The sequence below is a fragment of the Camelus bactrianus genome, chromosome X (genome assembly GCF_048773025.1).
Source record: "Camelus bactrianus isolate YW-2024 breed Bactrian camel chromosome X, ASM4877302v1, whole genome shotgun sequence".
NCBI lineage: Eukaryota > Metazoa > Chordata > Mammalia > Artiodactyla > Camelidae > Camelus > Camelus bactrianus.
In genome coordinates, this window is record NC_133575.1 from 81,385,555 (window position 1) to 81,457,643 (window position 72,089).

At 36.6% G+C, this 72,089-nt stretch overlaps 1 protein-coding gene and 1 non-coding gene across 3 annotated transcripts; one reads left to right on the forward strand and one right to left on the reverse strand.

Annotated features, from left to right (window-relative positions):
- The first annotated feature begins 16,108 nt into the window (after nt 1-16,108).
- LOC123619345 (small nucleolar RNA SNORA11) lies at nt 16,109-16,238 on the forward strand. Its single transcript, XR_006727920.1, has one exon. It is a non-coding gene; the product is annotated as a small nucleolar RNA SNORA11 (small nucleolar RNA).
- A 16,516-nt stretch (nt 16,239-32,754) lies between these two features.
- Nucleotides 32,755-43,393, reverse strand: SERTM2 (serine rich and transmembrane domain containing 2). Of its 2 annotated transcripts, XM_045523154.2 has the most exons (4): nt 43,178-43,393; nt 42,926-43,022; nt 39,513-39,628; nt 32,755-36,668 (listed from the first exon to the last, which is right to left on the reverse strand). In XM_045523154.2, exon 4 carries the CDS (start codon nt 35,871-35,873, stop codon nt 35,601-35,603), a length of 273 nt encoding a protein of 90 aa, XP_045379110.1. In that variant the 5' UTR covers nt 35,874-36,668; nt 39,513-39,628; nt 42,926-43,022; nt 43,178-43,393; the 3' UTR covers nt 32,755-35,600. The 2 variants fall into 2 exon arrangements, with proteins under 2 accessions (XP_045379110.1, XP_074215332.1); XM_074359231.1 differs by lacking the exon at nt 39,513-39,628.
- Between the last annotated feature and the right edge of the window lie 28,696 nt (nt 43,394-72,089).

Below are 72,089 nucleotides of genomic sequence, written 5' to 3' on the forward strand. Positions count from 1 at the left end.
AGTATTTCCCAAATCTGCTCTAGGGGGTATGTTTAGGCAAAACTAAAGGGGAAGACACCACTTCACACCTTCAAGGATAACTATATATTTCTTTTAAAATACAAATAACAAGTTTTGGCAAGAATGTGGAGAAAATGGAACTCTAGTACACTGCTGGTAGGAATGTAAAATGGCACAAGTGCTGTAGAAAACAGTTAGGTGGTACCTCTAAAAGCTACACATAGAATTACCATGTGACCTAGCAATTCCACTCCTAGGTATATATACCCAAAGGATCTGAATGCAGGAACTCAAACAGATAATTTGTATGCCAGTGTTCACTGTAACATTATTTACATTAGCCAAAATGTTTAAACAACTGAAGTATCCATCAACAGATGAATGAATAAACAAAATATGGTATATCCATACAATGGAGTATCATTTAGTCAAAAAAGGAACAAAGTTCTGATACATGCTACAACATGGATGAATCTTGAAAACATTATGCTAAGTGAAAGAAGTCAGACACAAAAGGATAAGTGTTGTATGATCCCACTTTTATGAAATATCTAGGTTAGGCAAATTCATTGAAACAAAGTAGATTAAAAGTTATAGTGACTAGGGGCAGAAGGAACAGGGAGTTATTGCTTAATGGTTATAGAGTTTCTTTTTGGGATGATGTTACCGAAAGACCTGCCCCTGTCCCTGATGAGCCAAATTGAAACTCAGAGACAGGGTCTTAGAGCTTAGAAGAAAAGAGACAGCTTTATTACTTTGCCAGGCAAAGGGGACTCACACCAGGCTAGTGCCTTCAACACTGTGAACCCACCTTGGGAATGGGGCAGGGTGATTATATAGCCATAGCTCAAACAATAAAACATTGATAACCATCAACAGAATCATTTCCTCATCATAAGACTTAGAGTGGCGTCATGATGCCTCAGGAGACCAATTCTGTAGAGTCTAGCAGTTGTCACTTCTCCCGTCTCTTTATCGCCTAAGTATCCAAGGTGTGGTCTTCTTGGTATTTAGCCTGCTTTGTAAGGTTCCAGTTCTGTGACCTTCTCCCTGGAGAACAACTCAGAAACCAAGTATGATTATTACTTTCGATTACTGGAATAAAGCAGAAACAGTAAAACTAATAGCTTTATTTTAATAATGGTCCTGGAGCTGTGAGTAGCAACTGGTCAGTTGGGTCAGTTGACCATTTTAAGGGCAAACATAAGAATAAACAATCTTTTAGTCTAAGTGTGACCATTTTGTTAATCCTCCTTCAGTAATTAGAAAGATTTGGAAATACTGTTGTTGCATAACATGTGAATGTAATTAATGCCATTAAATTGTACAATTAAAATTTAAAGTGGTTATAATGACAAATTTTATGTTTTATATATATATATGTATATATATATATTTCACCATAATTTTTAACAACTTAGTGTAATATACCAATAAACATTGAACTGTACATTTTAAATTGGTGAATTGTACAACATGTGAATTATATCTCAATAAGGCTGTTAAAAAATAAAACTAAGGCATGGGAGAATAATAAGTGCTTGAGCTCCTAGAAACTCAGATAAGTCTGATTACTCAAATCACACGTTTTATTAAATCAATTTAATATTTACAGTATGACACTAGAGGAGAGAGATGCAGTATGTTAACACACTTAGGATCAGATGCCAGCAGGCTGAACCACACCTGGGTTATGCAATCTTTGTATGTCCTGTTTCTTTTGTCCACATTAGCCTTTCCCACTGAGGATATGGTTGGGAGGACCAGAGATGAGGTTTGAACAAAGGAGCTTTGTGGATGAAAGAAGCCTGAAACCAATTATACATACGTGCTTTATCAGAAGTTGTAGGGACAAGTGCGCTTGTCCACAGCTGAAGCTTGCCATAGCCCAGTGAGCAGCTAGGAATTTTTATTTGTCATTTCCTGGCCACAGGATACATGGGCACAGAATACATGACACACATGGGTGGCTGATTTAGGTCCTCATGAATACTGAGTGCCTCATATATTTACTGTACCATGAATATTTGGTGCCTCAGAGGCCTGATGTATATTTGATATATCATGAATATTAGGTGCTTCCTGTGCCTCATGAATATTTAGTGCCTACCTGGTTCTTCTATCCCTTCTGATTTATGTTCTGCATATATATATATCAACTTTATGTCTAAAATGTCCCATGGGTTACTAATCTACTTGTCTCTGCTTAACATATGTATGAATTTCATCTCCCACTTATTTTCTTGTTTCCTATGGCAAAATTGAATTAGTCAATATAGCAAATGCATATCATAATAGTTTGCAACATTCCTATTTTACAAATGAGGAAATTGCACAGAGGAGATAAGCAACTTGTAGGACTTGCCAAGGTCACAGGTAGAGTCAGAATTCAAATTCTGGCAGCTTGACTCCAGAGCTCATGCTTTTAACTGCTGTGATCTACTGCCTCTGAGGATCAGTGTGAGGAAAGGGATTCTAAGAGTATAAGGTAGGCATCTTAAGAGATGTTCTAAGTGCTATGGAAGCTTACTGGGGCTTAATGAAATACTTTTTGGAAGTATCATCTGAGATGACCTGGGAAGAATGAAAGGATAATTACAAGCAGAAATCAGAGCAGAAGTGTGAATTTAAAATATTTTAGCATGGACAGTGTGACATTGTGCATCTGTATCAGTTGAAGTTACAACCCAGGTTCAACAAGTTCATGGTCCTGATGCACAGTGAGACCAAACTGAAATGTTGGAGTTTGGAGCACAGAAAGGTTTATTGCAAGGACCATGCAAGGAGAATGGGTGGCTTGTGCTCAAAAGACCCCAACCCTCTACCCCTCCCCTTATGGTTTTCAGGAAGAGTTTTTATAGGTAAAATTTGAGGAGAATGGCTGCAGGTTGTGTGACCTTCCTCTGATTGGTTGGTAGTGAGGTAACGGTGGTGTTCCAGGGATCTCAATCATTGGCCTCTGGTTCCAACTGTTGCTGAAAGATCGGCCCCTGTCCCTGATGAGCCAAATTGAAACTCAGAGACAGGGTCTTAGAGCTTAGAAGAAAAGAGACAGCTTTATTACTTTGCCAGGCAAAGGGGACTCACACCAGGCTAGTGCCTTCAACACTGTGAACCCACCTTGGGAATGGGGCAGGGTGATTATATAGCCATAGATCAAACAATAAAAGATTGATAACCATCAACAGAATCATTTCCTCATCATAAGACTTAGAGTGGCGTCATGATGCCTCAGGAGACCAATTCTGTAGAGTCTAGCAGTTGTCACTTCTCCCATCTCTTTATCGCCTAAGTATCCAAGGTGTGGTCTTCTTGGTATTTAGCCTGCTTTGTAAGGTTCCAGTTCTGTGACCTTCTCCCTGGAGAACAACTCAGAAACCAAGTATGATTATTACTTTCGATTACTGGAATAAAGCAGAAACAGTAAAACTAATAGCTTTATTTTAATAATGGTCCTGGAGCTGTGAGTAGCAACTGGTCAGTTGGGTCAGTTGACCGTTTTAAGGGCAAGCAAAATAATAAGCAATCTGTTAGCCTAAATGTGACCATTTTATTAATCCTCCTTCACAACCTTTTTGGGGTCTGTTGTGTGCACAACGTGGCGGCCCGTTGGTGACATTGTGACGTGCACAGTTTCAGTGAAAGAATTTATCAGAGAGTATGGGAATAGAAAGGAGTTTATTAGGGTGCACTGCCATAAACAACAGCGGACCACACAGACGAGAGGTGCCTGTGTGAGCACTGAAGGCCAGTTGTTGGGGTCTTTTATAAGGTAGGGTCACAAGTGCCTGACTGGCTTGAGCACAAGTCTCTGATTGGTTGTAGGTGAGGTAAGAAGTTTAGGGTCTGTGAAGGGCGGTGGGGTTTATGACTCTGATAAACTGGGCTGAAACAAGCCAGCCTGAGCTATTGTGAGATTAAGCATTACCTAGGGCTATTAGTTTGTTAGGACAAACACACCCAGTAAAGCAAAGAAAAGACCAAAAAAAGACAAAACAGAAAGCACTTCATCTGTGGAGGGATCTGAGAGCCCAGAAATGGGGGTCGTTGGATTCTGAAGGATATCAGTTGGCCGGAAAGTTACCATCCTCCACCTGGGTGGGGGCCTTAGCTTCTGTGAAAAAAACTCAGAGCTGTGTATCAGATTGTTATGTATATTTCTCGAGGAGGAACCAGGATCCTGCCCCAAGGCTGCGCTATTGTTTCTTGACTCCCTTTCCTGTGTTTTGGCATTCCCTCACTCCTCTCATTAGTAACTGTTTGAATCTGCCCTTTGGAACTCAGGGAAGGTCTGGAAGGCTGAAAGCCTTTTTCCTACAAACAAGAAAAGGACAACAGAGAAAGGCTTCTGTAGCCAGGAGGGCCCGACAGGGTCCTGCTTGGTTTCATACTTAGGAATTCACATTCCTGAGAGCCAACTATTATTTTAGTTAGGAGAGATCTACCATAAAGTGGCAAGTACAAGTGCTTTCTTTATTTATAGCTAACACTATCTATAGCAATATCCTATGCTTTATTAGTTCACATTGTGAATGTTGGAAGCTGGTTTTTATTGGTGAAATTTGTGGCTTGTTAATTAGCATAATGAACATTAGAAATGAGTTCTCATTGTTGATATTAAATATATTCAAAATATGTGACTGGCTAAAATATTTTGAATACATACGTCACTCTTATATGAGTAGAGCAAAAAATCCAGTGTAGCCCATGGCCTTTACCATTAGGAATACCCAGACTCAAAACTAAATGTGGTCTAGTGGCCAGCTTTTGGTTTGGAAAATTTCTGGTTGCCTAATGCAGACTATAGGCTAACACAATTCTGCCTCTAGAATGTAATTACATCTTTTTTTTAGTAGATTTTATTGATTGAGAGGACATTTATGTGCATATGAATTCCAGAATCACAGTAACTGCATAGGGTCCCAGGGGTCCAAAGTTTGCAATTTGAAATCACTGTTGTGTATATGGGGAGAAGGGAGGTTTCACATCATTTTAGGAAGAAAGATTAATCTGACTTTGGAATGTGGGATGAATTGAATTGCTGGAAGAATACCCCAGAGAAATAGTAAAAGTGTGGTGTCTGTGAGAATGGAATAGAGAAGTTGGATTGGAGAGGCATGGTAGAGACAGAATATGCTTGGCTCAACAACTAAGTAAATACAGGGACTAGAGGGAGAAGGAATGATATTTATAACAATCATGTATTTAGAGCTTATGTGCCAGGCAGAGTCTGAGTAGTTTGTATATATTAAGTCATTTATTCCTCACAGAAACCTTAGAGTTGGATATTCTACAGATGAAGAAACTGAAGTACTGAGAGTATAAACACTCTGCCAAAGGTCAGAGAATTGGGATTTAAACCCAGGCAATCTGGCTACAAAATCCTAACTGTTCAACCATAGTGCTTCAAAGAATTAAATATAACCCCAAAGTTTTGAGCCCCTGTGATTAAGAGAATGATGAGGTCATTGACTGAAATAGATAAATCAGCAGAAGTATTTGGGGTAAGGGGAGAAAACATATATATGCATGTATCTTGGTCAGTCTACTTTGTTACTATTACTGAAGGCAAGATGATGTGCCCACCACACCATGAGGCCAAATGAACTGAAACTTTGAAGTCTGGAGCAGAGAAAGGTTTATTGCAGGGCCATGCAAGGAGGACGGGGTGGCTCATGCCCAAGAAAAACCTCGAACTCCCCGAAGGGTTTCAGCAAAGCCTATTTAAAGACCAGGTGAGGGAGGGAGTCACAGGGTACCTGATCAGCTTGTGCACAATTCTCTGATTGGCTGATGTTGAGGTAACAGGGCCGTCAACACTAACAACCCCTAAGTGCCAGAAGGTCTGGGAGCTATGCATTCTCAATCATCAAGTAGTTAGTTTCTTCCCTTTGTGATAGTTTTAAGCATCTGAAAAACTCAGGAAATATACACGATATACTATTCTCTGAGTGATTCAGAGAGGAGCTACAGCAGAGGATATGAGGGAGGGGTCTGACCCTGGAAGGCCCTCCAGGGTCCTGCTCGGTTACATTTCTCTGTTTATTTAGTTATTTATTGATTGATTGATTCTTTCAGTTTTATTGAGATATAACTGACATATAGCACTATGTAAGTTTAGGGTGTATATCACAATGTCTTGACATACATATATTGTTAAATGATTACCACAATAACTTTAGTTAACATCCATGACCTCATATAGTTACAAAATTTTTTTTTTCTTTGTGATGAGAATTGTTAAGACTTGCTGTCTTAAACAACCCAATCAAAAGATGGGCAGAAGACCTAAACAGACATTTATCCAAAGAAGATGGCCAGCAGGCACAAGAAAAGATGCTCAACATTCCTAATTATTAGAGAAATACAAATCAAAACTGTAATGAGGTATCACCTCATACCAGTCAAAATGGCCATCATCAAAATGTCTACAAATAATAAATACTGGAGAGGGTGTGGAGAAAAAGGAACCTGTTGATGGGAGTTCTCTATAGCCACTATAGAGAACAGTATATATATGTATATGAGTATTACTCAGCCATAAAAAATGAAATACCATTTGCAGCAACATGGATGGACCTAGAGATGGTCATACTAAATGAAATAAATCAGACAGAGAAAGACAAATATTATACGATATCACTTATATGTGGAATCTAAAAGAATGATACAAAGGAACTTACTTACAAACCAGAAATAGACTCACAGACATAGAAAACAAACTTAAGGTTACCAAAGGGGAAAGGCGGGGAGGGATAAATTAGGAATTTGGGATTAACAGATACACACTACTATATGTAAAATAGACAACAAGGACCTACTGCATAGCACAGGGAATTATATTCAATATCTTATAATAACCTATAATGGAAAAGAATCTGAAAAAGAATATATATATATATTTTATATATATATATATTTTTTATATATATACACACATATATATATAAAACTGAGTTACTGCTGTACACCTGAAACATTGTAAATCAACTATACTTCAATTAAAAATGTTTAAAAATTTAAAAAAGACTTAGTCTCTTACAACTTTTTTTTTTTTTACTTTTTATTGAAGTACAGTCAGTTCACAATGTTGTGTCAATTTCTGGTGTACAGCACAATGCTTCAGTCATACATGAACATACATATATTCATTTTCATATTCTTTTTCACTGTAAGCTACTACAAGATATCAAATATAGTTCCCTGTGCTATACAGTATAAACTTGTTTATCAACAGCTTTCAAATATACCATACAGCAATGTTAACTACAGTCATCAAATTGTACATTACATTCCCATTGCTTATTTATCTTATAATGGAAGTTTGTACCTTTTGCTACCTCCATCCAAATCCCTGACCCCCAACTATAGTAACCACAAATCTGATATCTTTTTCTATGAGGATTTTTTAAAGATTCTACATGTAAGTGAAATTGTGCAGTATTTGTCTTTCTTTGACTTATTTCACTTAGCATATGCCCTCAAAGTCTATCCATGTTTTCATGAATGGCAAAATTTCATGCTTTTTCATGACTGATTAGTATTCCATTGTGTATATATACTGTGTATATATACCACATTGTCTTTATCAATTCAGGTCAGACACTCTGGGGTAGCACAACTAAAATCTCTGAGATTCAAAGGTGCCAAGAGTGGATAATACTTTTAAATTTCTATTAACTGTTACAAAGCATACCTTAAATGAGCCATTCTAGTGCAAGTTAATGATAACACTTGGAGAATGAGAGAATGTTGAAGGAAACCAGAATATATGACTCCAAAATATGCTTCTTTGACATAAAATTTATTTTGAGCTGAAGGCAATTAAGAAGCAGTAAACTCTAAAAAAGCTACCGCTTTTCTGCCTAAAGGCAGGAAATAAATTTTCCTTTTGCTAAAGACAGACTAATGTGACCAGAGATGGCACCAGAGAAATCTGTATAAACAAACCTTGTTAAACTAACCCTTATCTTCCTAGTTACTCTTCACCATTAACAACCCTTGCCCAAACCTCTTTGTCTTATCACAGATTTATTGTTTTTCTAAAAGATATTAAATTGTCCTGCTCTGGTCACTTCTTCAGGTCTTCATTTTCTTTATTAAATGTAAAAATTTAATAAAACTTGTGTGCTGTTCTCTTCTTAATTTGTCTTTGTCAGTTTAATTTTCAGACCCAGCCAGAGACTCTATGACAGTTGAGAAAAGCTTTTTCCTCTCCTACGGTGTCATGACACAAGCAAGCCACTAAGCTAAGAAATGAAGGAAAACATAGCCCTGATGTTCCTATAGCTGCATTGGCCCCCTTTTATATATCTTATCACAATATATCTTAATTATGTTGGCTTTTTCTCTGGTTTATCACCTTTCCCCCTAATTAGATTGTGAGTTTCTTGAGGGCAAGGATCTTGTCTTACTCATTTTTTTACCTCACAACACACATTACATCTCATGATGTTCAGTGGTGCTCAGATATTTTTTGAATTGAAAAGCACTTGAATGAAAAGAAATTATCAAATTAATACATCAAGGCCTATGTCTCCTAAGCTGAACTTCTACTACTGTTTGAAAGGGCTTGGTTATCCTGTATTAATATGATAATGATGGCACTAAAACTAGGCATGTTATCTTTGCTACCCTGATAGTTTCTAACTATAGTGATAAATTGATAAAACAGAAGAGAAATTTAATTCTTGTCAATTCAGTGATTTCTCCTTTATTTACAATAATTTACATAATTAGGTCAACCATGATTGCACAACTCCAGGAAACAGCATTCATATGGACCATGATCTGGCAATTTTTTTTTTTTGTAAAGTAAATATATTTGGCTTTTCTGATAGGGTCTGTTGCAACTAATAAACTCTGCCATTTTAGTAGGGAGAGCAGCCACAGGGCAGTATGTGAATGAATTAGCATGGCAGTGTTCGAATAAAACTTTATTTATAAAAACAGGCTATGGTCTGGATTTGGCCCTTAGACTATTGTTTTCCAAACCCTGACACAGAATACAGTATGAATGGTACCCCTTGGAGTTGTGCAATGCGGTAGTCATGTATACAATTAATATAGACTAAATGAACTCAAGAATTTTTCCTCTTTCTAGAAAAGGCTTGAAGGATTACCTGCTTCCTACTCATTTTACAGATGAAGAAACAGATTGTGAGTGGCTGAGAAAGAGAGATATGCTTAAAGTAATATAGTTCACTTGTGTCAAAGCTAGCTATGAAACCCAGGTATCCTGACCCCTAGTCCAAGGCTCTTATTGTTATGTCAGCCCATCAAAGATGAATATTAAATTATTTCTCATATAGTTATAGTTTAAAATATGCTTTATTATATTCTAATTCTTTGCAAATTGATATGTTAAAGATAGTTACTCATACCACAGAGCAATTACTATAAAGCAGTAAAATAAAAATATACACAGCCAGAAGGAATCCCTTGCCATGATGTTAAGTCTTACAATATATTGGCAAATAAGTTAGCACAGTACTGGCAGTAGGATAGACACATAGAACAATAGAACTGAAAAAAACAAAAACAAAAACAGAAATAGATCCACACAAGTATACCCAATAAATTTTGAGAAAGGAGCAAAATCAATTCAATGGAAAAAGGATAGCCTTTCTAACAAATGTTGAAGAAGCAGTTGGATATCCACAGGCAAAAAATAAAGATCCTTCACCTAAATTTCATATCATATACAAAAATTAAATCAAAATAGATTACAGATTTAAATGTAAAACTATATAACTTTTAGAAAAATACATGGTAGAAAATCTTTGGAGACTAGCACTAGGAAGACAGTCTTTAGACTTGACACCAAAAACATGATCCATAAAAGGAACAAAAACATATATTGGTCCATCAAAATTAAAAACTTTTGCTCTGTCAAAGACCTAAAAGCAGTGAAAAGATAAACTACAGAGTGGAAGAAAATACTTGCAAACCAGATATCTGACCAACAGCTAGTATCTTAATTATATAAAGAACTTTCATAACTCAACAGTTAAAAAATGGGCAAAATAGATGAAGAGACATTTCTCTGAAGAAGATATACAGATGGCAAGTAAGCACATGAAAACATGTTTAACATTAGCCATTAGAGAAATACAAATTAGAATGGCAATATTACTACATGCCTATCAGAATGGCTAAATGAAAAGAAAATATTAATAACACTGAATTCTGGTGAGGATGCAGAGAACTTTGACTTCATGCCAGTGAGAAGGTAAAATGGTACACCCATTCTGGAAAACTGGCAGTTTCTTAAAAAACTAAGTATATAACTTACAACTTGGGTATTTATCCCAGAGAAATGAAGACTTATTATGTTCATATAAAAACCTTTATATTAATGCTCACAGCAGTTTTATTCATAATAATCCAAAACTCAAAAAAGCCTAGATGTCCTTCAAAGGGTGAAAAGTTAAACAAAGTGTGGTACATACACACCATGGAACACTACTCAGCAATAAAAAAGAATGGACTATTGAAACACATAATAATTTGAATAAACCTCAAGGAAGCTATGCTTAGTGGAACAATCCAATAACAAAAAGATAGTACATGTTTCCATTTATGTAACATTCATAAAGTAGCATAATTATAGAGGTAGAGAACTGGTTGGTTGCCAGGTGTTAAGGATAGGGAGGAAGGGGACGAGTATGCCTATAAAGGGGTAACATAAGAGAGTCTTGTGGTGATGATACAGTTAGTATCTTGATTGTGGTAGTGGTTACACAAGGCTATACATGTGATAATATTCCATAGGGCACCCCCACCCATACACAAATTAGTTCATGTATAACAGTTGAAATTTGAATAAACTCTATGGATTGTGCCAAAGTCAGTTTCTTGGTTTCAATAATGTATTATAAGGCTATAAGATGTTAACACTAGACTAGGCTAGGGAAAGGGTTTATGGGAATTCCCTGTACATTTCTTTTGCAACCTACTGTAAATCTATAATTATTTCAAAACAAAAAGTATGCATATTAAAATATAAAATATATTTTATTATAAATTATATAAATGTATACATGAGAGAGATGGAGAGAAGTGAATGAGTGTTATCTTCAATTTAATAATCATTTATTGCATGCATTCCATAGCCAAGATTCTGGTTAATGCAAAGCTGAATAAGTACATTTTCAAAGACCATCCATTCCATTAAACAGAGTCTTCTTGAGAAGTTTCAATCAAAATGCCCTTAATCTTTCAATATGAAACTTACCAATGAGTAACATAAAGTAATTGAAACCTATTAACTTCCTTTGAAGTTAATTAATTCCTTTGAGTTAATTATGAACATAAACTATTCTTCATTCCAACATTCTTCTAAACTATTTTTGCTAAAACCACCAAGGATGTCCTAATTTGCCAAATGCAAGCCCTGGTTGACTGCTCTGTAGCATTTGTCCTTGTTAACCAATTTTTCCTTTTTCTTTTTTTAAATTGAGGTAACATTGGTTTATCCTTAAGGGTATTATGCTAAGTTAAATAAGTCAGATGGAGAAAGACAAATACCATATGATTTTACTCATATGTAGGATATTTTTAAAAATAATTCTCCTTTTTTAAAGTGCTCTACTTTTTTAACTTTTGTGACATCACTTTTTCTGTCTCTCCAGTCGTTTTTAGTTTTCTCTCTTGTTTTATATGTTCTCTCATAGCTTCAGTAATAAACCCATGCTAATTGTTCTCACATCTCTTTTTTCAATATCATCTTCTTTCTTGAATTTCAGACCCATATTATCAACTGCTCATTAATTGTTCTACTTGAATGTCCTCCAGGAACTTCCCATTTAATGTAACCCCCCATTCTTCCTCCATATATGTGTTCTGCACATAGTAGTTGCTCAATAAATATCTGAATTAAAATCAAAATATTCTTGATATTTTGAATGATACATAATTGTATTATTCTTGAAAATTAGAAACCTCAGTGCAATTCTTGGCTTTTTACCATTACTCGTAAATCTAGCTAATCACAAAATGCTATTGATTTTACCTCAATGTTTTTTAACTTAGGCTGTCCCCATTCTTACAGCAACTTCTTTAGTTAGAGTCCTCATCATGTCTCACCTGGACTGTTGACATAGGCTCCAAACTGGTTCTCACAGATTTATGTCTACAAGTGAATGACTAGAGATGTGCATGTGAGTGAGAAAGATGTGAAAAGCTAACTACAATGTGAAACCACTGTCCCCAACTGTGCAGCTTAAGTTACCAAAAAAAAAAAAAAACCAAACTTCGGATGGACAATTTTTGATTGCAGAATCAAAGACCTTGTGAGAAATAGCAAGCTAAGAGAAATGAGCTTGTAAATGATGCTATGGAAGTTTTTATTTCAAATGCTGGCTCCCTAAACATCACCAAAACAACTGTGGGAGTAGATGGTCTCAGTTTTCATATAAAGGAGACCATAAAAAGAAATTAGGAAAGGCACTGAAAGTTAATTGTACATTAAATTAATAATAGTGAATATTGAGCAATTAATTTTTATTTATTATCATATCTTTGCTGTAATCTGACTTAAGCCAGTTTGGCCTTCACAAGTGTTGGGTTTGAATGTCTGTAAATTGAAGACTATAGGTCTTCAAATGCACAACTTTGTTACTGCATGACATGTTACAGTAAATGGAAATCTTAAACTGAATTACCCCACACATGCATTTATTAGTTAATAGGAAAAAGTAAGTCTTACAGCCTGTTACAATAAGCTTTGAAATTTCACTTCTCCATCTATTTGAGCACTTTAACAAACATCTTGCATGGATGTTTCACTCCAAAGCAAGTGTTCTGACAGTACGTTTAGCTGATCTATTTGGGTCATGGGACAAAATTCTTTCTTATTAGAGTATGTGTGTGGTGGTGGGTGGGTGGGGTACAGAAAAGAAAGAAGTTCTAAACAGTGAAACACAAACAGTGAAAGACAAAATGCACCAGACAATTAAAGAGATTATTTTATTTGGACTATTGCATTAATGAGGAACATCTCAAAGAAAAGGAAGGGAGCTTGAGGTTTTATAGAGGCAGATAAACAAGGGAGTTATCCATGAGGTATATGAGAGTCATAGAGGAGTATAAAGATGGGTCTTATCTGAGAAGATATGAGAACAGAGTAATCCTTTGAGGTTAGCCAGAGTATAAAGGAGTGGGCAAAATTCTTAACTGTTGCTAATGATGGGCTTCAGAACACATTACATCCAGAATATGGTGCATTGGCATACTGAATATTTTGAGCTGAAGGAATTTAAGAAATGGTAAGTGCAGGAAGAATTCTCCAACATTTTCACTGAAGCAGATCATAAGACCCTCATGTAAGAGGTGCCCACCCTATACCCAAAGGAAAGGAATACCTTATGCCTAAGACAGAGGGAATTTGACTGAACAAGATTTGCTAAGTTTCCCCATTTACTGTCTAACTCACCCTTTTATCCTATCATGTGTTTTTCGGTGACTCTCTACTCTTCTTCAAACCTAACATAAACATATTCAGGTTTAACTTTTTTTTTTTTTTGGAGTGGGGTGGTTCATTTCCTTAGGATGGCACCCATGTCATGTAAAAATTATATATTAAATAAATGTGTATGCTTTTCCCTTGTTAATCTGTATTTTGTTACAGAGACTCAGCCAAAAGTCTAGAAGGGTTGAAGGAGAAAGATATTTTTCTTCCCTCATATTACCTTCTGGGAGCACAGGGTCAGATAAAATTCATTATCGGCATAGGTACTCCTTACAAGGTGTTAGATTGCTGGGCTCTTCTGGTTCTTATATACCCCTTTTTGTGCAAGGGTGGAGCTGCCTATAGAATATTTCTAGTCAATACATATTTTTTGAATATCACCAATTAGAACCAGTTGTTTTGAGAAGAGTATTTTAGATAGAATAACCAGGAAAGTACTCTCTGAGTAAGTAATTTTGGAACAGAGACCTCAATTCATTAAGTGAGCAAGCCATGCAAAGCAGAAGGGTGTTCCAGGCAGAAGGAACTGAAAGTGCCAAGACCTTGAGGCACAAATGAGCATGTTGAAATAAATGAGAGTACCCAAATGAGAACAGCAAAGGGCTATTTATTCAGAGCTTGTTGTAGCAAGGGAGTCAGCCACCATAACTTGCACTTGGCAGAGACTCAAAGGCAGAGAGTAGGGAAGCTTCATTGTGGAAAAAAGGGGCAGCTTCAGGTGTGACTTGATTAAGGAGACTGTTGGCATGGTGAAACTATAGGCAGGCTAACTAGAAGCAGGGCATCCTATGTGAGGGGTGCATATTTGGCTTTCTCTGGTTGGTCCTAAGTTGGGAGCTGGGACAAAAATTAGGGAAGCTGTCTGTTATTAATCAAGTCCTGGATGTTTGAGGCTGATTGTTATAGGGAGTATTGTTGGCTTCCTGGATTGGTTACTAGAGATAATAGTCTAACTTCCTATAAGTCTGACATCTAGAAAGTAAATTTATTTCTTGAGTGGTTTCTGCAGATTGTGGATCAGAGTTCTAGTTTTATATATGATTTGGCCATTGTCTGTCTGCGTATTCAGTCTCTCAAGTGTGACATGTTTGAAGAACACCAAGAAGGCTAGTGTGGCTGGAGTGGAAAGAAGGAGCAGAAAGTGTTAGGAGATGAGGTTAGACAGATAGGCAGGAAATAGGTCTGATAGGACCTTGAAATCCATTCTAATGAATTTGATTTTACTCCATTGTAATAGGAACCCTTTGGAATATTCTTAACAGGGGAGTAAAGTGAGCTGATTTCTAGTTTTAAAAGTTTGCTTTGGCTGCTATATAGACAGCAGAGACTATAGAGAGACAAGAGTAGAAGGAGAGAGGCCACCAAAGAGGTTATTGCCATAGTTTAGGTGAGAGAAGTGAAAGAGTTTGGAACACGCCCCACAAAATATACCACTCTAGCATACGGATTATTTTAAGTTAAAGGCACTTGAAAAACAGCAGATGCAAGAAGGGCACTCTGACCTTTTTTCTTTTAAAAACAGGAGATGAAATTCCCATGTGAAAGATATTGTAGGGGAGCAAATTTTGCCACCCCAAAATGTGTCTCTTTGGCTTGAGGGTTAATTTAGGCTGATTATTTTTAAGAAACAGAATATTCAGGAAGTTTTTCTTGTTATCTCTCTTTTAACTGCATAAAGGAATTTAGATAAAGGGCCTGGAATAGACCTATCACCAGAGATAAAAGAGTATGGGCTAGGTGAGGTGGGAAAAATTTGGCAGGGCCTGAAGATCAGCATTCACTCTGTGTCCCATTGTCTCTGCATGGCCCAGCAAACATTTGTGTCCCAAACATTTGCTTTTTCATCTCCATGTGAATTGTCTTCCTCCCCTTTCAGGTCCCAAACCACTATTCCCAAAGTCCTCTTTTGTCTTTAGCCAAAGATGAAGATGGTATTTAAGGTGAAGGTTTCAGGCATTTTGTCAAGTTACACAGTTTTCCTGGGTCTCGCTCATGTATGCATGTTATTAAACTTTTGTTTGATTTTCTCCTGTTAATCTGTCTCATGTCAGTTTAATTCTTAGACCAGCCAGAAGAATCTAGAAGGGTAGAGAAAATTTTCTTCCTCCCTGACAATGATCTCCCTATACCAGAAGGGAAGAGACATTCTATCTCCAAGGATGGGAAGTTGAGGCTGAGAGAAATCTGTACAAATAAACCTTGTTAAACTAACGTTTATCTTCCTAGTCACTTCTCCGCCTAATTAAATGCACTAGCCCAAGCCCCTTTGCCTTGTGACATTTTCACAATTTACTACTCTTTGTCCAATTCAGTACATTATTGTTCAACTGCTTCTTTGGGTCTTCATTTTTCTCATGAGGGCTCCCATGTACATGTAAAAACAAGTTAAAACTTATATGCTTTTCTTATGTTAATCTGTTTTATGTCAGCTTAATTCTTAGGCCCAGCTGAAAACTCTAAGAGGATAGAGGATAAGTTTTTCCTCCCCTATAGGTGATAAGTGGTCTAAACCAGAATAGTAGCTGTGGAGGTGGTAAGAGATAGTGGATTCTGGACACGTTTGGAAGGAAGAGAGAACAGGATTCATTGATGGGTTGGACGTGATGGTGAGAAAGTAATCAAGAATACAGTATCTCTGGGATGTGCTCAGAGAAGGGGGCCTGAAGAAATGACTCCTCTGTTTACAACACACCCAACAGGAATCTGGGTTCATTGTGACAAATGGCACAAAACTTGGGGCCTTCCTATGAACACATACCCTACACATGTCCCCCTGCACCTCCACATGGCTGCTGGGCAAGACCAGTGGGACAGGGCTCAATACTGGAAGAAAAACCGCAGTATTTAGTGGGGGAATTTGCCACCTAGAGCCTGTCTGGTCCATGAATGGGTGGGCTATGAGTGGTCTTATAGACATGAAGGCTTTGAACTTCTTTTCAAGGGAAAAAAGAGATTCCATATGCCATTCTGGAGTAGCGAAGTTTTTTAGAGCAGTGAAAATACTTTGTATGACATTATACTGATGGATATCTATGTCCTTATACTTTTGTCCAAACTAAGGTGAACTGTGGACTTTGGTGATTATGATGTGTCAACATACGTTCATCCTTAATTAAAAAAAAAAGTACCACTCTGGTAAATAAAAATAATGACTATGCACATATGTGGAGAGCAGGTAGGTATATGGGAAATTTCTGTACCTTCCTGTCAAGTTTGTTGTAAGCCTAAAACTGCTTTAAAAAGTCTTAAAAACAAGAAAACTCAGGGTAGATATTTTTGGCAACACTGGTTTCAGTTATATACATATATGTGTGTGTTTGTTGGATTGTGATGTAAAATGTATTTTTCAGGTCAAAAAAGTTTGCAAGCCACTGTAGTTAAGTTACAGTGGGCAAATAAAAACAAAACTTAAACTCAAAAAAAAGTAAAAAAGAACACAGTATCTCCATTGTCTCTGAGCTGAGCAAATGGTGGTGCCATAAATAAGATGAAGAAAGTCTTTGTAAATGCCTTATGCTCCTTCATTAAATCATGTCTACTTATCCAGATGACATATGTATGCTTCTTGAGGATAAGGATGGAGCCTTGTCAAGTTTTCTTTCCACTATGCTTATTAAAGAATTATATACCCAGGACAGACTTAAGTGAATATTTTTGATTGATTCTGCTAAATAAATTGAAAGAAATGTTTTTGATGCTAGGCCAGCAGCCGTTTCTAATTGGGGTGCCTCTATTCTATTCCTTTCCCCACCTTCTTGATACTTAAATAAAAGAAATGCAGAACACTTGGAAAATCTACATTTTTCTTCAGGAGATAAATTGACCTGCTTATTGATGTAGTCATTCTAGGCAAAGTGGCTAGCTGCTCTAACTGGATCTGAAAGAATCCAGATATTTACATTCATTTGAATGCAGAAATAAAAAAAAAGTACTTTGTGCATTTTACTCCTGGAGAAAAGGAGACAGATCAATACCCACCAGAGAATTATAGCTGAATTGTAGATAAGACATAAATCTGTTAGTTGTATTCTCATCCAAACTATTTTTTAAATGCCCGGGTAAGGAAGAGCCTCTGCTATTATTTAAATCTGGATTTTTTTGCTTCTTGTAAATTTGTAAATGCAACATAAGGAATTTTTCTCCCTTTATTCTATCATGATACTCCTATCAGCTATAGTGCTATATAGAAATACAAGGGAACAGTAATGCTCTGTTAGTAATGGAATTTACATATGAAAAGAAAGTGATGCATATTCAATTGCCCCTGTTTTAGAATCTCATCATTGTCACATTAGTCATTACTGTGTAACTACCTTGTTTTGATTGATTATATACATGATTTCAATATAAATGAGCATAGCTGTCATGAAAAACAATTTCCTTCCATTAAATTATAAAAAGTCATCAGTATGTTTAAATTTTGCTTTTTAAAAATTTCATGTTTCTTTAATTATCATATATATTTGAATGGAAGCAAGCATTTTTCTTTATTATCTACATTTTCATTTTTTCTACCTTCAAAATCATGCTACAATGCTGAGTTTGCAACATCACTACTATTTCTGTAACAATCCACTTTGATATCAGTCACACATATGCAATTTAATAAATGATCAAGCAAAATGAAAAAATTCTGATTAAAAATAAATGAGAAGACATGGAAGCAACCTAAATGTCCATCGACAGATGACTGGATAAAGAAATTGTGGTATATTAATACAATGGAATACTACTCAGCCATAAAAAGAATGAAATCATGCCATTTGCTTAGATGGACCTGGAGAGTGTCATTTTAAGTGAAGTAAGCCAGAAAGAGAAAGAAAAATACCATATGATATCACTCTTATGTGGAATCTAAAAAAAAATTAGAAAGAGAACACTAATGAACTCATCTATAAAACAGAAACAGATTCACAGACATAGTAAACAATCTTATGGTTACTGGAAGAAAAGGGGGTGGGAATGGATAAATTTGGGAGTTTGAGATTTGCAAATGTTAACCATTACATATAAAAATAGATAAAAAACAAATTTGTATAGCACAGGGAAATATATTCAATATCTTGTATTAACCTTTAATGAAAAAGAATCTGAAAAAGAATATATGTATATGACTGTACACCAGAAATTCACACATTGTAACTGACTATACTTCAATAAAAAAAATAAATGGAGCCATTCAAACCTAAATTCCTACTAGCAAATAAAAAAGATTATAAAGTGCTACTAGAAGCATATGCTAGAAGGAAGCATTAGTTTTATTTCAAAATTATTATATCCTTAGTTTCCTCATGTAAAGTAAAATCCCACTAAATAAATCAGAAATTTTCAAAATTCAACATGTGAAGAACAGTAAGGAAAAGGTGTGATAAGTAAATGAATATATAAAGAACAATGTTAGTATCATGTTAGCCTGTGTAAGTGAACAACATGTTTACTAAAAGCAAACTCCCATCTATTAAACTAGATTACACTGTCTTCCAGTAATGACAACTAAAATGTTCACAGTGTGTTTAACCAGGATTAACTACACCTGGTTGGAACAGAGTAGGTGGGCCAAATCATGGAATTGCGTTTTCCCACTGAGCAAATTCAGCTACAGGCACCAGACGAAATGCAGTATGGGTCAGAGTATGATATTTAGCCATTTTGTCAGTCATCCAGTATTGCTGAACATCTGCTATGTGCCAGGTTCTGTGCTAATCATTCAGGATGTAAAGACGAATGCCTTCCCTCAGAGGGCTCACATATATGCACATGAATGAATTGTAATGCAGTGATTAAATACAAGAGTATAAGCAATTATAACCACTGAGTTCACACAAAAGAAATAGCAATTAACTGTGTTCTGGGAGGGAGAATCAAGGAAAGTGATAGACCTGGATAATAAGGATAAATCAAGCTGTTTTGAAGGGTGAATGGCAGTATGCTAAGGATACAGAAGTAGAATGGGCTTTTCAGCAGAGGAGGCAGAAGGTGATCTGGAGTATATTGTGAAAGAGAAAGTAGTAGGGAATGAGGATTGAACAGAGCAAGGCAAGACAAGGTGATGAAAAGTTTTATGCATAATGCTTGGAATTTTGGACCAGTGTCTGATCATCTTATAGTGACACCTACAAGTAAACAAGCAATCTCCATATACACAGAGCTTGCCTTTAGCTTTTTTCAGTGTCTCATTCTTAAATATGAACATTCAGTCAAGGATCACCAACATTTGAGAAAAACTTCTGAAATGAGAGCTGTATATATCTAAAATGCATAATTTGGTAAGTTTTGACATATATATCCTCAAATGTATATACATATTCATATGCATGTTCAAATATATACATATACTCCTGAAACCATCCCCACAATCAAGATAGTGAACATATCCACCAGAAAGTTTCCTTGGACCTTCCATCTTATTCCTCGCCGAGAAAACTGGTATGTTTCCTGTAACTACAGATTTGTATTTTTCTAGAACTTTATATAAATGGAATCATGAGTATTTGCTTTTTTTGATCTGGCTTCTTTCACTCAGCATAATTATTTTGAGAGAGTCACCCATGTTGTTGCATGTATCAAGAATCCAGTCCTTTTTTTGACTCGGTAATATTTCATTATATAGATATACCACAATTTATTTATTCATTCCCCTGTTGATGGACTTTTGGATTATTTCCAGTTTTTGTATATTACAAATTAAGCTTGCTAAAAAGGAGAGAGCAGTTCCAAAATAGAGTCACTTGGGCTAAACCCCACACCAGCAAACCAAGACTTAATACCTAACCTAATTGCAGTCTCAATACCTCCGAGGAATGTAACCTTTAACCAATCAATCTGGAATTACCTGATCAGGACTAGTGAGGTAATCCACCTTACTATTCCCCTTAGGATGGTGGCCCTTCCTGAAACAGTGCATTCTTTGCTAATAATTTCTTTTTTCTGCCCCCTTTGTGCCTTTGAAAACCTTTTCTTTTCTATAGCTCTGTGGAGCTCCTTTCTGTTGCTAGATGAAATGCTGCCTGTTTCACAAATCATTGAATAAAGCCAATTTGATCTTTAAATTTATTTAGTTGAATTTTTGTTATTTAACAAGCTCTCATGAATATTCTTGTGCAAGTCAATGTATATACATATTTTTCTTTAGTTTTGGGTAAATGCCTCAAAGTGGAATGGCTGAATTTATGGTAGGTGTATCTTCAACTTTATAGTGAACTACCAAACTTTTGCAAAGCAGCTCTCCCATTTTACATTCCTACTAGCAGTATGAGAATTCTGGTCACTCCAATCCTTACTAACATGTGGCCAGTCTTTTTAATTTTAGACATTCTATTAAGTGTGTAGTGGTCTCATTGTAGTTTTAATTTGCATTTTCCCAAACTTTTCATGTGCTTATTTGCCATCCATACATCTTTCATGAAATGTCTGTTCAAATATTTCCCTGAAATGTCTGTTCAAATATTTCCCTCCCCTCTTTTTCTAAGCTTTTTTTTTTTTTAATGGACGTACTAGGGATTGAACCTAAAACCTCTTGCATGCTAAGCACACACTCTACCACTGAGCTATACTCTCCCCACCATGGTAAGCTTTTATAAATGACCATGCATGGAGCCCTCGCAGGTAACAACTCAAGAGCTGCCCCCACCCCACCCCATTTGGACCCCTACTTTGGAGAAGAGAGCTGTTGGCCGCTCCCACTGTCTCCAGAACCAGATCACGTGATACACGGTGTGTTGAGGCCACAGCAGGTGAAACACTTTAGTGAGAGACAGGTCTTAAATGAAAGGATCAAATCATGGCAAACACAGGATATTAATAAATCTTTGAGGTCTATTTCTCTCTATACTTTTAAAATGCTTTTCATATCTGACAAGAAACCTCACAGCCATCTAAATTAAAGAAACATTTGGCAGATTTTTAAACTTTAGGAGCTAACAAGTTGTCATTGGTTCCCCCTCCCTTCCTTACAGTAGGAAAAACAAGAATTGACAAAAACATAGGCTCATTTTCCACAGATGCCTCCAAATGTGAGTTATTTCCCCTTTTTTCAAATTGGGTTGTTTATTTTCTTATTGTTAAGTTTTGAGAGTTCTTTGTATATACTATTATATAATTTACAAAGATTTTCTCCCAATGTATGACTTTTTTTTTGTATTCTTATTGTCTTTTGAAGAGTCAAAGTTTTTAATTTAGATGAAATCCAATTTTTCATTTTCTTCTCTTAATGGATTATGCTTTTGTTGTCAAGTCTGATAAATCTTTGCCTAATCCAAGGTCACAAAGATTTTTTATTATGTTTTCTTTTAGAAGTTTGTTTTTACATTTAGGTACAAGATCCATTTTGAGTTAATTTTTGTATATAGTGCAAGTTATGGGTGGAAGGCCACTTTTTTGTCCTGTGGATCTACATTTAATTGTTTAAGCATCATTTGTCAAAAAGGCTTTTCTTTCACCTCTGCTTTGACTTTGTATGTTTGTGAAAAATCAGTTATCCATATGTGTTCGTTTATGTCTGAACTCTCTATTCTGTTCCATTGATCTATTTGTCTACCTTTGTGTCAGTAACACATAGCCTTGATTACTGTAGCTTTATAATAAATCTTAGAATCAGAAGTAAGACCTAACTTTCTTCTTTCTGAGAATTCTTTTGGCTATCCTAGGTCTTTTGCCTTTCCATATGAATTTTATAATCTTCTTGTCAATTCCTAAAAAAAAAGCCTGCTGGGATTTTCATTGGAATTGAGTTGAATATATAGATCAGTTTTGGAAAGAGTTCACATCTTAACAATATTAAATTCTCCAAGCCATGACAAGGAATATTTTTCTATTTATTTAGATCTTCTATAATTTCTTTTAGCAGTGTTTCACAATTATTAGTGTAGAGGTAGGGGACTTTCACATTATTGGTTATATTTAGCCCCCAAAATTTCATATTTCTGATGTTATTGCAAATGGTATTATTTTAAAATATCAGTTTCTAATAGTTGTTTGCTAGTATATAGAAATGCAATTGATGCATATTAATTTTGTATCCTGCCATTTTGCTAAACTCACTAATTAGTCCTAGTAGCTTTTTTTTTTTGGTAGATCCTATTGGATTCTCTACATATGCAATCATATTGTCTGAAAATAAAGGTAGTTTTACTTCTTCCTTACCCATTTGGATGTCTTTTATGGTTTTATTTTTTCTTGCCGTATTGCACTGATTAGAATGTTGAATAGAAGCGGCAAAGTAGACATTCCTGTCTTGTGTCTGATCTTAGGAGTGAATCATTCAGTCTTTATCATTAACAGTAGGTTTTTTGTAGATAATCTTTATCAGGCTAAGAAAGTTATCTTCTATTCCTAGTTACTTGGATGCTTTTATCATGCAATGCTGTTGGATTTTGTCAAATTCTTTTTCTGTGTCTACTGAAATGATCATATTTTTTTACCTTTTTAGTTTGTTAATATGATACATTGGATTACACTGATTGGATTTTGAATATTAATCTAACTTTGCATTCCTGGGATAAAACTTACTTGGTTATGATGTGTTATATTTCTACATATTGCTAGATTCTATTTACTAAAAATTTGTTATAAATTTTGCATGTATGTTATAAAATTTTGCATGTATGAGAGTGTTAGCCTATAGTTTTCCTCATTTTAATATCTTTTCGTGGTTTTTATATCAGGGTAATGATAGCTTTGTAGCATGAGTTGGGAAGTATTGTCTTCTCTTAAATTTTTTGGAAGAATTTGCATAAAATTGTTATTATTAATTTTTTAATGGTGAGGTAGAATTCACCAGTGAATCTGTATGGGCCTGGGGGTTTCTTTATAGGAGGGTTTTTAACTATAATTTCAATTTCATATATATTTCACTATTCAGGTTATCCATTTCTTCTTGAGTGAGCGTTGGTACTTTGTGTCTTTCAGGGAATTTGTCCATTTCACCTAATTAATCAAATTTATGGGAATATTTATTCAAGTTATTCCCTTATCATTCTTTTAATACCTATAGAATCTGCCATGATGTCACTTCTCTTGTTCTAGATATTTTTAATTTGGATCGTCTCTTTTTTTTTTTCCTCATTAACCTGGCCAGTGGCTTACTAGTTTTATTCATCTTCTCAAAGAACCAGCTTTTGGTTTCATTGATTTTTCTCCTTTATTATTCTGTTCTGTATGTCATAGAGTTCTGCTTTGATCTTTACTATTTACTTTCTTCTTCTTTTAGGTTTAATTTGTTCTTCTTTTTTAAGTTTCTCAAGGTGGAAGACTATGTTATTACTTTGAGACCATTTTTCTTTTTTAATATAGCCATCTTGTGTTACAAATTTGCCCCAAGTACAGATTTAGTAGCATTTTACATTTTTTAGCATGTTGTGCTTAAATTTTCACTTAATTAAAATTTTCTAATTTTCCTTTTGATTTCTTGTTTGATACATACATTACGTAGAAGTATTATTTCATTTGCAAATACTGTAGAAATTTTCAAAGATCATTTTTTATTGATTTATAGTTTAATCCCATTGTGGTCAAAGGACTAGCTTTGCATGACTTGAATCCTTCTAAATTTATTGAGACTTGTTTTATGGCCCAGACTATGATCTATTCCTGAGCACTTGAGAAGAAATTACATTCTGATGTTACTGGGTGATGTGTTCTATAAATGTCAATCAGATCAATTTGGTTGATAGTGGAGTTTGAGTCTACTATATCTTTGCTAATTTTCTACCCACTTGTTTTATCCATTCTTTAGAGAGGGTATAGGGATACCTAGATTATAATTGTGGGTTTGTCTGTTTTTCCTTGCAGTTCTATCAACTTTTGCTTCATGCATTTTGAAGCCCTGTTATTTAGTACATAAACATTTAAGATCATTATGTCTTCTTATTTAATTGATCTCATTATCATTATGAAATAAATTACATTATCCCTGGCAATATTTTGCTCTGAAATTGACTTTGATATTAAGATAACCACTCCAGTTTTATTTTGATTAATGCTGGCATGCTGTATCTTTTATTATCCTTTTACTTTTAACTCATTTGTATCTTTATATTTAAAGTGTGTTTCCTAGAGGCAGCATATAGGTGGGTCTTAATTACTTATTCCATAAGACAGTCTCTGCCTTTTAATCTGGATGTTTAGACCATTTGCATTTATATGATTATTGGTATGGTTAGGTTTGAGTCTGTCATCATGCTATTTGTTTCTATTTGCCCTATCTGTTTTCTTGTTCACTTTTCCCTCTTTTTCTGCCTTCTTTCGCATTAATCAAGTATTTTTATGATTCCATTTATCTCCTTTGTTGATTTATTAGCTATAACACTTTGTTTTGTTATTTTAGTGGCTGCTTTAAGATTTGTGGTATGCATATTTAACTTGTTACAGTATATCTTCAAGTGATATCAAATCACTTAACATATGGTATAAGAACCTTACAATTATACATTTCCATTTCTCCCCTCCAAGTCTTTATGTTACTGTTATATTTTTTAGTTTTACATATTCCCTAAATCCCACAATGCATTTTATTTTTGTTTAAATAGTTCTTAAAAGAGATTGAAATAAAAAGAAAAGTAATATATATTTACCTATGTAGTTACCGATTCTGGTGCTCTTCTTCTTTCTCTTTGTTTAAATCAATTTTTCTGCCTGATGTCTGCCTGAAGGATGTCCTTTAGTATTTCTTCTAGTTCAGGTTTGCTAGCAATGATTTCTTTTAGCTTTTGTGTGTCTGAAAATGAGTTGATTTTGTTTTTGAAATATATATTGCCAGGTACAGAATTCTGGTTTGATAGGATTTTTTTTTCCCTTTCAGTACTTTATTTTTTTTAACATTTTTTATTGATTTATAATCATTTTACAATGTTGTGTCAAATTCCAGTGTAGAGCACAATTTTTCAATTATACATGAACATATATATATTCATTGTCACATTCCTTTCTCTGTGAGCTACCATAAGATCTTGTATATATTTCCCTGTGCTATACAGTATAATCTTGTTTATCTATTCTACAATTTTGAAATCCCAGTCTATCTCTTCCCACCCCCTACCCCCTTGGCAACCACAAGTCTGTATTCTATGTCTATGAGTCTGTCCTGTATTTATGCTTTGTTTGTTTGTTTGTTTTTTTAGATTCCACATATGAGCGATCTCATATGGTATTTTTCTTTCTCTTTCTGGCTTACTTCACTTAGAATGACATTCTCCAGGAGCATCCATGTTGCTGCAAATGGCGTTATGTTGTCGGTTTTTATGGCTGAGTAGTATTCCATTGTATAAATATACCACCTCTTCTTTATCCAGTCACCTTCCTTTCAGTACTTTAAAGATGTCCACTCTCTTTTCTGTAGCATTGTTTCTGACCAAGAGATCTGATGTCATTATTTTCATCTTGCTATATGTAACAGATCTATTTCCTTTTAAGATTTTCTCTTTGGTTTTGAGTAATTTGATTATGATGTTTCTTATTGTAGTTTTCTTTATACTTCTTGTGTTTTGGGTTCATTGAGCTTTTTGGATCTGTGAATTTATATTTTTCATTAACGTCAGAAAGTTTCTTCCAACTTGTCTTCAAATGTTCTTCAAATATTTCTTCTGTCTCCCAACCCCCTCAAAGACTCCAATTGCTCATATTTGAAGCCACTCAAAGTTGTCATAGTTCACTAGTGCTCTTTTATCTTTCAGTATTCTTTTTTCTCTGTATGTTTCATTTTGTATAGTTTTTATTGCTATGCATTCAAGGTCACTTATCTTTTCTTCTGTAATGGCTGATCTGCCTTTAATTCTACCTAGTGGAGTTTTCTTCTCAGAAGTTGTAGTTTTCATCTCTAGAAGTTTAATCTGGATCATCTTCATATGTCTACTTAACTTGTTGAACATATGGAATAGAGTTACAATAACTGTCTTAATGTCCTTGTCTGCTAATTCTGATATCTCTGTCAGTTTTGGGTCAGTTTTGGTTGACTGATTTTTCTCTTCATTATGTTATATATATATATATATCTGTTTCTTTATATACCTGGTAATCTTATATGCATGTATTTCTACTGCATATATTTTAGGAAATGAATGGCAGACTCCTCCCCTTCTTGCTATTAGACTTTGACAGAAGAGATTTTTTAAAAAAAATTTATTGTTTTTTGGGGGAGGAGGTTAATTAGGTTTATTTATTTTGATGGAGGTGCTGGGGATTGAACCCAGGACCTTATGCATGCTAAGCACACGCTTTACCATGGAGCTATATCTACCCCTCCCATACCTGGTAATCTTTGATTGAATGCCAGCCATTATGAATTTTACCTTGCCAGGTGCTGGATGTACTTGTATTCCTATAAATCTTTGTGAGCTTTGTTCTTAGATGCAGTTAAGTTGCCTGAAAATAGTTTGATCCTTTCAGGTCTTATTTTTCTGGTTTAGGTGGGTCCAAAGAAGAGCTCAGTCTAGGGCTAATTTTTCCCACCATTGAGGCCAGACCTTCTTGGGCACCCGACCCAACATCTTGTGAATTATGAGTTTTCTCAGTCTGGTGAGAATAAGCATTATTTCTGGCCCTCTGGGTCAGGTACTGTTCCCTCAAATCTAATCCTTTCATGTTGTTATTTCCCTGGCATCAGGTAGATTTTGATAGTTATTGCTGAATACTTGAGGGGAGACCTCTGCAGGTCTCTGGGATTCTGTTTCTGTCTCATTAACTGTAGCTGCATTGGTCTCCCCAGACTCTCAGCTCCATAACATCAAAAGAGAATCTACTGGCCTTTGCCTCAGTACCTCTTCTCTGTGTTGTGGCCTGGAAAATCTCTTATAGCGAGGGCAAGCATAGGGGTCACCGCATTTGTTTCTGAAATCTGCAAACTAGCATCCTTCATTGCCTGATGGCTAGTGTTTTTAAAATCATTGTTTCATGTATGTAACTTTTAAAATTATCTCCATGTATAATTTTATTCATCATTTCATAATGGACATACTCAAGCATTGAAAGGATCATACAGTGTACAACTGTATGTTTACCCACCCCTAGATTCTATAATTAACAGTTTATATTTGCTTTATTATACAACCATCTATTTATTCATCCGTTTATTCACACATCCAAACATCTTAATTTTTGATGCATTTAAAAATAAACTGAAAATATAAATATAATTAACTGTAAACACTTCAGCATGCATATCATTAATTAGAGCTTAATATTTTGAATTTTGACAAATTAATAACCTATGTAATGCTAACCTCTATCGAGCCATAAAACATACTTATCACCACAGGAAGTTTCTTCTTGACTTTCTCAGTCAATCTCCACCCTCATGTCTCCAAAGGAAACTATTGTTTAGATTTTTTCATCACAGATAAGTTTTGCTTTTTCTAGAATAGCACTGTCAAATAGAAATATAATGTGAGTCAAAAGTAGGGTCACATGTATAATTGAAAATTGCCCATTAGCCATATTACAAAAATTAAAAGAAAGAGGTGACTATTTTAAATAATGTATTTTATTTAATTCAATATATCCAAAATATGATCATTTTCAACATATAATCAGTATAAATATTATGAATGAGATATTTTACATTTTTGTTTATTGTGTCTTTGAAATCTAGTGTGTAATTTACACTCATAGTACATCCCAATTTGAACTATCCTGTATCAAGTGCTCAGTAGCCATTTGTAGCTAGTAACTACCATATTGGACAGTGCAGTTCTAGAATATGATATAAATATGATCATAAAATAATTTCTTTTTGTCTAAGGCTTTTTTACTCAGCATGATTTTTGAAAAATTTTAAGATTAGTTCATACATTATTTTAATAAAAACAAAAATTAAATTACAAACTGAAACAAAATGGAAATAAAATGCTCAACAAGAGTAATATAGAGGAGTAGAGGAAAGAAATTGCACTTAAATAATTCTACCATTCAGTCCTTGTATTATGAAAGAGGAGACTAGACATGATGATGAACTTTATCCTTTACATTATGTGTCATAAAATATCTTAGTATTTTAAGGGTAATCACTAAAAGAATAGAATTTGAAAGTGTTTGGGGTATTTAATATTCCAGCCCCCTAGGCTTTGCTTATTTCCCAAGGTCATGGATTGTTAGTTTCTTTCTCATGGCTACAAGGGCATGCCAGATTCCAAAAACGGTTCCCTCCCCTTCCCCCTTCAAGCCTAAGAGTGGTTGTGGCTTTCTATAGCTGTGAGTCCCTGGGTGCTCTGCCATCTCTTTTGACCACTTAATCCTACCCCCTCCTTAGTAAATAGGACCTTCATGAAAGTTTCTTCACTCACCCTTTATGAGAATGCCATCTCTTTCCTGCCAGGACCATGATCAATACAATCACATACCTGTGATTAACAACCCACCTCTGAGTTCTTTGCAAACTCTCAGGACCCTATTTGTACTATTACTGACCTGTACCTATACTGTTCCATTGGTTTCTGGCTTCAAATTATTGGCTCTATTTCCCTCTTATTTATGGTCCTACTCCTAACCTTTGTATTTAATGTTTGTATTTGGTCTTCTCAGGTTGGAGTCTTCCCTCTCCCCAGAAGACTTTGTCTTTGACTCAGTCTTCTTCCCCTGCTACCAGTATCTCCAGGCAATCTGCCTCAACTTGAGCACGATTAAATTAAACCTGATCTTCTTTCCTAACCTGCTTGACAAATGACTAACCCTCCAAAAACAGAGAGAAACAATATTTGGGCATATTCTATGTTATATTATTGTCATTCTTTCTTCAATCTACTCTACGACCCCTCCCTGGGCTATCTCAACCACTAACTCCTCTTAAATTTATGTCTCCAGCTCTAACTTCTCTTGTGAGCTCCAGACCCATCCTTCAGCTGCCTATTCAACATCTGCACTTGGATGTCTTAGAGGCACATTAAGCTACACATGTCCAAAACGAAATTCGTCTCCCCCTTGATCTGATTTTCCTCCAGTGTTCTATGTCTCAGTAAAAAGAGCCTATTTCTGTCTATGAGTCTATTTCTGTCCTGTATTTAGACTCATAGACAGAGAATACAGACTTGTGGTTGCCAGGGGGGTGGAGGGTGGGAAGGGATAGACTGGGATTTCAAAATTGTAGAATAGATAAACAAGATTACACTGTATAGCACAGGGAAATATACACAAAATGTTATGATAACTCACAGAGAAAAAAATGTCACAATGAGTGTGTATATGTCCATGAATGACTGAAAAATTGTGCTGAACACTGGAATTTGACACAACATTGTAAAGTGATTATAAATCAATAAAAAGTGTTAAAAAAAAAAAAAAAAGAGGCGGTACTGGGGATTGAACCCAGGACCTTGTGTATGCTAAGCACACACTCAAAAAAAAAAAAAAAAAAAAGAGCCACCAGACCCTTGTTCAAACCAGAATCCAGTAAATCATTCTAGATTCTTCTTTCTCACTTACCCTAATTACCTAAGTCATGAAGTAATGCTAATTTTATCTTCTAAATCTATCTCAGATTATTTATTTCTCTTTATCCCTACCCACCACCACTCAGCAGGATGGTGCTAAGTCTAAGGTACTATCATTTTTCTCCTGAATCACTGTCGTAGCCTCTCAACTGGTTTTCCTGCATTTACTCTTGCCCCTCTTCAATCCATCCTCCACACTGCTGCCAGAGTTCTCTTCTTGTCTATGCTTAAAATAGAGTTAAAAATCTATTACATTGCCCACAAGGCCCTGCATGTCCTTGTCCTTGTCAACCTTTCCAGCCTTCTGGACACTTCTTACTCATTGTGCTTTTTCAAGTATTCCAAGTTTATTTGACCTCAGAATCTTTGCACATGCTGTTCTCTCTATGGAATGTTTGCTCTATTCTCTCCTTTTATTCATCCATTAGATTTTAGCTTAGATTATCATCTCAGTAAAGTCTTCCTTGACACTCTAGGCCAGGCTAGGCAGCCTCGCCTCCACTTTATATGTACCCAAGTGCTCTATACTTCTCCTTTATAACACAGTATTCTTGTAATTATCTGATCAGTGATGTCCATCCCAGTAGGTTATAATTTTCGCCAGGGCATAGAGTGTGTCCAGTTTTCACTTCTAGCACACATAGTTGGTGATGAATAAATGTTGGAAGACCGACTGAATGAATTTAGGCACTTATCATCTTTGCCAGATTGTAAACTTTATGATTGCAAACTTATAAAGAGATCCCCACAGAGTCTAGTCAGTACTCTGTGTAATCTGTCTCTCTTATGCTCCCCTGTGTTTATGTGTGATTTAATCAATTAATACTTGGTGTGGAAAATGAATTGAAATTCCTCGAATTGCTCAAGTTATTCTTCAAAACATCCTCACCTGTATTTATTATGTGCATTCCCTTTTCCTATTCTACATGTTCCACATTTTTGTCTCCTTTTTCTGCAAGTATAACAATTCATTCTTTGTGACTAGAGGAAGCTTCTCTATCCTGTAATTCTCTCCCCTTTAATGCCATTGCATTTATTAAAGAGCACAAATGAAATAGCTGTGTACACTTAAAGCACTATACAATTTTAAATAAGAACACTGTTTTTACTATTTTAAGAGGAGGTGTTCTCATTTCTAGGAGGGGAGAGATCATAAACGTGTATCTGAAGAATTGGCATTGACTGTGAACATTAAGTCAAATGATCAGAGGATTGGGATTTGAATTGTGGGTTGATAATCCACCTATATTTCTGCCTCTTCCCTTCCTCTATGTAAATTAAAGCTGCAGGATCTGTCTTTGCATAAAACTTCCTTATAATCTGTTAAATATGTGTTGTTGTGGCTATAAAATGATTTTACGAGATGGCAGAATTCTGCTTATTTGTTCTGAATTTGGGCACAGGGAGTTAATCTCCTATAGAGCTCAATAATTGTTTGTACAGCTTAGAGTGTTATGGAATGAATAACTTTGTAATATCTACTCCATGTTCAGAAAGCAGAGCACTTTTTTTTAATCAGGTGCTTATTTATTCACTTGGATTTCAATACCTCACTTATTATGGTTACCTTTTCTTCCTTCCTTCCTTCCTTCCTTCCTTCCCTCCCTCTTTCTTTCTTCCTTCCTTCCTTCCCTCCCTCTTTCTTTCTTTCTTTCTTTCTTTCTTTCTTTCTTTCTTTCTTTCTTTCTTTCTTTCTTTCTTCCTTTCTTTCTTTCTTTCTTTCTTTCTTTCTTTCTTTCTTTCTTTCTTTCTTTCTTTCTTTCTTTCTTTCTTTCTTTCTTTCTTTCTTCTTTCTTCTCTTTCTTCTCTTTCTTCTTTCTTTTCTTTCTTTTCTTTCTTTCTTTTAGCAATGCAGTTTTTGAGATGAGTACTAAACTAGGAGTCCAAAGACTGGCAGTGTAATTTTGACTTGGCCTGTGTGTAACCATGACTGTCTCACTAATCTCTCTGTGCTAATGTCCTTTTTTGTAAAACAGACTTCATAATACTGCCACGCATTACTCACAGAGTTGCTGTGAGGAGCAAATGAAGACAGTATGAAATGGAAGATACATAAATAAAAACATCCTCCGAGTTGGGGAATGTTGAAAGTGATTGGTTCTTTAGATATACTTCACCTTCATTGGCAGCTGGCAGTCATTATCCATTTTTCATATCTTACTACTGTTCAAGAAACAAACAAATACACCAGTAAGGTTGCAAGGGGGGAGAAAATAAAAGCTGGGGAATAAGAAGTAAATAATGATACCTCAAAATTATAAATCTCACAAATTTGTAACTGTTACAATTTACATGGGGATGAAGAGACCAATGGTCTTTATAGTCTTCAGACAAGAGATATTTGTTATCAGCAAACCAAACAATTTATTTTCCAGGAATCAAAAGTGACATGCTAAATATTAATTCAAATATTATATTTGTTTTATACAATATGAATCTATCTCAAATATTAATGATTTTAAACGAAAGAAACCCGAGTTTTCTTCCACACAATTCTTCATTTTCTTAAAAAAAGTTCATCATTTGTACAAATACAGGTGAATAAAATGTATTACTAAATATAACCATTTGATTGCATTAAATGGACCCCTTTTACCTACTTAGTAAGTATGATGGGGTCTGCAGCGGTCAAACTCAGTTATGAGTCCAAAGCTTCAGATTTGGCATAGATGGAAATGTTAGGCTGGATGAACCCGTCTTTACTTGATTTACCCCTTAATATTTCCTGCCTGATACATAATACATAATACACATGCCTTTTACAATAAACCTTGTTTTATACAACCCATGATTCGGAAAAGTATGCAAAGTACATTTTTAGAAACTGAATTTTTTTGAACATAGTAGGAGAGTTTACTATTTAAATAATTCATGTGGTGAGTGTTTTTATTTGATTGACTTATATGGAATCGCTGATATTTTCAGCATTATCGACTTACACAAATGGCAATTTCATGTGATTCAGTGTCATAAAAAGTGAACAATCATTCTTTCACCTTAAAACAAAGTTCAACTATATATAAATAACCTACCTGTTTATATACACTTAGGCTAACGTGCAATTTTTTGGTGAGGGGGGGTGAGGGAAGGAATTGCCAAGTCAGCATTTTGGATAGATGGATAAATTCAAATAATTCCCATTGATTGCTCTAGCGGCCTCTTTGAGCAGTAATATATGTTAATTAATACATTGGGGGATATGATAAAATTTAATATAAATGGAAAAATTGTTTTCTTTACAGTAGATTTGCTATTATGAAAACACTCAGTTTATTTTCTTAAAGATTAAATACCATGTGAGTCACCATAATGACACATTTGCTTACATGCATCTCCATTTATGCTATCACTGGAAATTGTGAGGGGTTATGCTGCTATTTTAGTGTAATCTGTGCTGTGTGCTTTGGTTAATGCTCAGTAAAGATCTGGATCCCATGGGGCAGTTGTGATGAAAGAGAGTGGTTGTTTTCCAAGTGAGTACCCTTAATCATAAATTAGGAATCTTCATCCAAGTCAGTGATTAAAGAGCAGTTTTAAACTCCTGAAATCTGAGTTGGGGAGGTCAGGTGGGCAAGGAATAGATTCGTAGTCTGTCTCTTCATCAGATTCAGCAACAAGGCATTGGGTATCTTGCTATTAACTGCTGTTGAAAGTGTAATCAGTTTCTTCTTTTATCCAGCCACTGACTTCTTAACTGTAAAGTGCATTCAAATACTGTGAGCACAAAAGGCAGAGCCTAGAGTGAGGCGGGATGTATGTCCTTAAGAAGTTCTGGGGTATATTGCCAACCTTTGATGAAGTCCACGTATGGCTGCCAAGAACTAACATTTTAAAGGGTACATGGAGTCTGGGTGTTGAGTAAAGTCACAACTTAAACCACCAAATGTAATAATATGAATCACTTTGCATTTTGGAAAATATAATGCCAAAAGGGAAGTGTATGCCCTATCCAAGTCTTAGCCTAATTGCTGATCTCTTCTGAATGGCGCCGAATGCAGCTGCCATCCCTTACAGTGCACTATTGTACCAGGTGTGCCAGAGTCAGCCTTGCTGCTAAGTTTAGCTCTGCATGTGGGGATTTCACACTGTGCAGCCCCTTGGAGAGGGGAGTATTGGCAAATGACTTTGTATAAAAGGAGAAATCACTTGGGAATTTCACCACCAGGCTAGATTTAGATCAGAGTAAAGGGGCCAGTCTAAATTGGTAACAAACTAGAGAGAGCTGCAAGTCTGGTAGAGGTGCCATTAACCTAACACCCATTCACTTCTCTCTCATGGCCACTGCAGTTCCTGAGGGAGCACCCTGTTAAAATTTGATGACCACCTTTTAGGTGCAAGAGAGAACTGATTTCTTTAAGCAGGTAGAATTTAACATGACTGTATTAGTTCTTTGGTGGCAAGAGTATGGCCAGCCTTCTAATTTCTAATTTGTAAACAGTACTCATTTCCTTTGGTTCCCTTTTGGAACATTAGTTAAAAAAAATCAAATTCTGTCTCCACTACTGGCATACTAGGGCTACTTATGAGAACGGAATTTTTCAAAATATATTTCTCTTATAGGTAATAAGTGAAACACTTCACCTTTGGCAGGGATTAGGAAGGGAGGAACATTTTCTGGGAAAGACAAATGTGACATTTGAGGACGTTGATTTCAATAGAGATTTGTTGGAGGGTGTTGTTCAGTCCTTTCCTCCTTTGTTTCTCTTTGTTTTCCTTACACTCAGATCTAAAAGGAGTCTAGTGATGACAAAATAGCTCTCAGATCATTTTTCAGAAAGAAAAACCTGGCACCCAAAGGCTTGAATGTTTTGTCCAAAGCCACAATCACTCAACGACAGAATACCAGGATTATTTCATTTCTGCTTTAAAGAACAATTGAGTCTTCTTTGCCAAGGTTGAGCGTGATGGAGAAGGAGAAAAAGGCAAAGAAGCTGCACGGATAATATAAGATTCATTGTCATAAGCACATTTTGACTTAATTTTCCCTTGTTTTTGCGGGAGCTCATTGTTCCAGATTTTTGTAATACATCTGCCATTATCTGAGCTTTTAAAAGTCCAGTAATAGTAATAACACAGATATAAAATGCACATTTCCCCTCTCTAGATGAGTTTGTTTACTAGAAACTTCTTTTTTTGCAAACTTGCTTTTTACACTGAAACAGTTTCTTTAAAAACCCTTTTTTCCATAGATGATAAAAATCACTGCTACTTTGGGAAAGAGTTCATGGTCCTTTCCATTATCCTCTGATATGATTTAGCTTCACGTAAGCAGAGGTGATTCTTTACAGTCCTAGTGCTAAATTAAAACATTCCTTTCTTGGGGTACCCTCTTTGAACAATCAGCCCTTTCCAAGGCAAATTTTCCTTGTTCTTGGAGCTTCCAGGGATCCTGCGTTTTTTATAACAGCTGCATATGAATTTCTGTGGTCTGAGGTTTGCTCAAGGCCCAGGCTCTCTTTGGTTACCATGGAAACCTGTCCTCCCAACCAGCTGCCATTTCCTATATTCCTGGCAGAGAATGAGTCTTAAACCTCTTAGGTATCCCACAAGCAGAGTCAAGATAAAGAAAAACACAAAGAAAACATGAACAACTTGTTAAATGAACAACTTATTGATTCCCTACGTGGGAAGCTACATGCAACAAAGTAAGCGTTCCTGGACATTAATGGACAAGAGTTCACTGAGATCCACAAATACTCACTTTCGTTCTGACTTTAAGGAGTGGGGATTCGACTCTGCATCTCTACATCTGTGAACTGAGGAACACTTTCTGTGCTCTCAGAGGTGATGGGTGAGATGACATGTTTGAGTCGAAGAAGCATTGTGAAGAGTAGGATGAGGAGAATGGCCAGGAGGCTCAGGAATAAGCCCACGTACATATACAGGTTGGAATACCTATCTGAAGTAGTGTCCACCTCTGTTGCCAGGGTGGGGAAATGGGCCCGCCCAGTGAGATTTCCATGATACTTGAAATGTACCTCTGTCATCACTCAAGACTTGAGTTGGTACCTGTTTCTATTTGATTTCTATTGGCCTTGAGGCATTCCACAGTCACTTAGACTGTTTCTGAATATGCTGGAGGTGTTCTAACAATCTCATACAAAGTGATCACAACCGGAGTCAAGTCAGTAGTGCACAAGCAAGAAAATGGTGATGTTCTAATTTGGCAATTGCCACACCCTCTCTATCTTCCAGCACAGCATCCCTCTCCCAAATAGCTTTTATCAGAATGTCTTACTTAATCATCAAAAAAAAAAAGTAAAATCTTTTATTTCCCACAGTCCTACTCATATACTGATTAAAATAAATGTGGTGAAACTGCTTTATAATACTGATATGGGCACAAGAATGTCTCAGAGTATTAAATCAGACTTTTCACTATGTTTTGGTAGAGGGAGAAAGAGCTGTATTTTATCTACAGCTCATCTAAATGTGTGCATTAATGACGTGTATTTATTAATTGGGTTCTCCTGTGAGGAGACTTTCTAAAAGCTTTTGTATATTTCAGGCTCAGATATCTCAGTTTTTACCCTTCTTGTCTTTTTGAATCCCCTGTAAGGATGAAGCTTGTAAGGTTTCTTCCCAGCTGCCACAACTTGAGGGTTCGAAGTCTAAAGGACGTGACTTTTCTACAGTTTTGTTGACATCCTTCACTGTAGGCCAGAGGGAAAGTGTTGTCAGACCTGGTAATTCTCAGATGGAGGAGACCTCAGAGATGCTGACAGTGGTAGGTCTAGGCTCAGAAGATTTGACTCTTAAAATTCTTCAACAGATTTATTTTCCTGAAAATCAAAAATAAAAATGAAAGATTTGTGTATGTAAGAAAAACAGATGGCAATTTCTTTTGAAACAAAAATTAACTGATGTATTGCAAAATGCCTTGCTATGGGAAAATCAGTTTCAAAATGATATCGGGAGTTTTTATTGCTTTGAATCCTTTTTTTTCTAAGTGGTAACTAGCTGTTACAAGGTTAAAGAAAAATTCAAATCACAGAACAGCAGCTAATAACTAGGCTAGATTAGGACGGTGTTATCTAAACTAAGTGGTCATAAAATTTACCTGAAGTACTTATTAAAATACAGACCCTGGGCCCCAATCTAGACCTTCTGAATCATAATCTCCACAGTAGGGATTTGGTCACCACTCTAGAGAGTCAGATTTTATTGGTCTGGGGTGGGGTCCAAGCACTGGTATTTTTAAAAAGCTCCCCAAGTGTCTCTAAAGTGCAGCCAGGACTGCAAACCACTGTTCTAGATTAACCAGGAAAGCCTAGCACTGAAATAAAGACCTAAATCTAAGGATTCATTTTTCAAACCCCAAGTCCCAGTGCCATGGGTCACTTTAACAAATCATGGAATTTTCAGAAATGCAGGCTTCCTTCAATTTTGTTTTTGTGTTCTATTTCTCTCGTTTAGGTCTATGGGTTGAGTATACACTCCCCCTCACTTTCCAATCAATATTTGTAGATCACAAGTAATTGAAAGGGTATGTTTGTTCTGAGCAAAGAATTGCATCTTTCATTATTGGTAAAGACAGAACCTTGTCTTTATTGGCATAAACATTCCACTGTGTAAATAGGAGCAACCATTTACTGTTGAAGGCTTCCAAAATGTTTTAGCTTGTTTTTTCCAAACATACATTTTGAATATGGGTGACTAAAATAAACAATATAAACCACCATAACCTGTCAAACTTCTATGTGCCATAGTAGCAGAGAGCTGACAATGTAGCCTAGTTCTGTCGCTTGTTAACATGCCCAAGGAGAATTAATAGAAACAGCTCCAACAATCACATTACTCTTCCTATAATCTTGAATTTTGTCCCCAGCCTGGGAACCCTTCAGCTTAAAGTTTATATTCACTAGCCCATGTTACTGTATTTTCTGTGATCTGCTTCTTAGCCTATCTACCTATTGCCCCTACCACCCATGCAGAGCCACCTGGTTCACAAGAAACAAGAGCAAAGAGACAGGGTTTCTTTCCACTGTCTTTGGAAACACTTTTGCAATACTTAAAGGTGCATCTATTTTGATTTCTGATTCACTGAAAAGTGGGAAAGACAATCACAGTAGGTGTCCTTTTGTTCCCTAGAAACATCAGCCCCAAAGGCAGTGGTTCACCTGAGTAGCTTGTCACAAATGCAGATCTCAGGGTCTGCTCTTGGGAGCTCTTTCTTCCCAGACCAATTGGTTCTTGACTTTGCTTGTTCTCCCATATCCAGTTTTTCTCAAGAGTGTGAGGCATGGACCCCCTACATCATTTAAAATGTAGACTCCTAGGCCGTTCCCCAGGCCTACTGAATTCTAATATCTTGGATCAAGGCCCTGGAATATGCATTCTAAGCGCAAGATTTTCAGGTGATTCTTTGCATATCGAACTCTGAGAGTTAACTATCAATTTTCTGTATAGTCAGTTTACAATGTATCAATTTCTGGTGTACAGTCAGTTTTTCTATCTAGATAGCCCAGCTAAAGAATATAGCTAATCTGTCCTATTGGCTGTCTGGGGACTCTACTTTTAAAGAAACTATTTAAAAGAGTGCTACAAGTTGAATTATGTCCCTTCAAAGTATATGTTGAAGTCCTAACACCCAGTACCTGTGAATGTGACTTTATTTGGAAAAAGGATCTTTGAAGATGTAATCAATTTAAAATGAGGTCATCAGGTTGGCGCTCATCCAATATGACTGGTGTCCAGACAAGACAGACATACAGTGGAAGGCAGAGGTAGATTGGAGGGATGCTTCTACAAACCAAGGGATGCCAAGGATTGCCAGTAAAAATCTGAAGCTAGAGGAGCCAAGAAAGGATTTTACCCTCCAGATTGCCAAGGGAGCATGGCTCTGCTAATGCCTTGATTTCAGACTTCTAGCCTCTAGACCTAAGAGAATACATTTGTTGTTTTAAGCCACCCGATTTGAGGTACTTTGTTTATGGCAGCCCTAGGAAACGAATACACAGAGTAATCACCCTGAGGCCCTAGTGTTTTGTAACCTTTGGGGCAATGTTCCTCGTTGTGTTCCAAGGAAGTCCCTTCATCAGAATCACCTGGAAGAAATCAATGCTAAGTGTCAAAATCATAAGTGGATATACTGTGTGCTATACGAGGGCTGAGATACATAGAGAGAAATCTACTTTGGAGAGGTAAAAAAGAGAGAGAGAGAGAGAGAAAATTATAAAATTATGGTGGCTTTTCTCTTGAGTATATGCTGTAAAGATAAATGACTAAGGTGTGCATTAAAGGAACAAATTGTAAAAGAGTAGAAAAAGTGGGTTATTTTAATGTTTCTACTTTTTCAACCAGTGTTTCACTGACTAAGATTACTAGTACCATTTAAAATTACAGTAAGACTGTATTTAAGATGTGACACTGGGAATGCTTGAATTAGAGGAAAGGAAATTGAATATTACATAAAGGTTAAAAAAAATCACCTGGAAGATTTGTGTTACAAATGCAGATTTCGAGGCCTTTTCTTTTGCTTGCTAGATCAGAATCTCTGGGGATAGGACCCTGAAATCTACATTTGTGACAAGCTCCCCACTGAGAGTTTCTAAGTTTCAAGGAATGGTTTCCAGTCCCTGCTGCCCTCTCGATCACTTATTCAACTTTTTTGAAAAGATGAATACCTGGGTCGTTTCTTCAGAGGTTCTGATTCAGGAGGTTTGTGTGGAGCACGAACAGCTGTAGAGCTTAAAGCTCCACAGGTGATTCTGACAAGCAGCCAGGACTGGGAAGTGCCACTCTACAAAGAGAACAGAGCACTTTAGATTCAGGACTCATGACAGTACCGCACAGCCCACTTGGAGGCATTGCTTTATCACCTGGCCTCCAGAAGACAAGTAGAAGACAACTAAACACTCACTGCTAGTGCAATCCAAGTGGGAAAAGCCTCTATGGTGCTATAGTATCTTTTTAGTCTCCTCTGGACCTCCAAATACACAGATTTGGAGAAATTCCACTCCTTGATTTGGCACACGGTCATCATGGTTGTATCCAGGGTCTCTTTTATTTGCTTACTTAGTAACACCCATGGACAAACACCTGTGAACAAACACCTCCCACCTTTACGATTGAGAATAATAATTTACATGGCATCTACCTATGCTCCTCCCTATCTCATCCTACTACCCACTCCTCCCCAGAAATTATCGATACTCTGAATTTTGTTCATTGTTACCTTGCTTTTAAACACACACACACACACACTGCCCTGTGCATAAACACTATGTTGTTGAGTTTTATTTTGAACTTTATTTTAAAAAGTGTCAAGCTATATGTAATCTTCAATTTGCTCTTTTTACTCTACATTCCATTACTATATGATTTATTTATAACTATTCTTATAGGATGCAAAAGGAATAAAGATTTGGTAGCCCACATATTTCCTTTGAGGATCCTTATTATAGCCTTTGGACTTTACTCCATTCTCCTTAGCTTGGCATTCAAGGCTCTTAATGCCCTAGTCCTGGCTGACCTTAATTCCTCCCACTACCCTCCTTTCCAATCAAGCTGTAATGCTCATTGTCACCTACTTCCCTGCCTCCATGTCTTTGTTTGATCAGTTCCTTCCATATTTGCACATCTCTGCTTGGGGGAAATGCTACCGTTCTTCATAGTTCAGCTCATAAAACCAACCTTGATTTCCCATCCAAATCCTAATTCGCACAGGCTTTGTATCTTTCCTAGAGAAGATACATTCACCTAATATTGTAAATATCTATTTGCTTTGGTTTTCCCCCAAATTGTAATTTATAAACCTCCTGAGCATCTTTTTCAGCCTTCTATCCTTTATATAACCATGTTTGCAGTAGCTGCTCAATAATTATTAATAAGTGCATGGGTATGACTAAAGAAATGCACTGAGCACTGACAGTTTGAGGAAAAGTGCAGTGTTATCTCTGTTCTAATAGCTAATATACCTTGGGGAAGCGCCTGAAACTCCCTTTTATTTTAATTCCCCTCCCCCACTCCCCTATCTCTTATTGTGCAAAGGAGACTAAATTCCTGATTATAATCTGGAATTAAGGAATAATCACTTTGTTAGAAACTCTGCTCTTGAATGACTATTTCAGCTACATGTTTTAAAGGAAAACTACATGGAATGGGTTTACAGCCTTAAGTTTTAGAAAGTTCAGTTGTGTCTATAGATGCTTTTCAGTAACAATTGATAATGCTGTCTCCTACACAGTTGACCCTGAATTGTCCTTAGGTCTAAATATTTGTTAAATATTTATTAGAATTCTGTGAAGCTTGGAGAAGCTGTAGAGAACAATGAACCCATGTACAGTTGTCAATTTCTTTGAACACTTCATTTGAGGAAAGACTAATCGTATTTCTTAAAACCTCTACAGTCTGCAGAACACCAAACACCCTGGTCATTTCAAACAAGTCTATTGATTTAATTTCTTAAATCCATTAAGGATTTTGAAATGTGTAAATGAAAAGTTAGGTGTTGGGATGTCCTCTTTGTTACTCTGCTCCTGTATCTGTGACAACTTCTCATAAAGGCCTTCCAAACAGGATTGCCATAGCTCTCTTTGCTAACTAATTAATGAGTTGCACAGATAATGTGATTGCTCTATTGAAATCTCAGGGCCATTTGGAAAGAAAAACAATCATGCAATTTCAAAAGAAATCAAAATCCTATTCTAAAGGATCTGATTTTTGTAGAAAGACCCTTATAGAATTTTAGTATCCTGCAGTCCTTGGAAAGCTCATAAAGTGAAAATCAGTCTCTAGTCTTTGTAACAGCGATAGAAAGTTGCTGAGGGATAAAGATGAGAGTGAGGGATAGGAAAAAGGATAAGGAATTAGGAAAAGAAAGGAGGGGAGATGGAGAGAAGAGGGACGAGGAAAGGAAGGAAATATGAGGAGTGAGTCAGGTGATGAGGAATGTGGGAATGGATAAGAGGTGGGAGGAAATGAGTACTTAGGAGGTAGAGGTGAAGATATGAAGCAGGAAAACACTGGGAAAGAGGAAGAATGGAAAAGGGGAGAGAAGTTGGGTGAAAGCACAAATGGAAAGACATTAACAATAATTGGCTAGTGTCCAACATTAGCCTGAACATCCAGTTTACTTCACTTCTAATGTAAATCAAAACACTCGCAAGCAATGTGAATGCACCTCTGATTTTCTGACTGTGTGTTTTGTCATTAACTTGGTAAATCAAAATCTTGGTGTAAAAAAAAAAAACAAATAACAAAAAAGAAACAAAACAACCACTTCTTGTGTTTTTGGTATGAACATTGAAATGCCAAATCTTCAGTAATATTCGACATCAGCATAGTATACATAACCCACAGAAGCAAAATGACATACACACCCAGATCATGAATTTCGCTCCTTAAAATGAGAAGGGAATGTGGAGCTTTCTCCATCAATCAACCCTGAGAGGGATTCCTAGGGTGAAACTTGTTTCTAATAAGAGAAACAAAGTTCTGTGTGGAATTCCAAAATTAGATTGACGTTTATTCAGCAAACCTTGAGTGCCAACCAAGTACCAGATGAGTGCTGGGGATATAGAGAAGAATGTAACCTGATCCCTGTTTTGGTCCCCAAGCTGCTCCCCGTAGTTATTTTTGCTTTTTCTTCAATGTGATAAAGTTCTGAAAGCAATTCACTCATGATTTTACATTTTTCTGAACGGCACCTGCCTATATAATTCCAGAGCTGAAATCCCACCACATAGCTAACGAAAAGGATCAGAGGAACAATTCAGAAGAGACAGTCAAAACTCTCAACTGCAACAGCTTTCAAGAGTTAATGCATTCTGTTTGTATTTATCTGCCCAGGGTAGGAGAGAGAAAACTAAAGGAGGTGGGAGCTGTTAGAGTAGCTAGTTCCACGGCAGCCTGTGAAAAAAACAATTCCAGCTGCAAGTGCTTCTTCAATAGCTGGAGCCATTAAGCAATAAGCTTCTCAAGTGGGAGTTGCTGTATCTTCTACGGCAGATGGTGCCTATTTGTCACACCTGCCGATAAATAAAATACCACTCATTTCATCGTGAATAACATCATAATATTTCCAAATCTCTCTTACCTTTCCTGGCTCACAGAATGAATGGGGTTGGTCATTTAAGGATCTCTTCTGAAGCTTGCACCGACCGGCAACTTGTTCAGGTACATCTCTGGAATATCTGGAAAACAGAATGAAAGCCTTGTTTTGCCAAGGAAGCAGGACTATGTTCATGCAAAGTATGCTTTCTCTTTCATCTTCCTAAAGAATCAAACCTTTCCAGCGCAAAACAGAAAAGCACCCTATTAGTTATTTAAAATGCCAGTTTCCACTTACAGCTTCAGAGTGCAGTTTCAGATGCCTGCTCCTTATAAACTCCAAAAAGCCGAAAGAAGTGTCTGTTTGGATGTATATACACTGTCTGGAACACTTGAATGGAAGCAGCCTGAATAGTTAAGTCCCCAGTTCCTCTTTCGTAGGCAACAGTTTATAGAGTATGCGGGAAAGGTAGTGATTCAGCGCTGCTCTGCCTTAGCGGTGTGGAGCCCGAGAGGGAGGAGATAAGAGAGAAGCTGAGAAGCAAAGTTTGTACAAGCCTTCCACTTTAACCCCTTCGAGGCCTCTTCATGAATCTGTAGGATTAGTGAAGGCTCCCAGTTTTTGTAAAAACCTCTTCATATGACATTTACGGGTATTAGCTCTCCTGCTCAATTCAAGAGGTTTTTCATCTTAGGTTTTATAGTAATGTATGCTTAGAATTGAAATCAAACATGGCAGGATGTAGTGGTATTTAAATAATTCCATCTTTACAAATAGAATGTGTGCATATGTATGTTCCCAGGTTTGGAAAACATTTTTTTAAGTACCACATGAAGACTTTTATTTTGAATTTTTTGTGGAGATTAAACATCAGTCTTGAAATCTAGGTCTGAGTTTCTGGTTGGGGGTCTAAGCTTTAGGTAGAATATCTTTGAAGAAGACCTATTTATCCAGGGTACATATTCCATTATAAATGATTCATCCAACTAGTTTAAATGCCCTTACTGTGTTTTTATATATATGACAAGAGGAAGGAGATTGACATTTCTTGAGTGCCTACTCTGTGTCAGGCATTTAAAGTAGAGAATTTCATTTAATCCTCACAACAGTCCTGTGACTTGGATATTATTACCCTCATTTTGCAAACAAGGATATCGAGGCTCAGAGATGAAGTATATCATGCAGTTTAGTATTGGAACGGGTATTTGAAAAGAAGGCAGTACGATCCCAAAGTCTCTGCTCTTTTCTCTGTAGCAGTGGTTCTTAACCTTTTGTGGGTCTTGGATTCCTTTGAGAACCTAATGAAAGCTATGGACCATCCCCTTCCTCAGAAATAGGCATATAATTTCCATGTTCCATAACCTCCAGGTTAAGAATAGCGGAATGTCCTCATGTTACTTTTCCAATATTATAAAATCATTAGTGCATTGTTCATCCAACAACTCATGGTCATCAACAATTTTTATTATGAAATTAATAATAATAATAGTATAATAATAACAATTCAATCTTCAGGAAATTACTGCAGTGCTTTTTCCTTTATCCACAAATTCTCCTTAACAAGTCTTGCATCTTTTATCTTTTCATTTCCCTCATTCTAGTGATTACAATGGTTTGAGATTCTCCTTAAAATCCTTAGTACATTATCAACATAATCTAAGACCTTGCAGAACATGCTGGGGGTTTCTCAGACTGGAGTAGTATGCTCAAGATTCTTGAAACTACAGGGTAAAACATAATGTATTTTTCTAGAGGATCAATTTTATTTGAAATTTCAGATAGAGAGAACATAGGCAATTTAAGTGATAATTTTCAACATAGTTTATATTACAATAAACATATATTGCAGAATAAAATGCAAACATTGTATATACTTTTACAATCAAGCATGAGACTTCAGAGAAATGTTGCACTTGCTGTGGTGCCTCTTTGGGCTACCCAGACTTCTCCAGGGATATATGTTCCTTCTATTCTGCCATTTGGGATATTTTGCTGGAAAAGTTTGAAGATTGTGTTGTAATAAAAAGACTATGGATTTTGATGTCAGATAGACCTGGGTTTCAGCCTCAGTTTTGATCTGTATTTTCTGGGTTACCTTGAGGAATTCAATTAATTTCTCAGTTCTATCATCTGTGAAAAAGGGGAGAACTATCTTCATGAGGATTATATGAGAAAACATCTCTAAAGCATGCCCTACATGGTAGATGCTCAATAAATGTTAATGTTGTCATCTCAATTTTTAAATGTCAAAAGAGAATGAGACTATTTGAATATAACTGGAGATTTCCTGAGGGGTAGTCTAACATTTCCCAGCTAATAAGGGAGAAAAAAGGCCTTAGATAACATTAAAATTCAAGTTTCCAGGAAGACATAATAGATATGCTACAATAGATGGGAAAATCCAAAGCCAAATCATGATATACAGAATTTACAAAGGAAATGCTCCAGAACAGTTTCCAGGAAATAAAAAGTCAGATTGTGGAGGAGATTGGGAAGGAAAACCTGTGAAAATATTTCTTTGCAGAGATCTATTGCCAGGCTAAGGCTCCACTCCACCTTCCACAGGAGTGCTGGAGCGGTGGAGGTATTACCTCCTTCAACTCAACCCTAGTGCGAGGGGCTTCACCAGACCACTCAGAGAGCTTGACAGTTGTTCCCTGAAGTAGGGGCAGAGAATTGGAGCTATACTTCATTCCAAGAAAGCTAATGTGGCCCTTGGCAGGAAGACAGGGTTGACTGTGTTAGGATTGGCCAGCATTCCCAGAATTTGTCAGGCAAAGGATGTTTGAATGTTTCCTGGGAATCAAGAGGGTGCCATGCAAGAGAGGGAGCTGAGGTAGGGGGTCACATTGGACCCTGTCCAACAGAGTCACCTAGAGGGGTGTAGAGGCCCCAGGAAAAAAAAAAAGGCTGGAAATTACTAAGATAACTGTCAGATTCCTAGAGGTTGAGGAAAGAGTTGTAAACTACCAATCTGAATATAAATTATAAACCCAGGTCTGCCAAATTCCAAGAGAGGGGTAGTTCAGTGATGGAGATGTTTAAAGAATCCAAAGAAGAGCCAGAGACTCAGAGAGTGGGAAGCCATTTGTTTTACCAAGGAAGAAATGACTGATCCCTTTACTTCTCTTCCCTGTTCCTGCTTCCACCCTGGTGAGTGTCCAAATAGGAGCTGGCAAGTGGGGAGATAAAGAAGAAAATCTATCATCCCGCACATCTCCAAAGGCAGATGGTCATCACCTACAGGCCTCAGCATGGGGTGGGAGGGGGGACCTTATTTCTGAGTAAAGCCTGAAAAATTTGATTAATATCTTGGATGGAAATATGTTCTAATTACTGAATCAAGACTGTTTTGTGACTTTGAGTGATCTTAGGACTTTTTTATTCTTGAAGAAATGTCATGTGATTTGTCCAAGTTTCCATCCAAGGTTAGGGAAATTTTACCAAAGGAGTACATATTATTTGCAATTAAGAGATAAAATAAAGTTGTGTTTTAATTCTATCATAAATTATACTTTAAAAATACTGATTATGCACATTAATTCATTCCTTCATTTAATGAATATCTGAGTGCCTATTATGTGCCAGGCATTGTACCAGGAATAGGACATACAGTGAAATGCAATATAGTCCTTGCTTTCAAATTGCTTATGGTCTATGGCAGGGGTCAGCGAAGGCTGACATTTCTCTATAAAAGGCAAGATACTAAATATTTTAGGCTTTGAGGGACACTTAAGGTCCCTGTTGCATAATCTTTTTTTAACCAACTCTATAAAAATGCAAAGCCATTCTTAAGTGCTATACGCAACAAGGCCATGGGTCAGATTTAGCCCATGGGCTGTAGTTTGCTGTCTCCTAATGTGTGGAGGAAACAAATTTTTAAAAACCATCAATTATCTTACATTTATTATGATTGAAGATGTGTTTAGGGCACTTAGGGAGGAAACACAGAAGAGCATTGCCTGACTCTGATTGGGGAATCAGGGCTTCCTGGAAGCAGCAATGTTGATTTGAGACCTGAAGGTTGAGTAAGAGTTGGTCAGGGTTAAAGGAGATGAATGGTATTCAAGGCAGAGGGAGCTGCCTGTACAGAGGCACCAAGGCTCTGCCTTGACAGAGTTTCTCTCACTTTAGAAATTACAGAAGGGGAAACTGAACCTTACAGAGGTAGTTTGCTTAAGGTCACAAAACTAGTAAGTGATGGAGCCTAGAGTCTTAACCCAGGTGTGTCTGAGTCTAAACCTATGCTCTTAGCTACTGTATCATGTTCCTGCCCCATTACTATGTCTAAGATCTACTTCTTACTGTTTGCAGATCAGCAGCTCTGTCTGGCTCACTTCTGATTCCCCTGGGGGTGAAAATATCACAGTTCTGGAAGGGCTTACAAGACCTTAAAAATAAGACACTAATAATAAAATAACAAATAATAATAATTAAAAAATAATTAAAAAAATAAAATAATGTTGGGTTGTTTTGATTAAAACTCTAGTTCTCCCTTTTAAAAATAACCTTTCCCCCAGTAAAACCTAGCACACATTGCTCAGATTCAGAGTTTGCTTATTTCATCCTTACAGGAAGGGTTCCCCCCACCCCCTACTCCCAGTAGCTAAGCCCTAGCACTGTAATAATGTAATTCCTTACCTTTTTGTTACAGATTTATAATGAGATAGTACCCTCTGGCTTGGACTACATATGATGATTGGCCCAAGTACTGTTCCTATCTTCATCACTCACATTGATGACCTTGGACAGATGAGTTTACTCAGCACAGATTAAATCTGTCAAGTTTTAAAATTAATTGCTTGATGGATTTTTATTGAAGTAGCATGGTTTGGAAAGCTACGTTAGCCATGCAGCAACTACCCTTTGAAAAGGGCGTTAAAGCCTGCCATGTACTCTTGGCATCAGTAAGAATAAAGTTTGAAATGAGGAGGAAAAGGGAATGAGAATGGTCCAGCCTTGCTGCTGCTGGCCTTCCAGTGACGAGTGGTTCTTAACCAGGGCTGTGGTTTGTCACCCAGGGAGCTCTTTCAAAATACAGAATCGTGGTCCTATCCAAGACCTTCTACAGGGCTGAGACCTGAGAATATGTATTTTTAACAGGCTTCCCAGGTTAAGAATCATTGCCTTGGGGTAACAGACAGATAGGTGCCTAATGAACTGATTGTCCTAAAAAATATATCAGATACTCTTGTCTATGCATAGAAATTCTCCTTATTTTTTACAGAAATAGGAAAAAATCCTAAAACTCATATGGAACCACAAAAGACCCTAAATAGCCAAAGCAATCTTGAGAAAGAAGAGCAAAGCTGGCGGCACCACACTTCCTGATTTCAAACTGTATTACAAAGCTATAGTAATCAAAACAGTATGGCGCTGGCAGAAAAATAGTCACATAGACTAATGGAGCAGAATCAAGAGCCCAGAAATAAACTCATATGTGTTCAACTAATGTTTGATAAAGGAGCCATTAATACTCAGTGGAGAAAAGATAGTTTCCTTCAATAAATAGTGTTGGGAAAATTGGATATTCACATTCAAAAGAATGTAACTGGATCCCTATCATACATCACTCAAAAAATAACTTGAAACAGATTAAGCACTTAATGTAAGACCTGAAACCATAAAACTCCTAGAAGAAAATGGAGGGAAAAAGCTTCTTAACATAGGTCTTGGCAATGACTTTTTGGATATGACACCTAAAGCACAATCAAATAAAAAATAAATTGTGACTACATCAAACTAAAAAGCTCAGCCCAACGAAACAAATGATCAACAATATGAAAATATAACCTATGGAATGGGAGAGAATATTTCCAAACCATCTATCAGATAAGGGATTAATATCCAAAATATATAAAGAACTTACATAACACAATAGCAAAATCATGATCATGGTCATGATCATCATCACCCAATTAAAAAAAATGGGCAAAGGACCTGAATAGACATTTTTCCAAAGAAGATATACAAGTGGTCAACAAGTACATGAAAAGGTACTTGCTCATCATCAAGGAAATGCAAATCAAAACCAAAGTGAGATATCACATCACACCTGTTAGTATGGCTATAATCACAAACAAGAGATAAGCACTAGCAATGATGTGGAGAAAATGGAATCCTTGTACACTGTTGTTGGGAATATAAACTGGTACAACCACTGTGGAAAACATTATGGTAGTTCCTAAAAAGAAAATAGAACAACCATATGATCCAGCAATCTCCATTTCTGGGTATATGTCCAAAGGAAAGGAAATTACCATCTTTATTTCTATGCCCATGTTCATTGAAGCGTTATTTACAACAACAAAGACATGAAAACAACTAAAGTATCCACTGATGGATCAATGGATACACACACACACATACACACATCTATAATGGAATATTATTCAGCCATATAAAGAATGATACCCTGTCATTTGTAACACATAGATGAGCCTTGAGGGCATTATGCTAAGTGAAATAAGACGGAGAAAGATGAATATTGATGATGTCACTTACATGTAAAATCTAAAAAGAAACTGAACTCATAGAAACAAAGAGTAGAATGGTGGTTGCCAGTGTGTGGAGTGGGGGAAGTGGAGGGGAGGGAACTGAGTGAAAGTGATCGAAGGGTGCAAACTTCCAGTTATAAGATGAATAAGTTCTGGGGATGTAATGTACAGCATGGTGACTATAGTTAACAATACTGTGTCTGTATAATTGAAAGTTGCTAACAGAGTGGATCTTAAAAGTTCACACCACAAAAGAAAAAAACAAAACAAAACCGTGAGTTAGCAACTATATAAAATCATAGATGTTTTAACTAACCCTATAATGGTAGTCATTTTGAGATATTTATATATCTATATATACAGATATATATATAGATATATCTCACATTGCACACCTTAAACTTACACGTCATATGTCAATTACATCTTAACAAAGCCAAAAAATAAAAGGAAATTCTACTTATAAAAGGAGTATATTGAAGTTCACTGTTCTAATGTTTCGGTACCCCAGAAAATGCGCTTATTACTAAATCAGTTGGATGTTATCACAGAAATTAGTATGATGCTCTTTAGTGCTATACTTCCAGAGGAAATGAAACAAATAGCAGAGTGAGGGCTCAAACTGTAATCAGAACAGGTTTATGTATTTAAATAAGTTAAAGAAAGCAGATTACATGCAGTTATTACCTCTACATCCCAAGACAGCAGAAGAATACAAAAAAGATAAAAATTTATGATGATGAAGAGAATGGAAAAGGAGCCATTAGTGGATGCAAGCTGGATGAAAGAAAGCTAGAAAGCAGACGGAGGCATAATAACTGATTAAATAGTATGGAAGAAGTCACAGTTTACAATACTTGCAGAGGGATTATACAGTGAAAGAGAAAGTCACCCTCCCTTTCATAAATGCCAGGTATGAAAAAGAGAATGAGTGAGATGTAAGGCGTAAGAGGGGATGAGATAAGTCATTTTTCTGAGTTGATTCCTCCCCAGTCTGGTGGACAGAATGCCTTTTAGTCAGATATATCCTCCATGAACTCCAAAAAATTGGAGTGTTATCCTTTAAAGAGATTGAGAGGTCTAAGAGAAAAGGCTTTCACATTTTTGCATTTAGGAAGCCCCCCAACAAAATGGCTAGCTCCCTACTCGTATATATGAAACCCTCAGTCACTTTTTTTACTGCCTCATTTTTCCATGTGAACAAAAAAAAATGAATGATCACCAAGTATTTGAGGAAAACTTTCAACATGAGAGGATGATAAACAAATAGAAAAAAATAATCAAGGACCATTGAGTGAGAAAAAAAGAGAAGAGAGACAAAATACCCTGATTAGTATACTCAGAGAGATTCAAGAAAACATTGCATTTATGTAATAGGAATGGGATATTTGAAAATAATAAAAGGACAAGAAAGATATCTTGAAATAAAAAATATGATTGCTGAGGTAAAATTCAAGAGAAGAGTTGGAAGATAGAGTTAAGGAAGTATCAAAAAAGTAGAGCAAAAAAAAAACTAAAAGAAGGAAAATGAGATAGAAAAAAAACATGATACATAGAAGGTAGACTTGGGAGATCCAACATTTGACTAATAGGAATTCAAGAGAGAACAAAGTAAGAGAATTATCAAAGAAACAATACAAGAAAAATTTTCAGAGTATATTGTTTTGAAATACAAAGTATACAGATATCCTCAAAGCTTCCAGAGGAAAAAACAAAATACAAAGTATAAAGATAACCTCAAAGCTTCCAGAGGGAAAAAACAGATAAAACCTACAAAGAGATGAGATTGATATTAACATTGTACTTCTTATCAGCCATCTCACAGATGAAACAACATTGGAGCAATGCTTTCAAAGTTTGGAAGGAAAGTGACTTTCTTCAACACAGCATACTATAACCAGTTAAACTATCTACTCAAGTGTGAGAATAGAATATAAGCATTTTCAGATATGAGATGACTTCTGAAATTAATCTGCATGAAATACTTTGAAAGGAAGTTGAGGATTGAATCCAGCAAAATAGAGGAAATGAACCAAGAAAGAGGAAAATGTGAATTCTTGAAAAGAATCTATCCAACCCAGGGAAGCTGTGAAGTTCCAGGATGGTAGCGTGGAATTAGTCTTAAGAGAAACTGGCCCACAGTGGAGCCTGAGATTGGAGACCTCTGGGAGGGAAGTTTACAGGAAAAAGTTACCATTCATCAGTTATGATGGAGACTTTGAAAATAAACAAACTGAGAATATGGTATAGGAAAATAGTACAAATGGTGGAAAAAAGTTAACTCCAGGAAAAACTGAAAAAGCTAGACAAGAAAGGAAATATAATCTAATTTTTGGTCCTGAAACGAATGCTATGTATATAGTCATAACAATGTAAACACTGGTGACTGATTTTAACTTTCAAGTTAACTTACAAAGTATGGAAGACTTAATTATGATTCTAGGAAGAATGCAAAAGAAATGTACAGATGAAAACATTTGGGAGGTAAAAGGAAGAGCACAAACGAACATGTAATAAAAGTTCTACACCCATAATATGCAAAATTCACTGTAACTGATAGAAGAATCAGAGTATTTACATACTTGCATTTGCTGAATGGGAGAGGGAAGAGGGAAGGATATAAGTGAGACCGAGTGGTATAAGCATTTTGTGTAGCAGTAGAAGGAGGCAACTACAAGAAGGTAAACAAGTGGAAGAGCTTGTCCTGGAGAGTATAAATATGGGCTGTAGCATGGCGGAGCCGAAGTCAGTTGCTTTGCACCATAAGCCCTCCTATATTCTCTTATATTTTAACCTTGTGTGTGTATTACTTTGATAAATACTTATGAATTAAGAAATTGAACTCTTGAGTTTTTCTCAGGTTCTTGTCCAGTGAAGATGGTTACCATGGATCATGGGTTTTAGATCAGAAAAATTCCATTAACAAGCATTTGTTGAACACTTACCATTTGCCTAGCACCCTGCCCAGTGCTAAAAGGAGCCCCAAGATTGTTTAAGACATAGTCTCTGTTCACAAGAAACTTGAAATCTAGTTGGGCAAAGCAAAACAGTACATGAAACAATGAGAATGCAAATACATAGTAAAGTGCTGAATTGTTAGTATGCTAAATTACATCCACTAGAAAATATGGCAGAAGGAAGATGAAATCAGTTTGGATTGAAATTAGGGAGGGCTTCCAGTAAAGCTGGGGCTTGTTTCTGACCTTAAACAATGGAAAAGATAGGAATAGGGCTAAAAATGAAGGGCCTTAGAGGAGGGAAAGGCAACATGAATGATGACCTGGAGAAGGTTTTTTCTACTTTATATATTATTAGGTAGAAATTTTTATCCTCTCTAATATCACTAAAATGCTCTTTCTCTTTAAATCTCCCTAATATAACAACTTTCTCTGAGTGGATTATTTTTTTCTTGCTGATAGTGCAGTAAATTCTCTGTCGCTTTGCAGAATGGGAACTGCCATTTACTAAATGAGCTTTTCTCTATTCTGTGCTCCTTTGGTGCCAAGTCTTAATAAAGACAGATGGGTTTCCCCCATCGCGCTGCTGCTTCCCATCTTAGGCTGATGAATATGAGACTGAGAGCCTGACCCTGTCATTGTCAAGTAATATAAAAGGCTTCATCCTTATTTATTGCCATACTTTAATTACTGGGGGAAAAGTATCAATTAAGAAACAAAGGATTTAAAATCATTTCAACAAACCAGGATGTCTGAGCAAATTGAAACCTTTTTTCTTTTCCATTTTCTCTTCTTTGGTGAGGGAGAGTGAAGGTGGTAGGATGATTAGTGTTGTTTAGTTTAAATTTAATTAATAGGAACTCACAGCATAATATTCCATGAAGAACGTATATGTCAAAAACCATGTTGTTATAGGGCTATCAATTCAAATATTGGAGTTCACTTCAGTAGAATTGAATAAGTTATTAGACTTTACTAGTTATCCTGGAAGACCTTTATAGACCTGGCTGGAGTCAGTACATAAGACTTTAGAATGGTTTCCTGGTACTGATACAGAAAAAATGGGGAACACAAGAGGCCATGTCCCAGGTCTCGGTTGAGTCCTTGGCATGTGCCCTGCCAAGAAAGGGTCCTTGGCTTTGAGCAGGAAAGAATTCAAGAGCAAGCCATAGTTGAGTAAAAGTAGATTTATTTAGAGAGATACACACTCCTTAGACAGAGTGTGGGCCATCTCAGAAGGCAAGAGATAAAGTGCCCAGAGGTGCGGTGTTCCCAGTTTTTATATGCTAAAAAGTGAGAGGATTATTCCAACTACTTTGGGGAAGGGGTGGTGATTCCCAGAAACTGGGCCACCACCCTCTCTTTGACCTTTCATGGTTGGCCTTGGAACTGTCTTGGCGCCTGTGGGTGTGTCATTTACCATGCTAATACATTACAATGTGTATAATGAAGCTCAAAGTCCACTGGAGGTCGAATCTCCCACCATCTTGGGCCTCTAGGTCTACTGGGAGTTGGCTTTTCCGCAATCTTGGTGTTAATTGCTGTGTCATTCTTTTAATGGTTGTGTCCTGTCCTCAGTTCACCCAAAACTATTCCCCTCTTCTTTCTACTGCCCCAAATCTAAAATGTCATTCATTCATTTATTCCTTGGTGGTAGGATTTTGCATCTCTAGAGACCCTCAGCTGAATTGCATCTACACCCTTAGGTCAGATTTTATGATTCCAATCAACTTCTAACGCTTTAATTTGAATGAGTTTATCTGATTGCTTGTGTGTGTGTTTGTGCATATGTATTTTGTATTTTCTTAAGTGTTTTGGCTATTCCGGGTCTTTTGTGTTTCCATAGAAAATTTAGAATTATTTGTTCTAGTTCTGTGAAAAATGCCATTGGTGTTTTGATAGGGATTCCATTAGATTATATTGGGTAGTGTGGTCATTTTAACAATATTAATTCTCGCTCTATTCTTTCATTTATTTTGGATACATTTTTTAAAACTCCTAGGCCTGAGGTAATAATGACAACTAATAACTGCCCTAATGATCTTTCCAAATGTGTGGATCATCCCTGTGTTATCCAGTACAAAATTGAATTTTTAAATGTCAAGTTATTTTCATTTTTAGGATTGGATCTAATATGCGAATCTGATCATGTTAGTTTTCTACTTTAGTTGTCTCTTATTTAAACTTTCACAGAAATGGCATCATGCTGGACATAGTATTGTATACTTTGATTTTTAATTTAACAATTCTTTGTAGTAATCTTTTCAATACATGTGGAGATTTTACCTCATTCTTTTTAATAGCTGGGTAATATTCTACAAAATGATGGCTCTTACATTACCATACTGATGAACATTTAGAGGGTTTTTTTAGTTATTCACTTACTATAAACTATTTTCCTTGAGTCAACAACTTGTTGCAGTTTACCTGGGACCTTCCTGGGTTTTGCACTGAAGTCTCACATTCCAGGAAACTCCTCAACAATGGGCAAACTGGGATGGTTGGTCACCCCACTCTTAACATCTTCCTACATCTATTCTTACCTACTGATACTTTTGTTTGTGCCACATACTCTCCCAGAACTGGGATTTCAAGGTCATCTGATTGCTTTTATACATTACACTTTGTAGGAAGTCTGACTGGAATGGGACCCAGGTGATTTCTCAAGTGGGGAATGTGGAGAACAAGTCATAGAATATGGCTCTGGTCCATATTAGAAGTCATAAGAAAAGTCTTTTAGCATTAGGCCATTTGAGTGAGGGAAGAGAGAGTCACAGAAAGGGCATGAAGATTGCTGAGTGGATAAAGGAAAACGCAGAAGGACCTAAAAAACACATCTCACGATCATATTTCTGCCTAGAATGAGTCTTGCTGTGTAGAACCTCTAGTGTTGGACATAGCAGTGAATTAAGAATCTGGAGACCTGTCTTGTTTAATATCTTTGCATCTCAATTTTTTTTATTCAAATAGGAAGGACTAAACATTTACCTTTTAGTTATATCCTAGAGGTGTTAGAACGCTAAATTCCTGTGTTTAAGTACCTTGAGCTACTTAAGCTATTAAACATGTTATAAAAATATGAAATACTTGTCCTGGTAATCCACAGATGTCTTCTTGGCTCGTGCACAGATGCTGGATTATATTAGCATCTCTTAATTAATATTGAGCAAACAAGGTTTCAGTAGGCCAATTTAATAGGTACATGTACAGCTTCTTTTGCCATTGGAGGTAGTGCATTTCAGAGATAAGATTCTCAATATTGTTTGCTGTATGCTTTTAGTCAGGCAGTAATTAAGGAGGCAAGAACATGTGCCTTCCAGGACCTTGCACTCATCTGTCACTTCTAAAATAGTTTCAGGGCAATTTGTTAGGTAGCACTGGCTGAATGATTGGTTTTCCTGTGATAATTGCTAATGTACTTCCTGTAAGGCCTGAAGAGGGACAAGGCAGAGGGTTAGGAGAGAACATTCTAGGGCTATTCTTTATAATCTTCTGAGATTAACTCTTTAGGAATTCTCAGGTTTAGAATACCAGAAAAGAACAGCAACTAATCCATGAAACTGATGTGGGATAACCAAAGCCCGAGAAGCTGCCTTTGAGCTACATACTTAACAGAGGCAGAACTGTAAAAGGCCTTGCAAACTAAATCCCAAGACACAGAATAGTCTCTATGGGAAGTAGTCAGGTGGCCTAGTAAAAGCAAAAATTCAGAGACCCTGGTTTTAGGATCTGTTTCTGCTGAGTGACTATGAGGTCTCAGGCACTGGACACCAGTTTCTCATCTGTTAGGTGTAGTTAGTAATACCTGTTTTACCTGGTGAGGCTCTGTAAGGTAGTTGTTAAGAGTGCCAGATAGACATTTAAATAATAAAACAAATGAATAGGACAAAACTGCAGCAGACTCACAGATACAGAGAACAAACTAGTGATTACCAGTGGAGAGAGGGGTGGACGGAGGGGCAAGATAGGGGAAGGGGATTATGAGGTACAAACTACTAGGTATAAAATAAGATACAATGATGTAATGTACAGCACAGGGAATACAGCCAATATTTTATAAAAACTTTAAATGGAGTATAATCTATAAAAATATTGAATCACTATGTTGAACATCTGAAACTAATGTAATATTGTAAATCAAATATACTTCACTAAAAATGTAAAGAGTTCAGGCCCCAGAACCAAAGTGCTTAGGCTGGAATCTTGGCTTATTTGTCACTTATATACTATGTGACCTTGGAAAAGTAACTTAACTCTCTGAACCACAGACTCTCAATCTGTCAAATGGAGTTGACAATGACATTGGCTCCCAAGGATTTGTTGGAGAATTATTATGAGATAATTCATGTGAAGTGCTTAGAATTATGTCTCACACACTTCACTATCAACATTTACTAAATGTCAGCTGCTATCATATATGATGCTTAAAATTACAGGCTCAACTCAAGATCTAGCCAGGCTGCATCCAAATCCAAATAACCTTGTAAAATTGCTTAACCTCTCAGAGCCTCAGTATTTTCATCTGCAAAATGGGGATAGTAATTGTAACAACCTCAGAGGATTATTGCAAGTATTACATGAAACATTCTATGTAAAGGACTTAGAACAATGTCTGGTACATAGTTAGTATTCAATAATTACTACTATTTTTCCCCAAGAGTCTTGATACAGGCCAGGCTTATTATATTATATTCAGGGCATTCCTTTTTCTGGCTTTACCCATCCCTATCTTTGGTTTTAGCCATCTTCTAAGTCCTAGTATCTCCATCATTTTTTTTCCTGTTTCTTTATCAAAACCTGCTTCCAGGCCCTTTTTTAATGCTGCATCAAAGTTTAGTTGTCCTTGAGGCTTTGCAATTTAGCTGAAGTGTAAGCTGGAGCTAAAGGGAATTGCAGATTTCAGATTGAGGGTGAGCAAAGACAGTGGGGCTTTGGGGAGGAAATCACACCTCTAGAAAGTCAACCTGACAGGTCCTATTTAGTATACCATAGTTATTGCAAGAAAAACGTGAGCTGTTAATACATGCAAAAATCCAAAAATATTGTGCACATACCAAGTACCCAACAGAAGGGACTGCCTATAACCCTCCAGCTTTTGTTGACAACTCACAGATTCCAGACACTCTTAAATGAATGTTTCCTGTGTAGTGAGCCATACATGATCTCAGTTATGCATTACATAAATCCTATGTGGTAGGCATTAACTCCATTTTACCTTTTAACAAATAGGTATATACTTCAAGGAGTTTAATTAATTTATCCCAAGTTCACATAGCGTGTACATGATGGGTCAGGATTTAAGCCCAGATTTATCTAATTTCCAATCCCTTGATCTTCCTGCTCTACCACTTTTAAAGAGTTTTTATTCTCAGAACACAATGTCACTGAGCACAAATCACTTTGGGGATTCAGAGGTCTGTCTGGTATCCTGGCTGAAGAAGCAGAGAGACTGTTGAGCGTTTTTCTTATTACTGCCCCTCCCTGGCCAATCTCTTGCCCTATCCAGACAAAAGGACTGCACTGGGAATACCCTGATATCCATTTTGAAATTTATGTTCCCAGAGTCCCAACTGGGCCCAGATGGTAGACAAAACTGATCCAAAATGCTGATTTTAGAGGTTTGATGCTTGCATGGTGTATTAGCAATAATGAAAGAAGGAAACCCAGTTGATGACTGGGTAGATTGTTCCTCCCTTGAATCCTGTGGGAGTAGGCTAGGAGCCAGGTCAGCATAGTGCTCCTCCCAACATCTGTGTTTTTGAAATACGTGGCTACTTGTCTAACTTCACCTCTGGGATTAAGACTAGACACCAATTGATTGTGAAACTTGCTGATAAGATGGGGAAAGTTATGCTTCATACATTAATTTTTTTTTCCTTTCTACAGAGACAGAGCAGATGTCGAGGAATAGGTGATAGACATAGACATTGACTTTAGTTGTTGCTGGCTCATGTTTTCCAAAAAGTACACTGGAAACTTTCTATAATACTTTCTGCAGGTCAGATATTAGAAGTGTATCTTAAGGAGGGCTTGCTGTGCTTGCAGTACAAACATTCCTCTGGATGGAGTTTAAGATGGTCTTTTGTTAGATATATTACTGGCTCATAATGGATTATATCTTGGGAAGACTTTGTGACTTCATTTCAATGCATACTTTATCAATGGTGAACAAAAAAAGAATGATTAGTTACCTTTTCCCCAAATAATATCATGGGGTGAGGACTACCTTGAACCAAAAGCCGTGGAGACAGAGATTCCATGTCATGAACAAAGATGAACTAACATCTGCTCCCAGACCACAAGTTGCTTACAATCGAAGAAGTAATGAATGAGAGTTTAGACAATTCCCCATGAAAATAGTCATAGTGAAGTTCTCGCTTACTCAGGGGTTGGATTCTTAATTCAATATATAACACAAAAAACACTGTGGCACTATTAATTGTCTACCCAACATCCACTTTCCTCTTCCTCCTTAGTGACAGAGATTTTTCCTGGATAGTAATGTGCTCATCAAAAATTATACTTCTCAGCTTCTATTTCAGCTAGGGGTGGTTAATGGGACCTAAAGTGGATCTTATTAGAACAGACTTGCAGGAAAACTTTTAAGATTGGACAGACTGCTGGTGAATCCCATATTGCACTGTACCTCTCATATTTCCTGCCTGGAATATAAACTCAATGGCTGGAGATATAGCAGCTATTTTGAACTATGAAGTAACCTTAAGGATGGAAGTCAGCACTAAGGATGGTGGAGCAGAAAGATAGGAGCCCGAGTCCCCGATGACACTTGAGGCCATTATAGCATCCCTGCACTACCTATCTCTAGACTACTTCATATGAGGGGATAATTTCTTGTTTTTAAAATGCTATAGTTTTCTCTGTTATTAGTAGCTGAATGCACTTCCTGACTCAATTTTGTATAATCAAAACTACCTTCAAAAGTAACCTGGGAAGGCACCACATTAGAGACCAACATATCTTCTAACGAGCCAGTCTTGCCTCCAGCACTGGAACACATTACTATTCCTATGGCTGAGCACTGGATTTATACATAAAGCTGTCAAACTGTCACACTGTAAAAGTCATATAATATTTGAGAAGAAACAAGAGAGTCACATTTTCTATACCCCATTCACTCTGGTTGCAGGCTTATTGAATGAGGTGGGATAGGTTGCCAGAATTAGCAAATAAAAAAACAAATAGGAAGCCCAGTTAAATTTGAATACTAGATAAACAACCAATATATTTTTAGTATAAGTATGTCCCATGCGATAATTTTACTACAGATTTTTGGTTTTTATCTGAATTTCAAATTTGACTTGGTGTCCTGTATTTTATTTGCTAACTCTAGGTAGGGGACAGAATTGCTAACACTATTTAAATGACCATTCTTCTTTCCTTATTTCTGCTGTTTCTTTTTTCTTCTTTTCTTTCCTACCATATAGTTGAATTTGTGTAAGTTAAAAATGTATCTAAGGCTTGGCCAATTACATTCCAATGCTGATGAAGGGAAAAATGACAAGAATACAAGCCGTATGATTCTTTCTAATGTAAATTTCAAAACAAGGCAAAATTTAGCAATGTATTTTAAGAGAAGTATACACATGTTTCAAAATTATAAACAATAACAAGGAAATAATTAGCATAAGATCCAGGATTGTGGTCACCCCTGGCTTCTAAAGTATTGGTAATGTACTGTATTTTAACCTGAGTGGTAAATACAGGAGTGGTTGTTTTATTTTTTATTATTAATCTTTAAACTGTAGTTATGTTTAATCTCTTTTGTCTGAATAATATATTTGACAACAAAAATGAAAAATAATGCTTTTATAACCCCACTTTATCATATCCTAAAATTATTCCCTATTTGTAGACTATCTGCCCAAGTTCAGTGTTTGACTGAGACATACTTTTTTCTAACTCAATGAAAATGAAAATTTTTAGTTATATTTATTGCTATTTAATGTTGAAATCAAACTTTTATTTTCTTGTCCAGGTGTGTTTGCCAATTTGCAGATGTGCCAGTTTCTATAAATAGATGTTCTTGTTTTACATAAAGCATAAATATAAATCATCTAACTGTGCCTTATATTTTAACAGATAATAGCTATGTGACAGTTACCAACTGGATACATGCCATCTGTTAAGTGGCTGTGATATATATCAATCTTTGCTGCTAAATCATAGGTGGCCTATGCAAAATTGCATTTGCACCATTCAACCTTGAAATTGGCCATAAGGTACAGGCTCCTACGGAAGTAATATGTTAGACTTCGGAGATTACATCACATTTTTGGGAAAACATGAACAATGTCCAACAGACAATCCTAGTAGATTAAGTCCTTGACTTGACTTTTTAGTAGGATCAGATATAATGTTCTTTGCTTTATGCTGAGGTGTCAGGAAGCATACCCTAGGAACTTAATAATGATACCTTCCATATGGGCAGACCACTTGTCTGTTCTAAACCCCAGTTTCCTCTTCAATAAATTTAAAGGGTTTAACTAAGTGATACTAACATGTTTTGATTCCGTAATTTGAATAACACTTTCCATTTGTCAAAGTGTCTTTACATGCTTTATTCCATTTGATTTCCCAACAACTTTCTGAGATATTTAAGGCAATATATTGCGATCCTCATTTTAAAGGTGAGGAAACCAAAGCATGCAAGTCCAAGGCATGACAATTCCAAGGTGTGCAATCCAATTCAAACATATTGACCAATGGGATAGACTAGAGATCTCAGACACAAACCAATGTATATAATGAAAGTGTTATAGAACACCTGATCTGTAACAGAAGTAACATTAAAAAACAGTGGAGTGAGCTTGGATTATTTAATAAATAATGCTGAAACAAATAATTATCTGTATGGAAAAAGTGAAATTGGATCTCTGTTTCACACTATATACAACAATCAATTCCAGATGGTTTAGGGGCTTAAGTATAGAAGACAAAACTTTAGGGAAAAAAATAGGGGAACTTTTTTTGTGATCTTGTGGCAGGGAAGGATTTCTTCAACAAGACAAAATGTGTAAACCATGAAAAGGAAAATATTAAGTTTGACTGCATTAAAATATAATAATTAAAAAAACCCAAGTGGATGGATTAGGGAATCAAGGCTTAAATATCTGAATTTTAAAGTTCATTTATATAAAAGCTAAAACTAAAGCATGTAACAAAAATTTCAAGGGAGAGAGAAGGAGAGGCAGGATTAATGAGTTAGGGTCTTGGCTGCATCAAGACAGAAGACAAAGGAGCCAAATTCATCATTTTTCTCTCGTGGGTAGCCTCAATAGATACAGATTAAAGTTGATAAACCAACAACTGCAGTAATGGAATTAACCTCAAAAGTCCTAAACACAGAAAAGTCAAAGGTCTGAAGGACTGTGGGAGCAAGGGGCAGGGAGGGAGCATTTTACCTTTTATTTTATGCCATTCTGAATGGCTTGAATTTTTATTTCATATTTACATATTTCCTATATCATAAAAAAACCTTAATTAAATGAACAAGACCAACAAATGTGACTAGGTTGGAGGCTTTGACCTATTTTCTAAACAGAACTTTCCATGTTACACAAGATGATCAAGTTGGCAGGTCAGATATTAAGCATTGCATCTGTTAAGTCTCTGGACAGTTGATTGTATTTTTGAAATAAAGCAGAACCAGGTTGGAAAGTGTTTAAATCCTTCTCTCAAGTCTTCTCTGTTTACATGATTCATAGGGAACAGATGGCCCAGCTGTCTGTATTTAAGAGAAGTGGGTGGTTCCTGGTTTGCAATCAATGAAGCAATAATTACAACAGTTTTAAGTAAACTGGACCCCATAAAATGTTTTAATTTCTGAATGAGATGGAGGCACAAAGAGAAGGTAGGCTGATTGAAGTCTAATCTGCAAAATATTCAGGAAAGGGTCTTTAAAATTGAAGCAGCTAAAATCCTCTCCAACCCTCCCTCTCGAATATGCTGGGAAAATGAACTTTGTCCTTGAGTGCTCTGGAACACACAATCTAACCGATGTAACAATGTGGCTGTCATTTTGTTCAAAATTCCCATATTCCCTTCTCATCAAGGCCCAGGAAACACTACTGCTGCTTTGAGTTGACCTTGAGAGCTGGGGAGAAGAGAGATCTTTATTTCTACCTCTGGATACCCTTAGCATGTTGAAATGTTATTCTTTGAATACTATTAACCCACTCCCTCCTGAGAATGCCTTTTCGTGCCTGCTCTCAAATGAGTGTTGCATACATGTGGAAAAGGAAGGAGTTGCAAGGATTAAAAGCAATGATGAAAAAAAAAAGCAATGATGAAAATTAATTGTGCTCACTTTGTGGGGCTTCAGAACGTATAAATACACTCACACCATTCTTAGCCTTTTATTTATTGAGTATTTAAAATGTCTTATCAGCATGTTAATAGCAGTTTTAAAGGGCAGGTTCCCAGATGGTAATGTGTGCTTAATGACCCAGTTCGTTCAATACAGAGCTGCATATTTCAGCTGTGCCTATATGATTGTAGCAGATCTGTTCACTTCAATTGACTATAGTTCGGTAGGATGGTCAGCATTCTGCTGGATGGGCAATGGCGAAGGATGGAATTATGACAGCCATCTACTTTTTCTGGGCTTTTTGCCTTAGGCTGATGTTGGGATATTGCAGAAAGGTCTCCTTTAGAGGGAGGGAGTAGCTCTTCCTAATACGGAAGATCTTAGTCCATAAACTATAGATGTGGAGGAGGCCTGACTGCTGAATAACATTTAAACTTCCTAATCTGCCACTTCCTGCTGCTTCTTCCTTATACCCTGTACTCAGGCCACATTGGACTATTAGTGGCTCTCAGTGAGCTTTTTACCACCTTCTTGGTGGGTGTTTGGAAATGTGTGATAGTGATTTTGGTTGTCATAGAGCCTGGAAGACTCTACTGGCATTTATGGGTGGGAGCTGGAGAGGTTAAACATCTTAAGATATACAACATAGAACTGTCCCACTCAATGGAGTGCTCCATTGAGACACACTGGACCAATTCCCAAGAAGGCAACATTAAAGAAAACAACTTTACTCACATATAATTGAAACACTATGTAATTCACCCATTTGAAGTTTATAATTCAATGGCTTTTATTAAAGGCCTTGCTTTTTTTTTTTGTCCGGGGGGAGGTAATTAGGTTTATTTACTTATTTATTTTTAACAGAGGTACTGAAGATTGAACCCAGGACCTTGTGCATGCTAAGCATGTGCTCTACCACTGAGCTACACCCTCCCGCCAAGGCCTTGCTTTTTAATACTTCCATGTCTTTGCTCAGTTTCTGCCTATGATCTTTCTGCCTATAATCTCTTTTCCTCTCTTGTCCACCTGAAAATGTGAGACTAATTCTAAAAATTTCAGCTTAAGTGACATCACTTATGGTTCTTTTCCAGGTTACGCAAAGAAAACTTAGTTTCTCTAGGGCAGGAGTCAGCAGGCTTTTTCTGTAAAGGGCCATGTAGTAAATATTTTTGGCTTTGCAAGCTATGGTCTCCATTGCAACAAATCCACCATTATAGTACAAAAGTATTCGTAAACCATAAGCAAATGAAAGGGTGTGTCTGTGTGCCAATAAACTTTATTCACAAACACTGGTGACAAGCAGTTTGCCAACTTCTGCACCAAATTACTTTGTTCATACTTTGATTCCATCATTCAGCACATTGTAAAGCATTTAGTAGTATATATTTTTACCCCCTCCATGAAACAAGAATATCTTTTTTTTTTTTATCATGGTAACCGCAATGATTAATACGGTACTGGGAACATAGTAGATGATCACTTCAAACTGGTTGATTGGCTGAATGCTGGTGCAGAAAGCACTGGGAGCAGTATTTCTAGCTTGCTACCAAAATAATCAAAACTTTTGGCTGTATCAAATGCAATTCACCTTGTATAAAAACTTGCTCACTTTAGCAAATCCTGGGTTTTGGCATCAAATCTTAAGTCCCTTGATTTGGCCAATGCTGGAGAAATGTTATAATACTAGCTCACTGAAACTAATCAAAATCAGGATACACACTGCCTGAAACATAGAAACCATTCAATAAAAGTATGTGGAATTGTATTTCAGTAATAGAAATTATCCTTGTTGAGATCTTTTCTTTGCACAAATAAAATGTGTAATAAGCAAAGTTTAACTATCTTCCCATCCTCCCCTTCCCACTGCTTCTGAAAATAAAGAAAGAATGAAAAGAAAAGAGAGAGAGGGAGGGAGGAAGGATGGAAGAGGGAGGGAGGGAGGAAGAAAGGAAGGAGGGAAAATGAATGAAAGACCTTAAAAAAAATTTTTAGCATAATAAGGCCAGGGCACTTATTTACAAGAAATAGAGTCCTAATTATGTTACAAAGGGAAGTGAATATCTCAGAATCAGAGAAGGGTCTGTTTAATCACAGACATTTGGGGGGTGGTGGTGAACAAGCCCACAGACTTGAGTAGAAAAATCATCATTGTACCACATCCCCTTTGTGACCAGTGCTTACCTCTGAGACAGCCTACCTTGGCCTCTGCAGACCAGCAGGAAATGACAAAAGGAGAAAATATATTGACATTCAGTGGATCCCTGAGACTGTAAAATGTTCAGGTCAGGGGGGAAGTTGATGGGTCTTGAGGCTTGATTATTGCTGAGGGGAGAAATGACTGAGAGAAGGAGTAAGTGAGGTAGAAAGGAGAGGGAAAGGATTGAGGACTGTGGGAAGGGAGAAGGAAGGGGGAACTTCATATGAAAAACTCTCCAAAGTCTTAGGGGTTATCCAGTTGGGACCACCCTATTCCACTTCCCAGGCCTACAAAATAAGATTCATCCCTTGTGTGGTATGAAACACTGAAGTACCTAGGCCAGGATGGTAATGTCCAATTTCAGACCCCAACATATCAACTTCAGATGGCTTTGGACCAAGAACAGCTTAACCTTCCCTGGGGTTCAGTGAATAATTGCTCCAGGGGAAGACAGGGAAGCTAGTATCCCTCTCCTTCTTGGCAAATGTCTTTGTGGGCACTTGGACAGAGAGGAGTATCTATACCCAGACAATAATTAGCTGGAGAACATCGCTAGCTGAAAACACATGCTCTGTGGGGCAAAAAAACCAACAACCTACCACAAGAGTTTCGCTAGTATTTTGCTAGGTTTCTAAAAACACAACACTCGCCAGAACAACATCCTTGCCTATGGTCAGGGAGATAGACCTACACATAGGATGTTCCATTGCAACGTGGTAGGTATGATAATAGAGGTATACTTCAAAGGGTGGTGGAGTAGGTGACATTCAAGTAGGATCTTGAAGGATGGAGAACTAACTCTCTAGGAAGAGAGGTAGGAGGGCTTTCTAGACAAAGGGAACAAAAAAGTACAAAGTCCCCAAAGTACAAAGGGTGAAGTTGAGCCCTTCCAATAACTTGTGGCTGGAGCAGGGAGTAGGAGGGAAAGGGAGGGAAGAGGAGGAAGAGAAGCAGGGGAGGAACCAGGAGATAAGACTGGGGTTGTATAACCTTGATCAAGAGCCTTGCTGAGTGGTTTAGCTTTTCTCCTGTAGACCAGCATGGAGAAAAGCAGCCTGATTATTCATTATATGAGCACACAGTTTTTTCTTTTTTAATTCAAATTTGAATGTCTTTAAACAGGGTTCACACTCTTCAACTATTGAGCTCACCACTCAAAATTGCATTGCATTTCACAATTTCACACTTTTACATGACTTGCCTTGCCCATAGAGGCTGTTAAATTTGTGATTTCCACCTTAGAATGGGGAACCACTGAGGTAGTGAAGGTGAATAGGTACTTTTACAAAGTATTTCTAATGGCACTGGGAAGAGAGGAAGGAAAAAGGGAAGTAAGAACATCAGTCAGATTCTACTTCAGTGGTTCAAATAAAAGATAATAAGGAGTCCATCAACTGATGAATGGATAAACAAAATGTGGTATATCCATACACTAGAATACTATTCAGTCATAAAAATTAATGAAGCACTAATTCATGCTACAACATGGATGAGGCTTGGAAAAATTATGCTAAGTGAAAGAAGTCAGTCAAAAAGACCACATATGATTCTATTTATATGAAATGTCCAGAATAGGCAAATTCATAGAGACAGAAAGTAGATTAGTAGTAGCCAGGGCTTTAGGGAGGGAAGAATGGGGAGTCACTGCTAATGGGTATGGGGTTTCTTTTGAGTGTGATGAAAACATTCTAAAATTAAATTGTGAGGATGGTTGCAGAAGTCTATGAATATACTAAAAACCATTGTATTGTGTACTATTTAAATGGGCGAATTTTATCTCAGTAAAGCTGTTTTTTTTTAAGAGAGATAGTGTGGGCCTGCAATAAGGCATTAGTAGTGAGAGTGGAGAGGAAGGGGTGGTGGATATGTTCAAAAGACATTCAGAGTCATGTGAGCAAAACAGTTACAGGACTTGAATTCAGGTACTCTACAACAATCAGAGTATATCCAGAAGTAAAGCAGTAAGAGTTCCTGGCATATAGTAAGTACTCAAGATATATTAACTGTTAATATTTTCAGTCTTTCCTATAACTGGAGTTTTCTCCAGAACTTTCTGGACTTGGTGCTGGTTTCTATCTTTACCATATCAAGTGTGTTAGAAAGAGCATTAAACTTTGAATTAAGAAATTTGAATTTTAGATCTGGATTTAGTACACGCTGTGTGATCCTGGACCTTAATTTCTTCATCAGTAGACTCAGGGAGTTGGCTAGAACTGTGTTTTTCAAATTGTGCTGCGCAACTACTTCAAAGTCCGAAGGGATAGAGGAGGTGGTTGGTTCTTCTTTCTTGCTCTACCAAGTTCTACTGATGTTTGTTTTATATATTGGAATTTTGAACAGGAGTTTGCTTGGAGAAAGAGTTCTGTGGTTAGAAAAAAATGGAAAACCATTGGAACAAATAAGATCCCTAAAATTCCTTCCAGAAAAAAAAATTATGAATTATAACATTGAAGTAAGTATGCATGTATGTATATATAATCCATACATGTGCAAATATTTAAAATATACATTGACAGAAGGTGAATGAAGGGACAGTGGTCCAAACACAAACATAAATGAGTGGAATGAGCCTGCAGTAACAGAGCCAGGAAAGCTAACACCCAGAATAATTTAAGGATTTTAGAAATTACTAAGAACAACAACCTCCCCACACCTCCAAAGAAGGAGGATATATGTCTGTGGATTAAGATCAATAATGTCATAGCATGATGTTAATAACTATAGGGAGAATATAGAATTGCTCAGCTTCCATCTTTTCTGTCCAGGAGAATGATGATTAGATTTAAAAGAATCGCCAAACATTGATATGATGGAATTTAAAAGGATGGAAGGATGGAAACTACTAGAGCAACTAGCTACTGTAAATAAGGTCAAGACATCTGGTTTACAAGAGATCCATATCAGAGTACTGAGAAAAATTACACATAGCTCATTAGTGTGATGGAGTGGAAAGAGCAGGTCCTTTGGAGCCAAGGGCTGGCTTTGAATCTTAGCTTCACACATTTCTAGCTGTGTCAGCTTGGACACCCACTGAACTTTTATGAGCTTCAGTTTCCTAATCTATAAAATGGGAGTAATAATGCATACCTTAACAGAGTTGTTGTAAAGATAAAATTAGTCCAGATGAGGCTAAGGCAGTGGTCTACAACTTTGGCGATGCCTCAAAAATCACCTGGAAAACTTCTTTTTTTAATGTGAATACCTGTGCCCCACTTCCGGTGACTCTTATTCAGTAGCTCTGGGGGTGGGACTGCGTTATCTAAATTTTTTTTAAAAAACATTCCTTTAGTAATTCTGATTCACAATCATGATTGAGAAGCACGTGGGTAGGTACTCTGGGCAGGTTAAACAGCAGGGTAGGTGTCAATGAAGAGATAAAAATAGCAATTATTAATAAACAATAGACATCATTGCTTCTGTTAAAGATATTAGACAGCTAAATCCATCAGCATTAAAGACCTTTTCAATGTTTTCAGGCAGCCTGCTTTGGAAGTTTTGCAATCTTTCAGCTCATTAACTTTCCCTTTCTCTTGGGTCTTGTTTGGCTGTTCTGTCATTCAGAGTGATGGTGATACTTAACTGTACATTTAGTTACCACCGCTGCAAACTGCGTAGTGTGCCTTTGTGTAGGGAGAGGGGGGTGGTGCTGCTGCTGCTGCTGATGGGATGGAAACCCCAAGGGAAAAAGCTTAGATTAAGGAATGTGTTTCCAAAATCTCGAGCAGAGTCATGCATCTGCTAATCAGTTACATGCCAGCCAGGTGGAACTTCACTGCAGAATCTGTCACTTGTTGTCTGCAGTTGTTTACCTGTAGATCAACCCATGCCCATCTCACAATTGTGTGTGTTGACCCAATGCTGAATTTCACCAACTGTCAAATTGAGAGGGCAAGAAAGACACCAGCTACCCAATTGCCTGAGGCTGACCTGACTTATACCAAAGGGCTGTCTCTCTTTCTCCATTAATTAGTTTAGAGCGTCCTAAATTTTAAACTCCATCTTGATGCTTCTCATTAATGTCTATGATTAACCTTTTGGCAAAAAAAACCCACCAAGACAGGACAATCATGAGTCTTGGTCAGATTGCTCTATAGGCGTAACACAGAGAGAGGAGGCTTCCTACAGGGAGATGCCAACTGGGAAGTTTTACAGACTCGATAAACAACTTTGGAAGCTCTGATTCTCACTTTCATTTAAAATCTAATGCTTCAAGATCTTATGCTTCTGAGTGAGTGGGCTCTTTGAAGTTATGACACTATTCTCTATCATGGATGAATTTATACTTAGAATGTGGTCAAAACAGTAAAGGCAAAGAGTGTATGATCTGAAGGACACCAAGAAGCTCCCCTCTTTCCCCAAACCTTCCCCTGCAAAAATTCATCACATCACTTAGTTCTAATATTTTTCAGGATCAGAAATTAATTTAAATGAATCTGACCTTCTTTTAAAATGCAGAGCCCTGAGATGATTGAAGAGCTTTCAGTCATCCCTACCTTAGCTTGAATTAGTTGAAGCAGATTGCTTTCCACCTTGTATTTAGTTGAATCTACACTATAAAGACCAGTAATTTTAATGATGAACAGGAAGAATGGAAACCTAATTTGTAAATAAGGGAAATGAAAGAAACTTTTGATGGAGAGAAATGAAACAGAAGCCAACTAGAGAACAGAATTTGGGAGAGGAATACAAGGAAGTTGGGTACAATCCTAGGTTTGTTTAGTTTTTTAAGTTGTGGTATAGTCAGTTTACAATGTTGCGTCGATTTCTGGTGTACAGCATAATGTTTCAGTCATACATGTACATACATATATTCCTTTTCATATCCATTTTCATTATGGGTTACTACAAGGTATTGAATATAGTGCCCTGTATATACAGTAGAAACTTGTTTATCTATTTTATATATAGTAGTTAGTGTCTGCAAATCTCAAACTCCCAGTTTATCCCTCCACCCCACCCCGTTTCCCCCTAATAACTGTAAGTTTGTTTTCTATGTCTGTGAATCTGTTTCTGTTTTGTAAATAAGTTCATTTGTGTCTTTTTTTTTCAGATTCGACATGTAAGTGATATCATTTGGTACTTTGCTTTCTCTTTCTGGCTTACTTCACTTAGAATGATGATCTCCAGGTCCATCCACGTTGCTGCATATCAATCCTAAGTTTTAAAAGAAACAAATGCATTTCTTTTCAGGGTTTGCATTAACCTCTCACCAGTATTTACTGGCCTTTGGCTCCATATTTTTTTTTAAATTATTGTCAGCAGCAAACAGAGGAAATCATTTCATCAGAATGTCTCAAATATTCATAAGAACATCAGAGCCTTCCTCTATGGTTGAACTACAAGGCTCCTGCTAGCTATACTTGCCTTTGACTCCCTCTACTGCTTCCACATGGCTGTGCCCACATCCAATACCCAGGTTGCTTTGCTAAGCCTAGGAGCAGAGAGAAATAGACTTTTAAGGGAAAAAAAGGAGGCAATGTCATTGCACTGGTTTCCCACGAAACTGTTATCCCACACAATCTGCATGTTTTCTGTTTAACTAAGAAGGGCTTTACTTTTCACAATGTCAAATGCATTTGAAAAGCAACTGTTTATTCATATATCCACCCAGGGAAATTGTAGACTCCAGCTTATTAGGTGAGAATTTCCATTCCCGTCTGGTTTACAGAGGATACTCACTCCAGCTCCAAGTAAATGCTTGACTTACTTAAATCTTGCAAACCAAGGATCTGGAGGCAATGTCATAAGTATTTGAATATAAATGCCACTGGATGGAGGACCCTAAAGTACTTCTACGTGATGCTGTAATGCTGGTTGACATTTATGGAATTCTATGTGTCAGACACGTTTCCAAGCACTTTACATGAGTTAATTCATTCAGTCTTTATAAGAACCCTAGGAACTAGGTACTGTTATTATCCTCTCTTTACAAATGAGAAGACTGAATGACTGAGAGCCAAGTAACTTGTCTAAGATCAGATAGAGTGGTCGAGCTGGGAATTGAAAGCATGTAGTCTAGCTCCAGAGCTTGCACTTTTTAATACTATGCCATGGAGGCTTCTATGACACCAACCACACAATAGGCACTTTTGAACTAGAAAATGTGGCTGTAAAGAAATTAAGTAGATTTTAAGATGAATGTGAACTGGTGTTTTTAGTGCTCCTCAGAGTCATCACCTCCAGAGGCTACACTGATTCCTGTAATGCTGTCGTAGATAATCCCTTTAAGAAGAGTGTTCTCATGTAGTCTTCACAACAACCTTGTGGGATAGATAGAATGGCTGTTATTATTCCCATCTGAGAAATAAAGCCAATGGGGCTCAGGGAGGTTAAATGACTTGCCCCAGCATCCCACATTCATGGGTAGGAAGACTTAATATGGTTAAATGGCAATAGTCCCCAAATTGATCTCCAGATTTAACACAAGCCCTATCAAAATCCTAGCTGCCTTTTTGCTTTTCTTTTTCAGAAGTTGATAAGCTGATCATAAAATTCATAAGGAAGTGCAAGGAAGCCAGAATAATCAAAATAGTCTTGAAAAAGAAGACAAAATTGGAGGACTCATACTTATTTATTTGAAAACTAACTACAAATTAACAGTAATCAAGACAGTGTGATCTGAAATAGAATGTAGATATAGACACACAGATCAATAGTACAGAATTGAGAATCTAGAAATAAAACCTTACATTTATGGCTAATTGAATTTTGTCAAAAGTGCCAAGATAACTCAATGGAAAAGAATAGTCTTTTCAACAAAGGTTCTGGGACAACTGGATATCCACACACAATGAAGTTGGACCCCTACCTCTCACCATATAAAAATTAACTCAAAATGGTTCTAGACTTAAATGTAAGGGCTAAGAAAACAGAGATGCAAACCTCCATAAACTTGGATTCGAAATTTCTTAGATATGACACCAAAAGCACAAAACAAGAAAAAATAGGTAAACTGGACTTCACAAAAATTAAAAACATTTGTGCTTCAAAGGACACCACCAAGAAAGTGAAAAGACAACCCGTAGGATGGAAGAGAATATTTGCAAATTATATATCTGACATGGGATCTGTATCAAGAATATATAAAGAATAATTACAATTCAACAATAAAAAGAGAAATAATCTAATTTTTAAATGTGCAAAGAATCTGAATAGACATTTGACTGAAGAAGTTTTACAAATAGCCAATAAACACAAGAAAAGGTGCTCAGCAACATTAGTCATTAGGGAA

Excerpts from the sequence above, each read along its gene's own strand:
- SERTM2 (XM_074359231.1), bottom strand. The coding sequence starts at position 35,873 with ATGACAGAGGTACATTTCAAGTATCATGGAAATCTCACTGGGCGGGCC.